Source organism: Quercus lobata, chromosome 4, assembly GCF_001633185.2.
Source record: "Quercus lobata isolate SW786 chromosome 4, ValleyOak3.0 Primary Assembly, whole genome shotgun sequence".
Taxonomy (NCBI): Eukaryota; Viridiplantae; Streptophyta; class Magnoliopsida; order Fagales; family Fagaceae; genus Quercus; species Quercus lobata.
Genome location: NC_044907.1, coordinates 39,984,388 through 40,043,980, shown reverse-complemented (window position 1 = coordinate 40,043,980; position 59,593 = coordinate 39,984,388). Strand labels below are relative to the sequence as shown.

At 35.7% G+C, this 59,593-nt stretch overlaps 2 protein-coding genes across 4 annotated transcripts; one reads left to right on the top strand and one right to left on the bottom strand.

Annotated features, from left to right (window-relative positions):
- The first annotated feature begins 10,843 nt into the window (after window positions 1-10,843).
- On the top strand, window positions 10,844-34,044 carry LOC115983995 (tubulin-folding cofactor D). Of its 2 annotated transcripts, XM_031106871.1 has the most exons (17): window positions 10,844-11,150; window positions 12,492-13,039; window positions 17,310-17,412; window positions 18,273-18,449; window positions 20,745-20,936; window positions 21,932-22,048; window positions 22,141-22,245; window positions 23,063-23,233; window positions 23,336-23,551; window positions 25,817-26,015; window positions 26,591-26,796; window positions 26,891-27,115; window positions 27,209-27,778; window positions 27,860-28,129; window positions 31,327-31,371; window positions 33,051-33,236; window positions 33,537-34,044. In XM_031106871.1, exons 1-17 carry the CDS (start codon window positions 10,950-10,952, stop codon window positions 33,822-33,824), a joined length of 3,819 nt encoding a protein of 1,272 aa, XP_030962731.1. In that variant the 5' UTR covers window positions 10,844-10,949; the 3' UTR covers window positions 33,825-34,044. The 2 variants fall into 2 exon arrangements, with proteins under 2 accessions (XP_030962731.1, XP_030962732.1); XM_031106872.1 differs by lacking the exon at window positions 31,327-31,371.
- Window positions 34,045-37,169: 3,125 nt separating this feature from the next.
- Window positions 37,170-53,110, bottom strand: LOC115987008 (methionine aminopeptidase 1A-like). 2 transcript variants are annotated; one of them, XM_031110445.1, is made up of 16 exons: window positions 52,736-53,110; window positions 52,124-52,174; window positions 50,775-50,960; window positions 49,442-49,517; window positions 49,113-49,160; window positions 48,951-48,995; window positions 48,151-48,250; window positions 43,600-43,651; window positions 43,465-43,506; window positions 41,753-41,814; window positions 41,569-41,667; window positions 38,619-38,692; window positions 38,457-38,526; window positions 38,183-38,248; window positions 38,004-38,092; window positions 37,170-37,583 (listed from the first exon to the last, which is right to left on the bottom strand). In XM_031110445.1, exons 1-16 carry the CDS (start codon window positions 52,807-52,809, stop codon window positions 37,506-37,508), a joined length of 1,212 nt encoding a protein of 403 aa, XP_030966305.1. In that variant the 5' UTR covers window positions 52,810-53,110; the 3' UTR covers window positions 37,170-37,505. The 2 variants fall into 2 exon arrangements, with proteins under 2 accessions (XP_030966305.1, XP_030966306.1); XM_031110446.1 differs by lacking the exon at window positions 37,170-37,583 and having other exon boundaries at window positions 38,038-38,092; window positions 38,428-38,526.
- Window positions 53,111-59,593: the final 6,483 nt, after the last annotated feature.

The window sequence follows — 59,593 nt, the reverse complement described above, 5'->3', positions numbered from 1 at the left end:
ATGATAATCTAGGAAAACCAAACCGATAGAAAACCAAACCGATAAAAAACCTGGGAAGGATTTAACCTAGCTATTTTCAAGGTAAAACAGATTCACTATGAAAGAATTGAAGTTTTACAATAACGACTTAGACCACTGACATCCTATTGCTACCTCGAGTAGAAAACTTATTACCACGACCACGCGACAACTCCGAGTTCACAGACTACTTCTTTCTTGGATTCACAACAACCACAAGTACTCCCACGCGTGTTTTCTTTAAGCTCTTTATGCAGCAACTGAAACGATCACCAAGTTCTCGACATCAATCTCAATCTTGATAACCCTAAGTATCTATGAAGGTAAACACCTCTAAATCTCACAAGAGATTCACACATACAGCATAAACAACATCCTTAAAACGTGGTTAGGGTTTTTCCTTTTATACTTAAGGCAAAACATAAAACCCTACAAGTCATATGGGCTTGGGTTGAGTTGGATAATTCCGCATAAAAATAATCTGCACGAGCTTCAATCAATCGAGTCTAATTTTCAATCGATCGAGCCTTGTAGATTTACACTATAAATCCTACAGTACACTCGAATCCAACTTTACATAAAAACACACTTTGAGCAGTCTAATTCTAGACTAAATGTTTTGATCATGGTTTGCCAACATTACACATTGAAGTTCTAATACATTAGTTCCTAATTTCTTAAAACCTAACAGATACCATTGTTTTTGGTACATAAGTTCCTATAAAAATGGGAAATTCCCTACCTTTGAGTGTGGTTTGAACTATTGATTTACGTAATTGGAAGTAAGCAATTAGGTTTACAATGAGACCTAGAAATCGATCACCAATCCAATTTGAGTACATCTACAAGATAGACCTCAATAGAAAACTGAAGAGTAAAGACAGCAAGTGATTGAATTCAATAGTTCCTCATATAAAATTATTGACTCTAGAGATATAGTAATATGGAGAAGACAAAATTATTTCAAGCACTGACAAAACCAGAAGCACCCCTTGTTTCAAAGAGAGGAGGATGGGTTATTCACATTTCATTTGATGGTCAGGGGCAAATTGAAAGCTAAGAAGTGGTAATTCTAAGGATTCTCCCGAGGGAAAATAGAGATGTCTCCTACGTTACCCATAATATGTGGAAGTATCAATGTAATTTCATAGAGTCATTTGGTTTGAATGCTACATGAAGAACATAAGCCAAATGAAGGAACAAGAAGACCTAGGATGTAGAAGATCATAACATTACTGATTTGGCAGATTTGGATTCCTATATATCACTCATGTGGTACTTCTATATAATATGTATATAAGATCCATCTGTATAGATATCATCATTTACATCCAGAAAGTCGTATGCTTTGGAAGAAGCTTGTACAATTTGGGAAGATGTTTTGATTGATCAAAAGGAGGAGTCTACTTCAACCGATATGCCTTTAGGCACGGCCATACATAACATAGAAATCACACTTGGAAAGGGTGGGCAATTAGCTAAAGCAGCAGGTGCTGTAGCAAAACTGATTGCAAAAAAAGGGGAAATCAGCCAAATTAAAATTACCTTCTGAGGAGGTCCGTTTAATATCCAAAAGCTGCTCAACAATAGTCGGACAAATGGGTAATGTTGGGGTGAACCAAAAAAGTTTGGGTAGAGTCGAATCTAAATTTTAACTACGTAAGTGTCTCGTAGTAAGAGGAGTAGTTATGAACCCTGTAGACCATCTCATAGGGGTGGTGAAGGGAGGGCCCCAATTGGTAAAAAAAAAACCCACAACCCCTTGAAGTTATCCTGCACTTGGAAGAAGAAGTAAAAAAAGAATAAATATAGTGATAATTTGATTCTTCATTGTCGTAGTAAATAGGATAAAAGAGAATAGAATTTGTTTCTTCGTCTTTATAAAAAAGAAATAAATAAAGAGTTATGTTATTTATTTTTATGAGCGAACAACGGGAATTGAGCCTACGCATAGTGGATTCACAATCCACTACCTTTGATACACTTGGCTACATCCACCCCTATCCCCCACTCCCTATATGTAGTAGAAATTACAAAAATTTCAATTTCTACCATTCCTCTTGTTTTGTTTTCCTTTCTTATAAGATAAAAGATAAGAGTCAAAAAATAAATTAAAAGCTTTATCTTTTTTATTTAAATAAATAAATAAAAACATATATATAATAAAAATTACTACATAAGTCAAATAGGATACTCAAATACATTTTCGTATCTTGAGTTAAAATAAAAAAATAAATAAAAAATAAAAGAGGAAGCTTATATTATATTCTATTAAGTAAAAAATAAATAAAAAAGTAAAAGAAAAGACGACTAAGGCTGTGTTTGGTTGCTGTAAAACGTTTTCCGGAAAATACATATTTTCCGGAAATGCTAATTTCCGGAAAAGGAAAATGTTTCCATGGTGTTTGGTTGCACTTCAAAAAAATTTTCGGAAAATATTTTCTGGTGTTTGGAAAAGAAGAAGGAAAACACAAATTCAGAAAAACACAAGCCACAACCCAGGAAAAAATCATCCATGACGACAAATTCAGTCCGACGACCACGCCGTCGATCGCGTCGTCGATCGCGATCTTGCCTTCTTCGCGAGATTGCGATCCACGACGCAATCGCAATTCGAGATCGCGATCCACGGCGCGATCGCGATCGCAATCCAAGATCGCGATCGACGCGGCGAGATCGTGATCGACGCTTAGCAATCGGCGGCGCGGACTAGTGCTCAACTGGGTTCGCCGGCAATCATTAGACTGGACTGGAGCTCGCCTTCCTCACACGCACTCGCTCTCTCCCTTTTTCCGGAATTCATTTGAAGTGAATATAGGAATGGAAATTCATTTCCGTGGTCAAAGCCTTTTTTTTCAGTCAACGGATTTCAATTTCCGGAAAATAGAATTTTTCGGACCAACCAAACACACCTATTTTCCGGAAAATCATTTCCGGAATCACTTTGAAGTCGATTCAAACGCAGCCTAAATAGTAATTAGGGCTAATAAATAAAAAATGAGCAATAATCAACTTCTTGTTTTATCAAGAGGGTTGACATTCCTCCTTTCTTATTTATTTTCAATAATTCATATATGCTAAGACCTAAGTCTTATCCATTTGTAAATGGAGCTTCGACAGAAGCTAAGTCTAGAGGGAAATTATGAGCATTACGTTCACGCATAACTTCCGTACCAAGGTTAGCACGATTAATAATATCAACCTAGGTATTAATTACACAACCTTGACTATCAACTACGGATTGGTTGAAATTGAAACCATTTAAGTTGAAAGCCATAGTGTTGATACCTAAAGCGGTGAACCAAATACCTACTATAGGCCAAGCCATAAGGAAGAAATGTAAAGAACGAGAATGGCAAATTAGGAATGTAGATGATGTCTAATTTGAATTGAAGGATGATATAAAATCGGTTTATTTCCGACATCATATCTATAATAAGTGCATTTGTCATAGTTAGAAGCTCCAGCTCCATATGAAGGTCATGGTCAATATCGTCACTATCATCAATAAGCATGTTATCTAGGAACTTGTTCAAAAATATTGTAATGAAAGGAACATAGGAGTTTTCTGCTAGGTATGTGACCAAATAGGATTGTCCAGTTCCTATAGATCCTATCACTAAAAAAATCTTCTAGAAAATCGTAAACCACTCAATCGTTTAAAAAAAAAAAAAAAAAGATCATAAACCTTAATAACTATTATTATTATCTATTCCGAAATACCTCCGAACTACCTTTGGCGCTGCATATCGTTCTTAATAATCTCAATTAACTCCTAAGAAAAGGGCTAAATTTTACACCATCTTGGAAGTGTTTCACTGTTCATAGTGAAATGTGAATAAATCACAGGCATTGATTATAATTGATCTTATCTTTTTCTTTCTCTGTTTTTTAAAGCAAAGTTCAATCTATCATTAACTTTTGAATCGTTAACTTTTGCATGCTGTTGCTTTAATTTTGCCTATCTTGTTTCTAAGAGTCAAAACATTCTTATTCTTTTTTGCCAAAATGTAAAACTCACCCTCTAGGTTTCACCACTTTTCATTTCAGTTCTCTAAGTTTATATTTTGTCATTTCAGTCATCTAAATTTCAATCATTCTCAATTTAGTCTTCCATTAATAATCTGTAAATTGCTACCATTAACTTACTGAAATTTATTTAATATTTAATATTTATTTATTTCTAAATTTTTTTAAAAATGTAAATTAATAAAATAAATAAATAAATAAATAAAAAAACCAGAACATCACTCCCCACTTTTGAAGAAAACATGATTGAAACTGTAAGGTTGAATTTTATCAACCATGTGTTGGCTTTATTCCGTGACAAATTTGCTTATAATACAACACTTAGAAACCCTGTATTTAGGTGGGAATCATGTAAGGGTAGTGTGTGAGAGAGTGTGAAGAAATGCTCAAGACTGTGCAGTGAAGCAGGGACTTGCGGCTGAATCTCGCAGGAGGCTTGCGGCTTGCAAGCCGCCAAAAGTTGCACACGCGCAGAGCATGTAGGGAGCTGAAAAGTCATGCCAACTGGAGCACTACAGGACAAAAATACAGACTGGCCATTCAGTTAGCTCGTGGCTTGAACTCGTGACTCAGTCAAGTCGCGAGGTCAAGTCGCCAGCCAACCCTGTTTTGGAAAAACTGAATTTTCGCATTCCATTTTCACACTAGTATAAATACCCCTCATTCCTACAAAATATGGGTGGCTATTCAGAAAGAAAAACCCTAAGAGTGGTTTTTTCAAAACACCCACCCAATTAGAGAGAGCTACTCATTCTTAGAGAGAAATCTTTGTAGTCTCTTCTCATTCCCTCTCTCATTGTCATACCTATTGAGAGAAGATTTCTATCCAAACACTACCCACACTTATTTAGAGTGTTGAGTGTTTTTGGAGTATTGGGAAGTATTGGAAGATGCCAAGGATGGCAGATGCTATGGATTATAGCGGAATCCGGTAAGCTAGAAAAGAAAAAAGGTTCGACGCAACCTCATTGGAGCAAGAAGCTTGGAGGGTTTAGGTACATCGGATAGATTAGGCTTGGAGGGTCTATTACTGTTCATGTATCCCAACTACATTTTCTAGTGGATTATTGACCGCTTGGAGGGCGGCAGAGAGGTTTTACGCCGAGGGCTTCGGTTTCCTCTTCGATAACACATCGTGTGTTGTCCTTGTGTTTGCATCTCTCTTCCCTTAATCTTTGCATTTTATTTTCTGCTGTGGATGTGATTTTAATTGGCTTAGATTGTTTACCAATTTTGTTTATAGCTTATGTTCATTTTCCGCACACTTGTTGTTTGTCATAAAGCTTGAACTGGTTGTTTTGTTATTAGGGGTCTAAACGTTCAAGGGTGTTTTACACACTATTTGAACTTTCAAACCCCACCCACCAAAATATCAGGGAAAGAAAGAGAGCTAGCAATAGCAAAGGAAGGCAAGGCAGACACTAGACACAAATGGAATCTTTGCAATAAAATGTGAAAGAAAGATTAGAATTAGATGGGTCACCAAGCCTTCGCTAAGTTGATTGGCTCAATCTCTAGAGCTTCTGCTTCTTCTTCTTGGACTCATACTCAGCAATATGTTGCTGCGGCCGCGCATCCTCCACTAGTAGTTTTCGTAGACAAGAACACTCATGTCATCTGCCAAGGCATCAAGGAAAGAACAACACCTTCCACACCAAACAAGCCATCGAATGATTCCAAGGATTTGCAATGTCATTTCTTTCTTTTCCAAAATTTATTTATTTTAAACCTACCTTTCCTTGCATGACAAATAATGATAGATACTTCATTTTATTTTATGAGAAAACATAATGATGATTTCATTATGGGTGGGGTTTCAATTTTGAGTTCTTCAGATATGGGGAGCGACCTTGTTTGAGGAATTTAATTTCTAGTTCTTTTAATTAAATTTTTTTTTAAATATTAAATAAGTTACCGGCAGCATTTGACGGACTCTTAACGGAGGACTGAATTGAGAATGATTAAAATTTATAGGACTGAAATGACAGAATACAAATTTAGAGGACTGAAATGAAAAGTTGTGAAATTTAGAAGGTAAGTTTTGTATTTTGGCCTTTTTTCTTTTAGATTACAACTAAAAGAAAAAAAAATGAAAAATTTATTTTATGTGACGATATAATTTGGATTTCATTTAAATAAAGATTTTTTTTTTTTTTTGAGAAACATTTGAATAAAGATTAATTTATTTAAATTGTGGTTTTTTATTTTATCATTAAATAATTAAAAATGTTAACTCTAAGGGTCCGTTTGGTTGAGTGGATTAGAGAAGATGGAAAAAAAATGCAGAAAAAATGAGAAAGGAAAGAAAATTATTGAGGTGTGTGAGGGTCCTTTTTCGGACAGTGTCCAGCCCTAAGTAGAAGCAAGGACCCTAGGCCTTTTAGTTGTTGTTTTAAGGGACTAGACTTGGTTCATCGCAATTAAATGGGCTGATTACAAATCAAGTGGTGCACAAAGCAAGAATCTTACAATATATACATACTAGCAAACAAGAAATATATATGTATGGAATAGCAAGAAATAGTAAAGGAGCAATGTAATAAAGAAAGACACAAAATAAACGCTAAGGATCCTTAGAATAATGTGAGATATTTCATTACTTTTCTTAATTGTGAATTATAATGTGCTCACTAAGACGTGTTACAAGGTCCAAATAAACTAAAAATTTACAGACTTAGATGGCTCTCTAAGCCTCTAAGACTTGCAAAGTTTGAATATCTTTGAATCCAAGTATGTTCTATAATGGCTGTTTTTTAGGATACCAGGCGATATTTCTCTTTCTTTTACTACCTTCTTTAAGTTTTTTGACAAAGTTTTCTCAATAATTCTATTCTGATTCACTGTTGCTGAATGCCCCTTTACTGTTGGCTGCTTCCCCCTTTTATAGTGCCATTCTAGGATTCCGAGTACCACTGATTCCCCTCCTTTGCTCCCCTGGGTATTAGAGCTAAATGTTGTGCCAGCAACTTTGGTGGCTGGTCTCTTCCTTGTTTCTCATAATTTTCTTCTTTTTGTGCTTTTTCCCCAAAAGCCTCTTATTGACTTTCCGTTCTGGGTGTCCCTAGAATACTGACCTTTAATCTCTCTTCCTTTAAGACTTCTACACCTCACCTTTTCAGATTCAGCTTTTTGGCTGTCTTTTGTTTTGTCATTTTTCCCAAGCGAGCCAATTCCATCTCTGCCAGGTTGAAGGTTTTCCTAGCTACTTCCATTTCTGGTTCTTCTTTCTAGGTTCCCTGAGGTACCAGCCCTTTGTTCATGACTTGTTAGTCCCCAAGCTTTCTAATTTCTTTTTGCATCATTGGGTGGCTAATAAGAATGTATATGTTCTTTGTTCCTTGTGTTTCTTGACACTCTTTTTGAGTTGTCTTAATCTCATCCTAGTTTTGCTGCATGTCCCGAGGACCTCGAGCTCCTAGCAGTCCCTAGATATCTCGGTCCAATTCTTATCACTAGACTCCTTTTTGATTCTCTGATATTGGCAGGCTGGGTTTTTTCCTTTCTTCCCTTCGTTTCATAGGCCCTAAGGCTTATCCTTTCGTGGGTCTTGGGCTTAAATCCTTTTAATGGATTTAGGCCTACCATCCTTTTTTCCTTGTTGTGAGCTCAACCCTTTTATTATTTTTTCCATGGAGTTTAACTCACTGTGCCATTTTGGGCCTTGGTACAGTATTATAACTTTTTAGACCTCAACAAGTTGTTGTTGTTGTTGTTGTTGTTGTGTGTGTGTGTGTTTTTTTTTTTTTTTTTTTTTTTTTTGAGAATTCTAAGTATAAACACACACATGGGGAAATGGGACAAAGTTTTTTAAAGAAACTTATAGTGGTGTATATCCAAAATGACCTAATTATTGAGGTGTTTGGTTGGGAGGTTGATGGAAAGAAAATTAATAGGATCATGGTGTTTTTTTTCTGGCCCACCAAAATATTTTCTCCCCAAATTAGGAAGAAAACCAAAAATAAAAATAAGATAAGGACCAAAAAGCCCCCTTGTGCAGAGTTATCATGTGAGAGAGCCCCTGTGTGTGATTTCTTGCCTTTTTTTTTTTTTTTTTTTTCCTTTGGTTTTTTTGTCTTTTTTTGATACTCATTTATGTTACTCATTTGTTGTTTATCTTCTTTCTTTTTTTTTTTTTTTGGTTCATCCTTTTCTATTCCTCTAATTTGTTACTTTTATTTTATTTTATCTAATAAGGGCATAAGAGTAAATTTGTACAAACTACATTTTTCATCCATTCATTTTTTCTTCTCAACCAAACAAATGAGTTTTTCATCTCTTTACTTTTCCATTCTCCCAACTAAACACATAGGAGAGAAAACTAAATCTTTTTTATCCTCCTACTTTTCTATCTTTTCTCCATTTTCTATCCTCCCAATTTTTTACTTCTCCAACCAAATGGATCCTAAATCTAAATTGTAAATCTTGGTATCTAGAGATAAAAAATTATCAATTGAGTATTCATTTTAAGATCCATATTGGATCTAGTATTTGGTTGAGTTGTGGTTCCCACAATTACAAAGAAAAAAAAAAACTCTACTTAACAACAAAATGATATAACATTACACAACTTCATTGCATGTGTGTTGAAATTTCACATAACAACAATTCTTACACTAAGTACACACACTTTACCAACTTCTCTATATTTGGAATATTCTAATATTGTTATTAATGGAAGGATTGCATTGATTTCTTTCAACACCAAGGAAAGGAAGCGTCATTTCCATTATGTTCTATCAAGTTGGGTAGAAGAAGGAGAGGATGTAAAATAGATGATAGAAAATGGAAGTTTTCAATTCATATTTTCTGTTATTTACTTTTTCATTCTCTCTACCAAATATACATGAGGGAAGTTGAAACATTTTTTTTATCCTTCTACTATATATATATATATATATATATATATTATCATTCATATATCTTCTATTCTTTCACTTTTTCATTCTCCCAACGGGTCCATTTGGCGAAGAGAGAGAGAGAGAGAGAGAGAGAGAGAGAGAGAAGTGGAGAGAAAATATTTTTAGTAGGTGTTTAATTGGAGGGAGAGAGGAAAACAATATTAGTGAAGCCCATGTGTTTTCTCATCTGGCCCACTAAAATGTTTTCTTCCCAAAATTAGGAGAAAACGGAAGGGGAAACTCCAGATGGAGAAAAAGACTAAAAACCCATGTGCAACGTGAACATGAGGTTTGTCATAAATTCTTTGGCTTTTTTTTTTTTTTTTTTCATTCCTTTAATTTATTTATTTTTTCCCTAAATCCTTTTGTTTTTTTTTTTATCATCTGGTTTTCTTCTTTAGTCTTTTTCTTTTTATGCATTTCTTTCTTTTAAAAAAAAATCCATTTTGGATCCTTTGGCTTGTGCTCTTATATATATATAAACAAAATTGAAGCATTCTTACACAATTTTTTAATAAAAATGTGTTAAATTTTGTTTTATTTAATAGAGACATAATTGTAAATTTCTTCTCAATGATTTTCCATCTCTCAACTTTTCCATCGTCCTAACCAAACACACATGAGAGAAAATTAAATCTCTTTTATCCTTCTACTTTTTTATTCATTCTCTATTTTCTATCCTCCCAATTTTCTACCCTTCCAACCAAACGGACATTTAAGTTTTTTATTAGAGTGTCATTCCCCTAAAATTCAAAGGAGATTTTTTTTTTTTTTTTTTTTTTGGTTGTAATTTACCCTTTCTTTCAAGTAGAAAATAATAACCTCACAACATCATTTTGTGTGTGTTAAGCCAACCTTTTTTTCTTTTTTTTTTAATCTTATTCGTATTTAGCATGGTTTTAAAAACTAGATCGGATTAGCTGGTTCAACAGAGATCTAGATTCTAAACCGGTCCAATAAAACAACTAAATTGGTGGTTCAACTCGAAAAACCAAAAACCAAACAATTTTTTGGTTCTTTGCCTGTTCCACTTTTTAAAACCATAGTATTTAGTGCTCGTTAACATTTGTTGCACACATTCATACAAACAATCTCGAAATTACATTTTCATTTCGTTATAATCTTGAAAACACGATTTCAACTGATGCACACATGACTTCATACACACCGACGTGTAATATCTAGCTCTCTTTTAGTATTTGGATTTTGGGCTCATAAACAAAAATTGGCAAAATATTTGTACATGGGCTTGTAAAAGTGAGGCTTTTTGGTCATTCACAGGCCCCATGAGATGGCTGAAGTTTGGAATTTTTTTTCTAAATAACAATAAATATTAAAAAATTTAGTTAATTGTCACGTTTCAAAACAATTTTGAAAACTAGCATCTCGAGTGTCTAAAACTCGAGTTCCAAGATAAAAATCGAGTTTTTAAGTCTCGATTTGTAAGTGAATTAGTTTAAAGTGGAAAAAAAATAAGCTGAAAATCGAGTTTTAAAGAGTCGATTTCCATAAATTGAATAAAAACGCCGCTATAGGTCTATAAAACGTCACTATAGGGCTTAAAAACGCCACTATAGGACTCCATAAATCTGTACTTACGAAAAAAAAATTTCCAGGAAAACGCCGCTATAGGGCTTTAAAACGTCACTGAAAGGCTTAAAAACGCCACTATAAGTGAAATTTTTTTCGCATGAAACTCGAGTCTTAAAGACTCGAGAACTATGTGGCCTTTTTGTAATATGGATCTCGAGTTTCTAAATCTCGAGATGCTACTTTCCTTTATTGTTTCAAACGTTGCCGAACTAACTATATACAATTCTTTTGGATAGCTGTTTTGCACATTACCTCCTGAAGTTTGCCTCAAGCTTTAAAATCAGGAAATGACAAGTTTTTTACTACTACTACTACTACTATTAAGATCATACATACATACATACATACAAGACTTGTTGAGAAGTGAGAATTGAAGAAGAAAGAAAGAAAGAAGCTCTCTCATCAAATCTCATGGCTTTGGAAGAAGAGAAAACGGAAATGGAAATGGCAGTGAAGGACATAGAAGAAGAAGATGATGAGCTCGGTTCTAAGGAGAGAGTCCTTTACAAATACTTCCTCCTTGAATGGAAGCTCGTTAGCTCCCTTCTCAACGACATCGTTTCCCATGGCCGCGTCACCGACCCTTCCTCTGTCTACACCATCCGATCCATCGTACTCTCTCTCTCTCTCTCTCTCTCTCTCTCTCTCAGACCCATTTTTTGTTTCGCTCAGATTGATGCTTTTTGAGTTTGTTCTGAATATATATTATGTTTATAAATGTGGGAATGAACTTTTAGGATCACAATGTGACACCTCTGCTGTTTGTTCTAGTTTTGGATTTGGAAGTTTCTTTGTGTTCCATGTCTTTTTTTTCTATTAATTTTACATTACATTCTCTGTTTTAGGCCTAATTTAATTTAATTTAATCTATATTTTTTTGAAATGACTTAAAACATGTCAAATGTATTTCCTTTATAGTATTTTTCGCGCTTATATGCGAAAAAATGGGCATTGTTGTTGGAGGGGTTCTTTGATGCTGCCTCTGGGGATTAGAATCATGTGTTTCAAGCGTTTTAATCTTAGTCTTTAGTTTTAATTATGTTAATGTTGGAGATTAAAACACTTGAATGCCTGTCATGAGTGTAGATTGCTTAGCCCGTGAGAGGTGAATGTCCCTAAAATTACTTTGCAACTGGTTCTGGCAGGTGGGGTCAGTTGTCTGTCTAAAGGCGAGTCAAAAGGGTTCTTCTTTAGAAAGGTTCTCTAAGTAATCAGGAAAAAAAAAAAAACTTAGGATAAATTGCTTAGCTTGTTAGGGGTGAAAAGTACCCGGTAACTGGTTTGGGTGGGTGGGGTCAATTGCCTGTAGGAGTTTGATTAACAGTGAGGATAGTTGTAGAGTATGCGTTGTGACATGCAACTAATCTAAGCGAAGTTCTCCTACATCATAAAAAAAATAAAATAAAAAAACTTGAAATACATGGTTATGGTCATAGTGGCTATTGGCTACTGTGCCCTCCAAAAACACAGAGGTGTCATGGGATTTTCCATTTGGTAGTTTACAAATCTTCTGATGCCTATGGTCTCACTGTATTTTCTTCATAATATACAATGAGTTTTTTTTGTTTCCTTTATTGGCTTGGTGATCCTTGAATTACAGCTCTCTATGGCTAATCTACGCATGCGTGCAGATGCAAAAAATTTGCACATATAATATGTTCACACAAATCTATAATGGTGTCTCATTCTATATTATGAGAGTTTTCATGTCAAACACCCCATTCTCGTGTTGAAGCTTGCATGTAGTTTGCTATTACAATATGTGTAGGTTGTGCTTTGGTTTCTAATATTGAACAGAAAATGATACGTTGGACACCTTAATTAATTTTTTTCCCCTGGTATCTATATGTTTGAATTACATGTTCAAGACCTTAAATACTATGCAATGCATTTTCTATTGTTTAAGAAACTATTTTCCTTTTAGTTTAAAATATTTCCCTACTGGTTCTGCAGATGGATAAGTATCAGGAACAGGGTCAATTACTTGAGCCTTACCTGGAGAGTATAGTTTCCCCTCTGATGCTCATTATCCGTACTAAAACAATTGAACTAGGGGTAGCTTCAAAAGAAATTCTTGAAATAATCAAGCCTATATGCATCATTATTTATTCTCTGGTCACAGTTTGTGGATACAAGGCTGTTATCAAGTTCTTTCCACATCAAGTTTCTGATTTAGAACTAGCTGTATCTCTATTAGAGAAGTGCCACAACACAAATTCAGTGACATCATTACGGCAGGAAAGTACAGGAGAGATGGAGGCAAAATGTGTAATACTTTTGTGGCTTTCTATACTAGTTTTGGTTCCGTTTGATATCTCCACCGTTGATACTAGTATTGCAAACAACAGTAATCTGGGTGAACTTGAGCCAGCCCCCCTGGTATTGAGGATAATAGGGTTTTCTAAAGATTACCTTTCAACTGCTGGCCCCATGCGCACTATAGCTGGATTGCTGCTCTCAAAGCTTCTCACACGTCCAGATATGCCAAAGGTCTTTATGAGGTATCTATCATAATGCTTATAGAAATGTTGTTGAAGCATTTGGCCAATTTGACTTGTGTTGTGTTTCTTACAATGTTATACCTTTAGGGGTTAGTGAATCATATGACTTTCCAATAAAATACTAGCTGACCAAGGCTCATTATGCCTTTAAACAGAAACAATTATTAGTGATGGTTTGGGTTGTGTGTCTTTTTTTTGATAAATAATGTAAGAATATTATTAATAATAAAAAGATTGCCAAACCGAGTACATTGGGGATGTACTATGGGGGCACAAGTCAAGAAACAAAAGAACAACGGTCAAGAAACAAAGAAAAGGAAGAACAAGAAAAATGAGAAAAAACCACACTCCATTCAAAGAGAGTGTGTAGGAAAAAAGACTTAAGCTCCAGTAAAGAGCGTTCACAACCCTCAAAACTTCTATCATTCCTTTCATGCCAAATGCACCAAATCAAGCAATGAGGCACCATTCTCCAAACATCAATGTGGCGATGTCGCACAAACTTTCCTTGCCAAGCCTCAAACAACTCAAGAACAGTATGAGGCATAACCCATTGAATACCAAACAAGCAGAAAACCATGGACCACAACTCCCAAGCTATGGAGCAATGAAGTAGAAGATGATCCACCGACTCCCCACTCCTCTTACACATATAGCACCAGTCAAGCACCATCACTCGTCTTTTACGAAGGTTATCTGTTGTTAAGATCTTACCCAATGAAGCAGACCAAGAAAAGAACGCCACCCTTGGGGGAACCTTTGATTGCCATATCATTCTCCATGGAAAAGAAACAAAAGTAGGAGGGTAGAATGAGTTATAATAACCTCTAACCTCAAAACCTCTATCCCTTGCAGGTTTCCAACAAACCTTATCAGGACCAAACCCCCGCACCGTTGAAGAATAGATCAATTCCATAAACCGGTCAAAGGCTTCTTCTTCCCAATCTTGTGGTGGACGACGAAATTGCACATTCCAATGAAACCTCCCAGCAGACCAACCCATAACTTCAGCCACCGAGGAATCCTTTGACCTACTAAGACGATAAAACTCTGGAAATGCCTCTTGGAGAGTACCATCCCCACACCACAAATGCTTCCAAAATTTCACTCTAGTACCATCCCCCACTTCATAAACAAGGAATTTAGAGAGGTTCAACCAGCCACTTCTAATGTATCTCCACAGGCTGACTCCATAAGGACTTGTCACCTTTTTCGTACACCAACCACCCCAAATATTCCCATATTTTGCCTCTACAACCCTCCTCCATAAAGCATCAGTCTCCATGCCATACCTCCACAACCATTTACCTAACAATGCAGAATTAAAGTTCCCCAACCGTCGTATACCCAACCCCCCCTCCTGCAAAGGCCTACAAACCTTGGCCCAATTAATTAAATGTATTTTAGGTTCACCACCAATCCCATTCCACAGAAAGTCTCTCTGTAATTTCTCCATACGCTTTGCCACCTTCCCTGGTAAAGGAAAAAGGGAAAGAAAGTATGTAGGTAAAGACGAGAGTGAGCTTTTAATGAGAGTCACCTTACCCCCTTTAGATAAATACATTCTCTTCCAACCTGCTAATCTCCTCTCCATTCTCTCTAGGATAGGATTCCAAACAGATAAATCCTTAAATTTGGCACCTAAAGGAAGACCCAAATATTTCAAGGGCAAAGAAGACTGCCCACACCCCAACAAACCCACCAAATCCTCCAAATTGTGTACTCCACCAACAGGAACCAGCTCAGACTTCCCCAAATTAATATGAAGCCCTGAGACCTCCTCAAATCTAGCAAGTATCGCCCTCAAATTAGCAATCTGAGAAGGTTCAGCATCACAAAAAATCAGAGTATCATCTGCAAATAAAAGGTGAGACACCATCACTGATGAACCAACCGTACTACCCACAGAAAAACCTGAGAATTGCCCAGCGGAGGCAGCCACATCCAACATACGGCTTAGTGCCTCCATCACAATATCAAACAACAACGGAGATAAAGGATCCCCTTGCCGAAGCCCCCTAGAGCTACCAAAGAAATCAGATGGGCTACCATTGATCAGAATAGAAAACTTTACAGTTGAAATGCAATACCATATCCATTTTCTCCATTTCTCAGAGAAACCACAACGCTGCAGCATATACATTAAAAAATCCCAGCACACATGATCATATGCTTTTTCCACATCCAATTTACATAACACACCTGGAACTCCTGACTTTAATCTACCATCAATACATTCAGAGGCAATCAGGACGGAATCCAAAATCTGTCTACCCTTCACAAAAGCATTTTGTGAATCCGAAATAAGCCCATGCGCCACCCTACGAAGGCGATTAGCCAACACCTTAGAGATAATCTTATAAATCCCGCCAACTAAGCTAATGGGCCGAAAGTCCTTGACCTCCACAGCATCCACTTTCTTAGGAATAAGGGCAAGGAATGAGGCATTAAGACTCTTCTCAAACACCGCCTGAGTATGGAAATTGTGGAACACAGCCATAATTTCTGTTTTCAAAACGCCCCAACAAGACTGGAAGAATGCCATTGAAAAGCCATCTGGACCAGGTGCCTTGTCACCATTGAAACCATTAATCACCTCAACCACCTCTTCTTCCTCAAAAGGCCTATCTAGCCAACTTGCATCTTCCACCGAGATACTAGCAAACTCCACATCATCTAATACGGGTCTATTAGCCACATTCTCCAAATAAAGCTGCTTATAAAACTGAGAGATACAGTCTGCTATAGCAGCCGGGTCTGAAGACAATACCCCATCCACCATAAGCCTCTCAATAGAATTAACCCTCCTATGAGAGTTAGCTATGCGATGAAAAAATTTAGTGTTCCTGTCACCTTCCTTAACACAAAGAACTCTAGATTTTTGTCTCCAACTTATTTCTTCCAACAGAGTAGCTTGTTCTAACTCATCACGGATTCTACCCATTTCTTACCCTTTCCTCTGCTGATAAACCCCGACTCTCCTCCATATTCTCAAGAACACTTAGGTCCTTCCACAATTTTTTAATCCGAACTTCAACATGACCAAACACCTCCACATTCCATCTTTTCAAATCATTTTTTAAGAGCTTCAATTTATTGGCCAGAATGAAACTCGGTGCACCATGAACCTGATAGGAATCCCACCAAGACCGAACCCTATCCACAAAACCTTCATCCTTGAGCCACATATTCTCAAATCTAAACGGCATACTCCCTCTCTGGAAGGATCCACCCTCAAGAACAATTGGAAAATGATCCGAGCACAACCTAGACATCCGTCTTTGAGAAACTGTTGGAAACCTATCCTCCCAATCTGCAGAAAACAAGAATCTATCCAGCCTAGCCTTCGAGACAACTTCTCTAGAATTTGACCAAGTAAAAGAACCCCCTTGCAATGACAAGTCAATGAGACCCTGTTCTGAAATAAAATTGGAGAACTCCCGCATAGCAGTAGTGAAAGAAATAGACCCCAATCGTTCAGAAGGGAACCTAACCACATTGAAATACTAGCCAAGCAAGGCTCATTATGCCTTTAAACAGAAACGATTATTATTGATGGCTTTTTTTGTTTTTTGATAGGTAATATGGGTACTATTATTGATGAAATAATTAAAAAGAAACATACAATGTGCTCATGAGGATGAACAACATCAAATCACAAACAGAAAACAAATAGAACAGCAATCAGGAAACTAAACAAAGGGAAGAGAAGAACAGTTTGTAAAACCCCAGCACCGAGACCAATCAAAAAGGCTATGCTGACACAAGCCTTTTAACTCAACCAAAGTCTTCTCAGAATCTTCATAGGAACGACGATTTTGTTCCAAATAGTCCACATCAAACAACCTGGAATTAAATTATGCTTCCCAAGCCAATAATTCCAACAAAATAATACTTCCGCCACAGAGCCAGGCAAGACCCACCGAATACCGAAAGGCATAATTTAACAGCAATCCATTTCTTCTAATATTCCAGACACAAAAGAAAAAACATTATAAATTCTTGTTTTTATTTTGCCTCTTATGGTAACTTTTATAAAGAACCTTTTTCAGTGGACACGTTTTCACATTTAGGTATTGGTTTTTGGAGTCAGGTCCTTGTATAAAAGTGTATCTTGTAATTATCATGTTGTATTGATTATGTACTAATACTTTCTCCTTTGGTTTATTTGGGCTGTGTGCTTGTAAACCTTTTTCCAAACTAATTTTGTTTGGTACAGAATTTTACTTTTCTCCATAAGCTTACATGTTTCTTTTTGTAACTTCTTCAGCTTCACTGAATGGACACATGAAGTCCTATCTTCTGTCACTGATGATGTCTTGAATCACTTCCGGGTACTTGGTGCTGTTGAAGCATTGGCTTCTATTTTCAAGGTTTGCTTTTGATTCTTTTCATTTCATAGCATTCCATGGTAAAGTTCCTCTTTTACTCATAAAAAAAGATAATGACTGAAGAATCTTTCGCCAACGAGCTCTTGCTCAAATGGTACCACCTTCCCTTGTAAGGGCAAGGTCATCATGGGTTCAAGACGCACTGAGTTCATATGTAACATATCAATGATATACTAGAAAGTCACAGTCATAAAGTGTGGAAGTCCAAAATAGAATTTTCAAATCATTTGTTGTCAATGCTCTCCCAATTTTTTTACTTTTTTAAAGAACAAATAAACAACTTTTACTGTATGTTGTTTTATGTGGAACCTAGTGCAGATTATTTTTAAACAATTAGGCTTGCTTTCTTCACCATCCATGACATAGCATGTAGTTCCTTTACCTGGATGTTTGAAATTCCATGATGATGATCCTAGCTGGAATTGACAAAAACAGCATCCAGGAATCCTTGCTTGACTCTGACTTGCAGCTACACACTGGTTTAAAACTTGGGTTGCATGGATAGATGTTCTGTTCCTCCTGTTTTACCCCAACTAACTTATGGTTTTCATCTTTGTTCATTCAATCAATAAAATCACTGACGTCTCTGAATCTGAGTGGGAAATGAAGCTTGCAACAGTTTTTGCTTTGCTAACAAAATATGTTGAATGTGATGTTTATTCTCTCCTTAAGTTGGCAACACTAAGTTCATTTTTTTTCTAAAATTAATTAAGACATCATTCTGATATATAATATCCAGAGCTATACACTACACCTTTCTTATTTTCATTCTAGTGATGCCCAATATTAAAATCTGCCTTTTCAAGTACTTGCATCTCTTATGCATCATTTTTTGTAGACAGTCTGGTGGTCGAAAACTCTTGCTTGATGTGATTCCAATGGTTTGGAAGGACACTTCAGCATTAATCAAGTCCAGTGCTGCAACTCAGAGCCCTTTACTTCGCAAGTATTTGGTGAAGTTAACTCAGCGGATTGGGCTTACTTGTCTCCCTCATCGGTCTCCTTCGTGGCGCTATGTGGTTAGTCATGCTGAAGATTTGATTATTCTAATTCTAAACCTTATTGTCTCCCTTGAAGGATTGAGTTTTCTTTGCATATAGCAACGTTTTAAGATATTAATATCTTGTATGCTTTGCCATTCATTCCATTGGGTTAGCTGTGTATGTCTTTGGTTGTTATTTGCTTTGAAGTTGGAGTTTATAATTGTATTTCTTGTTTGCTTCACTATGAATTTTTATTATTATTTGGGTCATATTCAATTGATGCCTAGGATGGTGATGGAGGTGTTGGCAGGCTTGAACAGGAGGTTTGGATACAGAATGGATGTGGTATTGCATAAATTGATTGATGGATACAAAATGTTACATTCTTAGCTCTCTTTAAAACTTGCATTTGGTGTCTTCAAATATGTATTTATCAATAGATAAGCCATTTTGAGCCTTTTTTCTTTGGTGGGGTAATGGAACTAGAATTTTAAATTTTTAAAGAGAGAGGTACAAACAGAAGGCCTGCTTTTGGGTATAACAGCATAAAATGCTTAGCTCATCAAGGGTGAATGCCCATGGATTACCTGGCAACTAGTTCTAGCAGGTGGGGTTAGTTTCTCGTAGGTTTTATTGGCTAGAGGCAAGCCCAAAGGGCTCTTCTTTAGAAAGACTCCCAATGTTGTCTGAAAAAAAAGGGTACAAACAGAAGGCCTATGTATACTGAGAATAGGGCTACAAAATGTCAAAGAAAAATGTGCTTTTTTGTTGCATGTCAGTATTGTCTCCGTGCCATATATGATTGATAGCATGCTGTTTGTTGAAACATATAAAAATAATATTAGTTGAGCAAAGAGTTATAGGTGTTTGCCATCTGGGACCTTTTTCCTCCTTTCTTTAAAATTTTTCAAAAATATTACAGAACTAAGTCTTGTTATGTGATCGACATCAAGTTCTTTACTGAATATATATTAAAATGTTGTTACTTGAGTAGAAAGTTAAAGGTGTCTGCTATTTGGGCCTTTTTTTTTTGTTTTGGAAAGTTTTTAACAATATTACAGAACTAAATACTGTTTTATTTAATGTTCTATTTTTGGTAGAAATGTTTTGTTTTTGATAAGTAAGAAAAGTTTTATTGAGAAAAGACTACTTCATTAGAAAGATGAAGTAGCCAATGTGTGTATATATATATATATATACACACACACACGTACAGACAACAGAACACTGGAAGGAAAAAAAAATTATGTACAAGAAGAAAGGAATCTATGAACAGCGGAATAGATTCCCTAGAAGTAAATCCATGCACAAGACCAATCAAATACAGTCCCTGCAAATAAAGATAGAAGCTGATCCCTGGTAAACTCCATATCTTCAAATATACAATTATTACGCTCCCTCCAAATAATTCACATCACACATTGTGATACCAAATTCCAAATATTCAATTAGTGCTTTCCGAACTAGTTTCTCCGTCCTGCCAATAAATCAATAACCCTTTTGGTTAAAATCCAATCAACGCCAAACGAACTAAAAGAAAAACTCCATAACTGATAAACCTTGTGACAATGCAACAAGAGATGATCAACATTCTCCTCACTACACCAGCATAGGCAGCACCAATCCACAATTGTGATGCCCCTTTCTCCTCAAATAATCACATGTGAGTATCTTCCCACACGCAGCTGTCCAAACAAAAAAGAAACTTGACGTGGAGCCTTCATGCCCCAAATACTTTTCCATAGAAAAATAGTAGAGCTATATCCCCTCGGAGCACCGTAAAAGGACTGTATGTCAAAATCCCCCTTCGACTTCAACCTCCACCTCATCCTATCCCCATCCTCTTTTGAAGGATTCTGTGACTCCAAAGTGTGATGAAAGGCCCCCACAGCGGAATAGATTCCTCCACAGCATGACTCATCAACATATCTGGTACAAATGTGTATTTAGACACGCCTCTTTCTGTAATTAATTATCTCCTTTCCTATGTGCCTTTTTTTTCTGCTCACTTTATGCTACTTATTTTGTTGGCATTATCAAGAATATTGAAGGATCCACTTGATGGTAGTGTAATATTATCTCACATCCTGTCCTTGGTTTGTCTGGTTATGTTAGCCCCCCACCCCCCCGCGCAAAAAAAAAAAAAGAAGAAGAAGAAGGAAAATACTACGCACCAAATGAGTCATTAGTATGCTAGTTGATTTCTGGGGTTATCTGTTTTTAATGCCAATCTGTTGTGATGTTCTTTTGGAAGGTTGTAATTTATAAGTTAACCTGTACTGGGCTTCCAAATAAAATGCTACTTTTGTTACCTTTGAACCATGCATACAGGGCAGAGCTAGTTCATTTGGAAAGAATATTTCTTTGCCTGCGTCCAGAAAAAATGATCAATGCAGTCATGGTCCAGATGTAGACTCCTCTAACTTGGAAGAAAGTTCAGATTACATGCAAGATGAAGATATGGATGTTCCAGATATTGTAGAAGAGATAATTGAGATGTTGCTCTCTGGATTGAAAGATACGGTATGTCTGAAGGGTGAGAATCTGTGGTGAACTTCATTATTTTCTGATGTAGACTAAGTTTCCCAATAGTGGAAATTTTGAAATCATACTTTGCTGATCTCTAGTTTCCTGCCATCTTGATTGGTCTAAATGTAGATGCATGAGATCTCCCATACATATTCACATACTAGAATCTTACAGATTTTTTAAGATGGTACTTTGGAACTATTATTTCTCATACTTGGGGATATAGTTTAATACTGATTCTCCTCATTATTGTGTGATAAATAGTCAATTTGTATGTTGATACTTGATTTCCATATGAATGAAGTGTAAGGGGTGAAACTGTGGAAGAGAGAATGAGAGCAACTAAACACTGACAATGGTTGAGAGTTTTAAAGCTCCCGGGCATGAGCATAAACTGCTTAGCACATTAGGGATTTGCCCTTGGATTACCTGACAACTGGTTCTGGTGGGTGGGGTCAGTTGCCTGTAGGTTTTACTGGCTAGAGGTGAGTCCAAATGGCTCTTTTTTAGATAGGTTCCTTAGGTTACCCAAAAAAAATATGGTTGAGAACTTTAAAATAGTGCAGATGCAAAACATATTAGTCATTTTAGCAATTATTCAGATATATTATAAAGCAAATTAATGCTTAAATTTAGTTGAATTATATAACATAGCTGCAAAAAGGCAAGAATAAGTGCATTGTATTCCTTTCAATTGGATCAATGACATCTCTAGTTACAAGTACATTCCATCCCACTTTTCCTTCCCATGGGGCTGGGCAGAAAACAAACAGAGAGTTACAATGAGTACATTCCAACCAACATTTCCTTCTCATCCGAACAAGGGAACTATCCTTCCCTCCCCTTTTTGCATTATTTACTTTTCCTTTCTACCTCCTTCCACTATTTCTAAATGCAATCTTATGTTCTACATGATTCATTAATTTCATCATTTATTTATAGATTTATACTGCTGATCTGATTTTGACATTGCTGTGATGGTAATGCAGGACACTGTAGTGCGTTGGTCTGCTGCAAAAGGTATAGGCCGCATAACTTCACGTCTAACATCTGTGCTTTCAGAAGAGGTCCTTTCATCTGTCTTGGAGCTGTTTTCACCAGGCGAGGTAAAATAGGGCAGTTGCTCTCTTTTGCAACTTGTTTCCCATGAGAATACAAATTATGTCTAGAGTTGTGATGACATGTCGTATATTTCCAGGGTGATGGATCATGGCATGGAGGTTGCTTAGCACTGGCTGAACTGGCACGTAGAGGATTGCTCTTACCTATAAGTCTTCCCAAAGTTGTACCTGTTGTTGTGAAGGTTGTACCTATATATACATAAAACTAAGACCAGTGAATTTGATGTTTTCTTAAAGCATATAATTTCTGGAAGTTTTTTCTTCTTCTGTGAATATGGATATTGTTTTACTTAGTTCATTAAGACATGGCTTCCTTTTCCTATATACTCATCCATGTCTGGCATATTAGTATTAAGTGTAGAATGTCATGAAATTTATTTCTGCTGAAGATGTCATATTTGAAGAAGTTTTCTCACTGGATGACGAGACCTTAAGTTCCATTTAAAATTAGTTTTTGTGTTTGTCCACTTGGTGCTAATTCCTTTTGATTTCCAGATTGGTTCAGACTGGAAAAAATGTAAGAGACATTGAAGTATAAAGTTATGTTACAGTCGGTTGGGTTCTTAACTCTAGTGTGCTGCAGTTAGTCTTCTGTAGAATTTCATCAAGGAATAGTGCTCTATACTTCTTTAAAAAAAAAAAGGAATAGTGTTCTATGCTTTCAAATTTGTCTAAACATTGTACTCCAATCCTCAAACCAATTTGTTAGTTATGGTTAATAGTTCTAGTCCTTGTTATTGTGTCAATGATTGTTTTTTTTCTTTTCTTTTCTTTTTTCTTGAAAAGCTCTTGTCAAAATAGATGAATTTGATATTGTGGTGAAATTTGATGTTGTATTGGCTTTTACATGTCTTTGCCTTATTCAATGTCTCTGCTCTTTCTTGATTTATATTTTTCACAAGACATTTTTTCTAAAGACTCAAAGGTCAGAGAGATAAAAACCTTGGCACAGATACCTATATTGCAACATCAGTACTGATAAATTAATATTTTTAACAGGCACTACATTATGATATTCGAAGAGGTCCACATAGTGTTGGATCTCATGTGCGTGATGCTGCTGCCTATGTTTGTTGGGCCTTTGGGCGTGCATATTATCATGAAGATATGAGAACCATATTAGAACAGCTTGCTCCACATCTTCTAACTGTGGCTAGCTATGACCGTGAGGTGCTGAAATGTCGCTTCAACATTTTTTGTTTAGCTATGTGATTTTAATTCTTTCAATTTTTGATAGCACCATCGCTAAATCTTTTAAAGTCTGATGCTTAGGTTAACTGTAGAAGAGCAGCTGCTGCTGCTTTCCAGGAGAATGTTGGAAGACAAGGGAATTACCCACATGGCATTGATATTGTGAACACTGCAGATTATTTTTCACTTTCTTCGCGAGTAAACTCTTACCTTCATGTTTCTGTCTGTATTGCTCAATATGAGGGATATCTTTATCCGTTTGTGGATGAACTGCTGGACAACAAGATCTGTCACTGGGTATGCTCAAACCTCTTTTCATGCATTGTTTTAGCTTTGTATATTTGAAATATCAATGACAAAGACAAAGGGGACTGAAGCCAATTTAGATTAGGAAGTTCTAGACAGCTAGGATTAGGTTGTGGTAGGAAAAAGGCTGGAAAATTGAAAGGAATAAAGGGTGAAAAGGAATGGTAGGATCTGGGAATCAAATAAAGGAGAAAAACTAAGGTTTGGGTTGCTGTTCCCAGGACTGTGAACAATAACCCAATTATAGTAATTTCCCTCCTTATTTTGTGTGTGGGGGGCTATTTTATGGATTGGTGGTTTAGGGTTTTAAAGCTGACAAATCAATGTGTGGCTGTAAGGCTTTAAGTTTTTGAAAATTTAGGGATGAAGAAAAGAAAGATAAATTTCTAGCATTACACCTAGGGTTTCCTCAACATCACACCTCGGAGAATGGTTGCATCAAACAAATCTCAAAAAAACTTTATAACTTCTCAAAATTTAGAAAACATATTCTTTCGCTTGAATAGAAAAAATGATATCCTAATGCCTAGTTGTGTTAGGACTTGGGCTTTGATAACTAAATCCAGACTAAATAATTAAACTCACAACTAAAACCTAATAACATAATCAAAACCCAAAGACCCAATGAATCAATTTGCCAAGCCATGTCTAGAAACCAAAAAATTGCAGAAGTGCCTAACAGTTAAAAATGACTAAAATGAAACGTTAGAAAGACAATGATGGTTTTATTATTTTTGGGATGATCAAGTGAATTTCATTGAAAGACCCTGAGAACAAAAACACAGTACAGGCAAGCTGACAAAATATCTAAGCAGTTTAACCAGCATTAGGCCTAAATGACAGAAACTAACATTGAAACCCCATCTACAACATATCTCTCTGGTAGTCTGGTTTCATCAGTATAGGAATATGAATTTTGTGAACTCAATTCTAGCTCTTAGTTGCTTTCTGATGACAAAAATTATATTGTTATATGTCTCTCAGAGTGAATGCATCCCTCATGTAGAATAACATTTCTCAGCTTCCAGATGTGGTACACAGTAGCACTAAATCCAAGCTTACAAGTTATAACCTTTAAACTTCTCCCTTTCCAATTGTTTCCTGCCCAGATGGTGTCATTGTTGCTAATGCCAACCCACTGCACTAATGCTTCTTCTTGTGACACCTTTCACCCATGTTGAATCCAACAGAAATCAATAATCCATCTGGGTTCTTATGTCACAGAACCTTTGTCATCAACCCTTGGCTGGTCATCGACCATGTGATCCGCCTGTCCGAGCTGCTTCTTTAACTGGGATACATGAAATACTGAATGCAACCATGACTACTGCAGCAATTTTAAGCGATAAGCCACCTTTCCCACTCACTCAAGGACTCTAGGACTCTTAAGGGCCCATAAAATATTGGAGATAGCTTCATACTGTCATGAACCTGAATTGACAATTGCTGGCACTGTTGGATCTTGAGAGAGACCAAATCTCCTGGCTCAAACTCCAGCTCGTGTCAGTACCAATTGGAATTAATCTTCATATGGTTTTGAGCTGCCCTTAAATTTTGTTTCATGCATCCCACTCACACAATGTCTCTTCGACTTGAGCGACTGCGGTGGACACATATTTGTAATTATGCACTGTTGGAGGTGGTTGGCCATATACAGCTTCAAATGTATTCATTTGGGTGGCTGTTTGTTGGATTCCATCCTATCGAAATTTCTTTGGAGAGGATTATTGTAATGTTGCCGCCCCCTTAAACAACCTTAAGTTCCTTGAAAGTCAAATTTGGATATGTTCATTGCCAATATACTCTGTAAGATCAAGGTGGAGGATTAGGTAAGGTTGTAGGTTCAAGACCCATTAGATACACATGTAATTATCTATTAAATATAATTAAAGAAAAAAACTATGGGCAAGCATATTCCATATACATAAACCTTTTTTCTGTTCTTTTCTTTTTTGTAATCATTCCTAACCAGAAGGAAGAACATGAATTTTTTTTGTAGGGACTAGGAGATTGGATCCCTAATCCTCCACCTTCTCTGTTTTCACTAAACCTATTTTTTTGTTTTTTCCTTTTTTCCTTCCTTATGGCAACATTGTAGTTGTTGAAGTTATTTTCTAATCATATTCAAAATTTATTACAGTAACAGATCACATGGAAATATTGTTGGCATATAGTACCATGATTGTCATCATTATTCTTATTTTGTTAGATAATAGTTCAAAGAATTCATAAATTACTCATGATTGATGTCATTAGGAGAAAGGCTTGAGAGAACTTGCTGCAGAGGCCCTTTCTGCTCTTGTCAAATATGATCCTGAATACTTTGCAGACTCTGTAGTGGATAAAATACTTCCTTGTACTCTCTCATCTGATTTGTGCATGCGCCATGGTGCAACTTTAGCTGCTGGTGAACTTGTTTTGGCGCTACATCAATGTGGTTATGTTCTTTCCTCTGGTTGGTACTCTTACCTTTTTTAAACTTACGTTAGTTGATCTAAATCAGAGTGCAAGTAGAACTTAAAAATAGTTGTTACACACTTGTGTTTATGAGCCTTACATTTATTATTGTCTAATTGACACAGGACAAATTAGGCTAAAGAAGATTTGTGGATTTTGGATCTAGAACCCCTTGAGAAGAAGGGTTAGGGTTTAAACTCCAAATAAGAGAAAGCAAAGGACCACAGCTCCTTAGCAATACCACAATGAAATAAGAGATGTTCAATTGATTCACCACTAGACTTACACATACAGCACTAATCTGCAAGGATCAAATTCCTTTTAATGAAATGATCCACTTTTAAAATTTTCACAAAGCCATGTCCGAAAAAATTAAGCAACCTTTGAGACTTTGTTACACCAAATACTTTTCAAAGTGATCTTGGTGAAAACATAATTGTGCGCTCTAAATTAAGGAAAGCTCATAAAATTTAAATTTAATAGTTTATCTTGTTAGCTGTTTTCAGCTGTCAGTAGTATGTCATCTTCTGTATCTAAGCTTATAATTATCTTTGTCCAATTTCTCTCTTATAGAAAAACAGCATCGTATTGCTGGTGTAGTTCCTGCTATCGAGAAAGCACGACTTTATCGTGGAAAGGGTGGAGAAATAATGCGTGCAGCTGTTTCTCGGTTCATTGAATGTATCTCTTCATCTCATTTGTCTTTGCCTGAAAAGATAAAACGAACTCTTCTCGATACTCTCAATGAGAATTTGAGACATCCCAATTCTCAGATTCAGGTAGTTGTCTTTTAACGTGGGATTATCTTGTCTATCCTTGTATGTTTCTGTGATGCCTTAAATTTGTCAACCAATTTTGCCATATGATGAACAGAATGCTGCTATTAATGCTCTGAAACACTTTTTTGGAGCATACATGGTTGCTGCTGATACTGGAGGTACTGGTGATATATCGTCCAAGTACCTGCAATTGTTGACTGATCAAAATGTTGCTATTAGAAGAGGATCTTCCCTGGCTCTTGGTGTTTTGCCTTATGAGCTTTTGGCTAAAAGGTGGAGGGATGTGCTTTTGAAACTTTGTAGCGCTACTGCTATTGAGGTGCAGTTAATAGAAGTTGCAATTGTCATTGAAATTTCCACTGTTACAGAACTAATGAATGAATAACATAAATAAGTTATTTTCTATGTACAGGACAACCCTGACAATAGGGATGCTGAAGCACGCGTAAATGCTGTAAAAGGACTCATATCAGCGTGTGAGACACTAACTCAGGCTAGAGAAGGTTCTAATATCCATTCTTGGGAGGATGACTTATCTCTATTTCTTCTGATTAAGAACGAAGTGATGATGAGTTTATTTAAAGCTCTAGATGACTATTCTGTTGATAACAGAGGTGATGTGGGTTCTTGGGTCCGTGAGGCTGCTATGTATGGCCTTGAGAAATGTATATATATCCTCTGTAAGAGAGATTCCATTGGTTCTGCTAGAAAATCAGATGAAGTTGAATCCTCTGTATCAGAGCTGCCTGATTGTGATATGGTCAAAACTAACCAGATGGACTCACTTTTTGATGCAAATCTTGCTTCCATCATAGTTGGAGGAGTTTGTAAGCAAGCTGTAGAAAAGATGGATAAACTAAGAGAAGCAGCTGCAAAGGTTCTCCAGAGGATTTTGTACAACAAAACAATCTATATTCCTTATATACCTTATAGGGAAAAGCTAGAAAAAATTGTTCCTAATGATACAGATATAAAATGGGGGGTAAGTATACACAGCTCTTCTATAGTGTACTTGGAAAATTAGTTGAGTTTGACATAAAGACCATTTTGTACTTGCTTGTAGGTACCCACTTTGTCATATCCACGTTTTGTGAAGCTACTTCAATATGATTGTTATAGTAGACCTGTCCTATCTGGGTTAGTTATCTCCACTGGTGGGTTGCAAGAATCTCTGAAGAAGGCATCAATTTCAGCATTGTTAAAGTTTCTTCAAGCAGTTGAACCTGAAGACCTCAATGAGAAAAGATCCAGAGAGTTCAAGCTATCTACTGATATCCTTTGGGTTCTTCAACAGTACAAAAGATGTGATAGGGTGATTGTACCCACTTTGAAGGTAATATCCATGGTCTTGATAGAAAACATGAACTTGATGATAGAGATATTAATGATGGGCTCTTGTTCACAATTTGTTCTCTATGATTAAGTCACCTACAATGTTGCAGTTCTAGAATAATGCACCACAGCTTTTGTTCATTGGATTATTAAACAGTATTATGATGTGGCTTGCTCTGATTGCAAGCTACAAAATCCATAAATAACTGAATAGTAGATGATCTTGTTTCCTGATTTAAGCCCACTCGTTTCCTGCAGTAGACAGATTATATCTTAATCTCATTTAGGGAGTATCTAATCTAGCCATAGAAGATTGATTTGCTACTACTTTGCAAATTCACCTTATAAAGAATTAATTTACGATGTTCACATGTCATGTGGTTTTAAAGGTCTAATTATGTGTCTTTATTTTGTTAGTTATGGTCAATTTTGTAGTCAGGGGCAAATCAGTAAAAGGGTATTTTGGTAGTTTAATTGAGTCTATAATTTTCTAGGAGATCCTTAGTATCTTAGGATTTATTTTCTTTGGGTCTAAGTTAGTATTTTATTAGGTTGTTGTTTACTATTCAAACTAGGAGTCCTATACTATTAGTACAAGAAAGAGTCTTTATATATTTGTGCTCAATGTACACACAGAAGGTGGAATTGATTGATAAAATAATTGAGTATTTTGAGCATTGAGGCATGTTGGCCATAGGGCTTTCCTCCATTTCTCTTATTTCCTTCCCTCCCAACCCCCCCCCCCCCCCCTCTTTTTTTCTCATGGATACCGTTCATGCACTTTTCACAGATTTTGAAAAAGTTCTACTTCCGTTTCTTTTTCTTCTTTTTTCAATTATAAATCAAATCTTTTCTGTTTTGAATCCTAACCCTTCTTCTTGAAGGGTTCTAAACCCAAAATCCATAAATCTTCCTAAACCTTAACCCACAACAAGAGTACTTAGACAAGTTCTCTAATTTGCACTACATCAGGATCATGTTGTTCGCCACCAGAACTCTTTGCCTAAGGGTGAAAGCTTAGATCAGGGTGTGGGGTGACCAGAACACCAAGCAGGAGCAAGTGAGAGTGGAGGAAGGGTATCTTTTAAATTAATGCCTTGAAGCAAGAGCATGGACAGAGCATCTAGTGTTTTTTTTTTTTTTTTTTTTGATTAGTAATAGAATTTTATTGAAAATGAAAACGGCTACTCTATGTTTGCAATGATGAACATAAAGCACCTTGGAAAAGTACAAGTAAATCAATTAGAAAATCTAAGAGAAAGTTGGAAATCAAAAATTAAAAGTACAAAACTAGTAAAACCCATTTCCTAGACCAATCAAACAAGGTACAGAGCAGCAAAGACTTCAATTGATCAATAGGTCTCTCAATCTCCTCAAAAGTGCAACTGTTTTGTTCCTTCCACACTAACCAGATCACACAAGCAGCCACCAAATTCCATACATTCGAAGAATGTTTCCCAAACCAGTTGTGCCAACCAAAGAGAAGGGATGCTACCTTGTCCGGCAACACCCAATGAATCCCAAAAATCATAAATACTTTTTTTTGATAATTAAAAAAAAAAAAAAATCATAAATACTTCACTCCATAGAGTATGAGCAATCTCACAATTGATCAAAAGATGATCCACTATTTCTCCATTGCACCAACACATACAAAACCAGTTGACTAGCAATAATCCCCTCTTATTGAGGTTGTCAATTGTGAGAATCTTACCCCATGTAGCTGACCACAAAAAGAACAACACTCTTAGGGTCCTTAGCATGCCAAATACTCTTCCATGGACACAAATGAGTATTAGTACCATGGATGGCATTATAAAAAGAGCAACCATCAAATTTACCACTCCTAGTCACCTTCCACATAGCTCCTGCCCCTTAAGCAATTTTGTATAAATATAATCTAAGAATACTACACTGCCTCAGTCTCCCAATCATGAAAATCCCTTTGAAATTCCAACTTCTCATTGTCACTTGTGATGGGGGGTCTAACACAGACTAAAGAATCTTTATCCGCTAAGCAATCAAAGAGATCAGGGTATATATCCTTTAGAGGAAGATGATCACTCCAAGGATCATACCAAAACCGTATTTGATTGCCCTCACCAACCACAAAATCTACATGTGGGAAAACATTATCCCAACCTGCTCTGATGCTTTGCCACAACCCACACCTGTGCATCCCTCTACTAGCCTTTGTACACCATCGCCCTCTATCCTCACCATATTTGGCTACAATGACCTGATGCCACAAATGAGTGGCTTCATGCCCAAACAGCCATAACCATTTCACAAGTAATGCTTGATTAAAGCTCCCTATTCTTCTAATCCCCAAACAACTCAGTGGGAGAGCATACCTTATACCATGCCACCAACATACTTGAATTCATCATCCAAAGCTCCCACAAGAAGTTCCTTTGTATTTTTTCCAATCTATCAGCCAAGACTTGGGAATAGTAAATAAAGAGAGATAATATGTTGGTAGGCTCAATAATTTACTCTTTAAAAGAGTAAGTTGGCCTCCCATTAGACTAGTATAACCTCTTCCAGCCAGCTAATTTCTGCTCCTTCTCTAATATGGGGTTCCATATAGACGTTGCCTTGTAATGAGCCCCCAAAGGCATTCCCAAGTAGGAAATCATTGAGGTGCTCTGAAATCATGGACATTATGATAGCTTAATAATAAGAGACAAAACAGAGCAAATATCAGTGCCAGAATAATCTATTTCCAAGGTAGCTTATCACTTAAGAATCTGTGCTGTACTCTACTAGAAAAAAGTTTTCAGTACTCTTAATTTAAGAAGTTCTTTGTGATGATTAATCATATTAATCCTTCTAGAAACATCCTATTTCTCAATGATTTATTCACGTTTTTAATTGTAGCTTTCGTTCAGTGAAACTTAGCCATGGTAATGCTGGATTTTTCATGTTTGTGTATGTACTTCTTATAATACTTTTCTGTTATATTCTTTTCTTTGTATATACTTTACTCAGGTGCTTGGTACTGCTATACATTATAGGTTGATAAACACCCTTGGTTTGTATTTTCTTACAATTTATGTTGCTTATATGTAACATATATGTGTGTGCTGGTGTATGTGTATGTGAATTTCTTTCTCAAAAAATCTCCTTTCTGGTATTCTGTACTTTTTAAACCTTGTTTTTGAAGCTGTGTTAAAATGACAGTCTTCTGTATTTCAGACCATCGAGATTTTTTTCAGCAAAAAGATATTCTTAAATATGGAGGTTAGTTTACACTTCTCTTTCAGTTCCCTTGCCCAATTTATTGATGCTGTTAGTATTTCATTTACTTTCATCTACTTGTCTTGTTCCCCCTGCATCAGAGCTGGAAATTTATATCATAATCTATTGATGTTAGCAGCAGTAGATGTTTTATTGCATATCTATGAAGATCTGGATAGCCATAATTTGTAGGTAACCTAGCAACTACAATCTGTACTGCATCTTCCAAAACATGGCACACATCATCCACCAGTTTTTTTTTTTTTTTTTTTGGGGGTATTCCTTCTCTCGTTCTTGGTGCAGTCTGCCACATCCATCTGATGCAGAGGGGCATTAGATGAATAATACCATGTAGCTGAGTGTCTTATTAACAGATTGTGTTCTGCAGCACTGTAATTTTTATGTTGTCTATTCTCTCATCAAGATGGGTGAATTGATCTTGTCTAACAAATACCTACATAGAAGTTTACAAAGGTGAAATGAGTGGAGGTTCTGGGATGATGCTAATCACCCCATTGTCTTGATTCAGCAGAGATGATGCATTTTCATTATCTATTAAATTCTTAAATAATAAAGGACTAAGAAATTTCTTGTTCTTTTTCTCTTTCTATGGTGGTTTTGATGTCCGCTATACATAATCATTTGGTGCACATGTAGGGAATAAGTATTGAGTTTGATTGCAGTTTCATTACGGGAATATCTGTTCCCCTAAATTAAGAAATAACTCTTTCTTACCAAAAGGTCCACAATAGCTATCCTATAACATAACTTACATAATAACTCCAAAAATAAAGATCCCAAAATCGCACTGTTGGCTGCCACTCCCCTTAAAATCTATCATTCTTCTGTCTCTATCTGGTGTCCGTAATAGTGCAATTGTATAAGATTAATGTTTCTTTTCAATAAAATATGACATTATGTAAGTATTGGTTGCAATGGTTTTTAATTTATATTGTAATTATTGGTTTTTATGGTCTTTGCTCTAATATTGCAATAGATCTTTAGAGATCTTTGCAGTAGGTTCCTCAGGAGAAAAAAGTATTAATTTAAAATTTAAATATGTATTAACATTTTAGGAAACATATAAAAAAATCATGCTTGTTTATATGTCACCGTGAGATTCAAGTGAAATTGTTACTTATATGCTGTCAATTTTTTCCTTTTTATTATTTATGGAGATTAATTTTGAATAAAAGACAATTATATTAATTATGCGATTTCAATTATACATAATAGGAAGTTAAGAAGGCCCACAAAGAGTGTAAATATTATTATATAAGGTTATTTAAGGAAATGTGACAAGAGTATAATTTAATTCCACCATCTTATCATGATGTACCAAGTTGTGTAATGTAGATTTAGGATTCTATTCATATGTTATTGCTAAACAGATAAATAAGAATAGTTATTCAATTCTAGCTTTTTGTTGGTTGGTAATGCTCATTCCTATTCCCCAGGTAATCAACATTCTAATACCAAACGTACCCTTAGTACCATATAAACCAATAAAACTATGACTGTGATTCCCTTGTGTATTTGTTATATTCCCCTTTTTATATGTATTATGGAAACCATTAAAAACATGACTTATAGTTCCCTTGTGAATTGTTATATTTCCTTTCTTATAAATATTTGGTGTGAACACATTTTGAATTGACCTCATCTCCAACTTCAATTTCCAGGCTCATACTCCAATTTTCTGTGCTGGTGTTTTGGATTCACTGGCAGTGGAATTGAAGGGATCAAAGGACTTCTCTAAGTTATATGCAGGAATTGCTATACTAGGATATATTGCTTCAATTTCCGAACCTATCAACTCTAAGGCCTTCTCTCATCTTCTCACTTTCCTTGGCCATCGATATCCTAAGGTTTGTGGTGCTCTCAAAGTTTTAGCATTAGTCATTAATAAATCCAAGTATCCTGCATTTAGAATATAATTTGTGTTTTATGGAAGCACCTTGCTTAGATTATTATTACTAGGTTTTGTTTTGTTTTGTTTTGTTTTTGTTTTTGTTTTTGTTTTTTGTATTTTTTTTTTTTTTTCACTCTTGTTCTCTCTAGGGGATAGTATCTATAAAACAACTTAACTATATGTTATTAATGTGGACTGTTGCTTATTAGTTCTGCACCCTTTTTTTGGTTCTATTTTACCTCTTATTATAACCCAGATTCGGAAAGCTTCTGCTGAACAAGTTTACCTTGTCCTCCTGCAAAATGAGAATCTTGTGTCAGAGGATGTTATGGAGAAAGCACTTGAAATAATTTCCGAAACTTGCTGGGAAGGTGACATAGAAGTGGCAAAGCACCAAAGATTAGAATTGTTCAATATGGCTGGTCTGGAAACAGGACTACTTCACAAGACTAATGGAGTATCAAACAAAGATGGCAGGAAGAAAACTCCAGCAACTGATGAAAATGCATCATATTCCTCATTAGTTGACTCAATTGGGTTCTGATTTTTTTTTCCTCTTGATGAGCTGAGTTTTTAATTAAATCTCGTATTCTTGTAACTTCTCAACCTTTCTTATTTTTTGGCCCAGTTAATATATATGGAAATTTAAAGGTGCTTGCCAAAGTTATATTTAGGTACAACTAAAGATATTGATTTGTTGAGAATGAAAGTTAAGAGAGGTATATGCAACGTAAAGCTTGGTGGCATGTTAGAAGTCACTGTAATATTTGCCGTGTGTTCTCTAATGCAACTGCCATGGAATGGATGATGAAGCTCCAGCCATCCAATTTTGTTGCGATGAAATGAAAGTATCCCATGATAACATGTTTCATCTATATTGCAGCAGTTGACTACTCAATGGATAATAATGAACAAATCGTGATCGCCAATGAGTTTTAGCTCAAAGGGTACCAGCCCCATAAAAAATGGAGGGTAAGAACCCAACTTGGCCAATGCATTAGCACATTGGCTAGCTTTCCTAAATACATGATGGTGTTCAATTTGTAGTAAGGAATCCATCAATAGGTTAGTGGCATTGTTATTTGTTAGCTAGCTAATTAGGCATTTTGCATCAAGCTCTATGTTAAAGTCACAGGAAATCTTTGATTTTAGTCTCAATCAAGGATCCTTTGTCCCCTCTAGTCAACTAGCATTAGGCTTATATATATTGTCCATCTATGTACAGAAATACACACAGCAATATACAAATTAGGTATTCATACACGTCTGTTCTCTCTTTTAATAGTTTTCTATATTGTTGCCTTTCCTCTCACCCTAAAGCATTATTCTTGTATTTTGACCACGCCATTGTCAATTTTTTCTGGCTCGTAGTATTTTGCATTATTTGGTAGTGACCTTTCTATTTTTAAAGAATTTGTACTTAATTGTTCAATAGTTTTAGTTGGTCTCTAATCATTTCAACCTAAGACAAGTTTTTACCTATTTATTGCATCATAAGGGAATGATACAATCTTAAATAAACTATACAAAGGAATATAAATTTTTATAGCTATTTAAAACATTTCTTTAGTTGTAGCTAGCAAATAAAGAACCAACTGCTTTATTATGCTTGGGTTAAGGTCACCAATGCATATAAATGAGGCAAGCACAAAGCGATTAGCGAGGAATAAAGAAATTTAGGAAACAATATATAGAACTTTATTATTTAAGTGGTTAGACCAACTTTACACCAAGCCAACTGAAACTTTTTTGTCTCTAACGTTCGACTTCACAAACACACGCACACATATATACACCTCCAAAGTTAGTAGAAGCTTCAATAGAAAAGGGAGACTTGTATTTGATTGGTTAATGGAGCGGTCATGAAATGATTTGCAAGTCAAAAAATGAAGCTTGACTATCTACTGCTATACGTAAACTACATTGCAGTGCAATACCTACTGCTCATTTGGCAAGACTATAGGGATTTAGATCCGGTCCACCTTAATACTTAAGGTATTGCACCAGGTACAATTACCCTACTCTCTCTCACATAAATTTTTATCATTCTTACTTTTTAACTTTTTTTTATTAATTTTTAATTTTTTTATTCAATGGTTGAGATTGAAAGTTGTTTTTTTCAATTTTTAATCTCAACCATTCATTGCTATTGCATCAGGTGCAATACCCTAAGTATTGTAATTAATCTCAATCCAAACTATAGAATATAAATAGTGTGATGTGATGCATCATAGCACTCAATCTTAGGGGGGGGGGGTTTCAAAACAATATAATTCTTTTTTGTCCCAGCATTATAAAGAGAATTCACAACACTTTATTGTTAATTTCTTATTAAATTTTATTAGTATTTTACTACTATAGGAGACATTATTCACTTCTCTTGGCAACCACATCAGTTATACTAGTAGTCATCTCTTCAATAATATGAAGCCATGTGTCCAATTTATTCAAAACACAATCCAACTCACCATCCCCAAAAAAAAAAAAAAAAAAAAAAAAAAAAAAAAAAAAAAAAAAAACACACACCATTGACACAAAGGTATCATCAACCCCTACTTCCTATCTCCAAACCCAAAGTTTGGTTTTAAGGTCTGCAAGGAGTCCAAGTTCTTCCTGGACTTCAACCGGGTGACAACTCTTAACCCTATACCTATCAGGTCCACTCAATCTTGGTATACTTCCAAAAGCAACGCCTCTTGTATGACAGTGAGCCCACAAGCTCCATTAGTTCAAAGCAAAAACATTTTCTAGACTATGTTTCCTCATTTTCGGGCATTTGTGGTGCCAAAAAAAGGGGGGGGGGGGGGGGGTGGGGTGTCAAGTTGAAAACATTTTTTATGGAACAAAATACCGCCCTCCAAAAACAAATTAAAAAAAAAAATAAAAAACCAAAATTATAAGAATATTCCAAAAAACATCTAAAAAGACAAAAATATCCCAAAAAAAACCTCTAAAATGATAAAAATATCCTTAAAATCTTCAAAATTTGTACAATATAACAAAAACCCTCACAATGGCTAAAATACTTAACTCACAAAATGACAAAAATAACCTTAAAATGATCAAAATACCTTTAATGTTTTCAATATGAGTAAAATACCACTTAGAAGCCGAGTCCAAATCTTTTGTACCACTTTTCCTGCTTTACTCTATACTCCACCAATAAAAACTTGCCACATGTTCACCTAATTAATTAAATACTATCATTATTGATTTATTAATACTACTATTATTAATTAATGATAATATTTAATTAATTAGATGAACACATGACAAGTTTTTATTGGTGAAGTATAGAATAGAGTAAGAAAAATGGGACAGAAGATTTGAACTCCTTAAAAGTCACCAGACTAATAAAAATAACTTCCAAAACCAATGAAGATCATGTAACATACTTAAAGCTTCTAAAGCCTCTAAAATGACGACAAAATTCCTCGGCTTTAAGAATCACCCCCAAACTTTTTTCAAGTCACACAAAAACATCTTTCAATTGTCCTTTTAGAGGTTTGAATGATTTATAATTATACATGTGAATATTTAGGTAAATAGGTGAGTTGAATCTCATCCAGATTGAATGGGTTGGTTGGCTATTGGGTTTATTTTTATTGTTTTGTTTAATATTGTAAAGTGGTGAATTAAAGTTTGTATTTATAATCTATATATAGTGGCAAAGCCATGAAATTGTCCATGAAGAGGCCATAAAAAAATTTGAGGATTTGCGTATATAAAACAATACTATAAAACAATTTTCAATGAATATTAATTACTTCTAACCTAGCATATGTACTACAACAGTATATATATTAAGCTTGACAAATTGTACCAATATTTACAAAAAGATTTGATATTTTAACATATCTTTAATCATCTATCATTTATGCACTAAACAAGTAAAAACATAAGCAATAACATAAAATCTAAACAAATTTTTTCCTAATTTATCCAAAAATTAAAAATGTTTATTCGAATAACTTACTGGGGTCCAAGACAAACACCAGTTAGCAACTACAAAAAATATTTTAAAAAAAAAAAAAAAAAAGTACAAGATTGTTTAAAAGGTGTGAAACACCAAAGCACACTTCCAATAACACATTCGCATCCAACAGAAAAGGAAATGGTAGGAATCTAGAAAACCATCAATCAATAATCAGTGATTGTTCACTGATGGCATGATATTGGTGGATGCAGGTTCACCATACAGACAATTGCTGATAGTTGACAATTATTACGCATTTAGCCAAGGAAACACATTTGGGGAGGAAGGCAGCCGCCCTGTAAGAACCTCAACTCCAGTCTGTGTCACCTAAATGTTCATATGGGAAGAAAATAAAAAGGTGTCAAGAGTCCGTTAGGCAGTCTGGGAACTCCGTTGGAACTAACATCAAATAATCAGTCAAAACACCAAAACATTGCAAGCTAGTTTTCCCAGTATTTGCATCAGTCATGGACATACTTATCCCATCAACTGGACAAAAATCACATAAACCTTAAAGCAGCAATACATATTTTCTTCCAACGGTGACAAAATGATTGCACTAAGGGGATATATAAGCGGTCCTTAAGAGAACACAAGCTTGAAATTCCACAGATGCTGGCAATAGTTTTATTTTATTTTAATTTTTTTGAATTATATTCTTATACAAAAATCAGAAAAGAATCACCATTACCACCGCCAAATAAAAGTAAAAAACAATGATGAAATAAGTAAAAGATGCATATGTACCAGAAGAGTGTGCTCAAACTGAGCACTGCGTTTGCCATCAGCAGTGACAGCAGTCCATCCATCAGGCCACATCCGATCACGCCAAACCCCTATTCAAAACATTTCTTTAAATGTAGCTAGCAAATAAAGCATCAATTTTCAACTATTATACCCACAAATTTAACAAATTTTCAAAATACCAGCATTGATCATTGGTTCAATTGTAAAGGTCTGCCCAGCCTTCATTACACCAACTGCTTTATTTCCTGCTTGGGTTAAGGTCACCAATGCATAAATGACGCAAGAAAGAAGCAGTAGAATTCTTTGTTGTCACAGTATTATAAAGAGAGTTCATGACACTTTATTGTTTAATTTCCCATGAAATTGAAAGTATCTAACTGATATAGAAAATAGTGAGCTTAAAAGCCTGCCTAATTTAGGATACTTCCTTCAGCAAAAAATAATTTAGGATACTTCCATAATGGGGAATATTTGGCGCACAATGAAAAAGCTCTCCAATACCATGACCGCAATATGATTTTACCTAGTCATAGAGCAGAAAGAGTAAGAAGTTATTAAATACCGTAAGTCATTTTGATAGAAAGGAAAATCTTAAAATTGCAGACCAAGCATTACCACTGAGAACCCCGACATTGTAGTATGACGATTAATAACTTCCCCAATTTCACGGAATCGCACCCCAGGTTTCACTGAATTTAACCAAAAAAAAAACCATAAATCAGATTTTAAGTTCTAATACAACGAAAAAGACTGAAAGTCTGCCAAATTGGTATAAAACAATAAATTTGGCAAATCCAGATCAAACAGGTAGATCTCTACAAACATCTTGGTATTCCCTATAAGCTTTTGCATACTAGACATATCCAGAACAAGGTCTATTTCCATTATCCCCTCCATAAAAGAATTATCCCATGCACTTTCTTCCCAGCTGACATCACTCGGCCAAATTTTACAGTGATCCAAGTCTTTCATTTTTTTTTTTTTTTTTAAAGCCAGGTCCATAAGTATATAATTTGAATATTACATACACAACAAAAAAGCAGTATAATTTTAAAAGGAAAACATTGATATGTAATAATATCACCAAAAACCACAAAAAAGTGGGTTCAGCCCTAGTACAGAAGTAATATACAAAGGAAGAGCCAAATATAAAAATAAATAGAAAAAGGGAGTGTGCATCTATTACCAAGATTGCTCATTGATACCCAAAATATGGCTAGCAAGATATCAAATTCCACTAAAAAAGAATTTGATTAATCAAATTTAATGAGCAACCAAGTGATCTTCCAGTCCAAGGCATTAGCAGGTCAATTATGCCATGCTAGTGGCAAGTCACAGGCTTAACTTGACCACCAAAGGATAAATATAATTGTCAACTAGAACAATGATCAATACACTTTTCACACCATCTTTATGAATTTTCATAGATGTACCAAATTAACAATTCATTCAGGGATTCCTCAATTCTCAAAACTTTAGAATGTAATTGTTAAGAGATCCTTTGTACACATCCTATATAGTTTAAGGCCATTTCTTGTTTTCTTAAATAAAATTTTCTTTTTATGTAAAAAAAAAAAATGAAAAAAGTGCAAAAGGGACGAACCCTAGCGCACAAGGAGTATACAAAGGACAGCCCAATAAAAATGTAAAAGAAAGTTCAAAAAGAAAAAAAAAATACAATAACAATTAACAGAAGCTCAAGTATCTAGGAAGTCTAGAAGAGTGTTCTAAAAAAGGTATAAGTCGAAGTCCAATCATAAAAAGGTCTTCAAAAATCATTACTTCAACTTCTCCTGGATCATTTCTTTCTCTTCAAAGGCACAGACATTTCTTTCTCCCCAAAAACACCACATTAAACACAAAGGAATGGCTTTCTAGATCTCCCCATATCTTCTCCTTCCATAATGTCCCTTCCAAATTCCAATACAATAACAATTCCAAAATGGAATAGAATAGACATCACTCAAGATTGCTTTTTGGAAGGTTAAGGTTCCAACCAAGATTGCTTTTTTCACTTGGACTGCTGCATTGGGTAAGGTCCTAATGATTGATAATCTCCACCTATGAAGCGCAGGTGTGTGTGCGGGACTCGGCAATTTTTGAAAAAGTAGGGTGCAAGTGCGACGGGGTGCGGCGATTAAAAAATTATTAAAAATATTTTTATTTATATTTTCTATAAATTTTACCTATTAAAATATTCTTAAAAAACACATTATATGTCCTTGGTTCACAAAACAAAGAAAGAAGAAGGCAAGAAACACAAAACAAAACACAAAAGAAGCAACAAATATTCACAATAAAATTGAAGAATGACAGATTTAGGATGTTTGGGCCTCGTTCAAAGCCGATTTTTGGCTGTTCCAGCATGATTCAAGGCTGATTTCAGCCTGTTTCGGTCAATTTTGGCCGCTGGTCGATACGATCCGATTTGGCCAATATGAGGCGGGAATCCGTGTAAAAAAAATAAATAAATAATAATAAATAAATAACTCAGACACGGCACCGACGCGTGGGCAGCGGCATCGCTTGGGCGTCGCTGTGTCGGATGCGGGTGCGGCGCCCATTTTGCCGCGTCCATGCGTCATAGATCTCCACTCCATAAGGTTTGTGTTAATGATTGGTGCTATATGTGTAAGAAAGTTGGGGAGAGTGGATCATTAGATCCTTCACTGTGCTTGTGCTAGTGAGCTATGATCTTTGATTTTTCTGTCTTTTTGGAGCCCAATAGGTTATGCCATCTAATCTCATTGCAGTCCTAGCCAGCTAAAGAGGAAGTTATGTTGGGACAGGATATGACACGATTTGGAGTGCAGTGCCATTGTGTTTATTTTGGTTGGTGAGGAGGGAGTGCAATCGAAGAGCACTTGAGGAGGTTGAACATTCTCCAACGGATCTGAAGCTGCTCTTGCAGCATACTTTGTATATGGCGGCCTGCTTCATCAGCTCAGTCCTCTCTATCTTTACTTACATTAATGATAGTTCTACTTTTTCATGATTTTTCTTCAATTAGTATATCACTTTTACACTAAGTTCCTTTTATATATATATAGGTAATTAGTGCAGTTTTATTAATAAAAAATAATAAAATCTTCAAGTTTACAATGATGAACAAAAAGGAACAATGAAAACAGAAGTACAAAAATCAAATGGCTAGTCTAATAGAAACTAGGAACTCTATAATGGATGAACAATCCAACGAACCCCACTAATCATCAAAAAAAAAAAAAAATCTGGAGACTTGGTCAGATAAATGACCCTTGTAGTTCATGTACAAGACTTAATCAGTCTCTAAAAACTGTAGCATAATGCAGTTTTAATTCCAAGATTTGCTAAATTTATCAAGGTTGACAAGCACACAAAACAGGCCATCAGCATAATCCTATCAGACATCAATCTTTAATCTTTACTGAAGTTGGCTTCAAGTTTACACTTGAATAATAGAAACACTGACACCTCTTCTAAGTACCAGTGTTTCTACTAGGTCCCAGCCAAAACACTTAACCAGAGAGAGAGAGAGAGAGAGAGAGAGTTCATGTATTACTTAATTAAAATATCCAACACATACCGATAGCTATTGCTTTCTCCAAGCTTTCATAAGTACATTGAACCAGCCGTCGAGACTCTTCATCAACATTACCCACAAAATACGTTTCATTGAGATCACCTGCATAATGAGTCACCAATCGGTCAAATACAGAGCTGCTTTGGCAATATTTGAATTAATTTCAAAGGGGTATAATGTTTCGTACCATGGACACCTTTATAGTACACAGTTACATCAACATTTACAATATCACCATCCTCTAATTTCCTGTAGGAAATAAAACAGAATCTGCTTAGGAAAGTTTTCTTTAGAATACACTTAGACAATGAGAAATACAAAGCCGACTACAAAAGCTCACAAAAGGAAAGTATACACAAAAGCACAGTTCTGCTACCCACTTAGAATCACTCTATATATAACAAAAATATGGCATGACTTATGCCACAAATATCCAGACATGAAAGGAAAAAATGCCAAGAGACCCCCTAAACTTTGAGGCAGTGGCCAGAACACCCCCTAAACTTTTAGTTTGGCCAATTTGCTCCTTGAACTATACAAACCTGCCAAATAAAGCCATCCGTTAGTCTTTCTGTTAAGTGACTAACAGAACACAACACACACGTGCGTTTCATTTACATCAAAGAAAAAAAAATCCATGGATTAATTTTAAGAGAGGGAGAGAGAGTTTGAGATGTGGAGATTAGATTTGGGATTAGTTTTAACTTCTGAGAGGCTAGAGCTTGAGAGTTTTTAGCTATGGAGGCTACAGATTGGCTAGAGAGGGAAAATTGAAAGAGAAAGAAATTGCTGGAGAGAAGCTAGAGAAGAGAGATGGCTTGGTCTTAGGAGCCACAGCCGGCAGTGGTGGTAGCGGTCTTGAGTCAGCCATGGTGGCTGATCTTTGAGTTCGAGAGAGAGGCTGATCTGTGGGTTTAGAGAGAGAAGTTGCATAAAGAAGCTTTAGTTTGGGCTTTGAGACTTTGCCAAAACCCAGGATGGTACTTGTCGAACATGATCCGATGGTGGTGCATACCTCTGGCAATTCCGCAACCTCCTCGATGCTTCCTGTGCTTGTCAATACAGCCATGTCTGGTGCTCACTATTTATGGCATCAAACAAGTTTACATCATTTGAAACTCTCTTTTCTTTCATCAATAGAACAATTGAAAAAGAAACTCAATTCTGGGAAGTGATATAAATAATTTTGAAGTAGCCATGACAGAAGGATTAGAAGCTTATGAATTATGATGAAGAAAAGAGTGACAGAAGTGATGAACATGTTGAAAACACATCTATATAGTGTCTTCACAAATGTGCTTATCTTTCGATTTAAATGAAGAAGCCAGTAGTTACAAAGATGGTTATATTGCCAAGGTAGGTGGACTCAGCATTGAAGATGATGCGACAAGTCCGTGCTTCTTCCTATTCCTCTTCAAACGAGTCGCCATTGTTGGGATCTCTCAATCGGTTTGGAATTTTTTTTTTTTAATAAATGATGTGCACGTGAGCTCCGTTAGTCACTTAACAGATAGACTAATGGATGCCTTTATTTGGCAGGCTTGTATAGTTCAAGGAGAAAATTGGCCAAAATAAAAGTTTAGGAGGTGTTCTGTCCACTATTTTAAAGTTTAGGAGGTCTCTTGGCATTTTTCCCAACATGAAATCCTAAGTACTCACTTGTAACTAAAAGCAATACATGTCAGTCTGCTAAGAAATTAACCAATGAGCCATAAAAAAAGAATAATTACAACATAACCCAAAACTTTAACATACTTTGGTAAAATTACAAGATCATTAGATGTTTATTGTTTCAAAAAAATTGATTGCAGAGAGAGTCAAAGAAGTGAGACACGAAAAAGCATAGGAATTCACTCAGGACTAAAAAATACTAATTTGACCTGATTGATACACACATACCTTGCATCTGGAATTCCATGGCAAATTACTTCATTAACTGACCTGCAACAAATAGACAAATTGAAGTAGATTTCCTCAATCAGTACCATAGAATCCCAAGAATCTTCATAAGAGAGTACACAAAGAAATACCTACGTGCAGCAAGACTTTGGGAAGAAATGATAATTGAGAGGAGAAGGATATCCTCCTGCAGTAAAGTAAAATTTCAAGAATAATTTAGCAGACCATTTACTAATTATATGTAAAAAAAATTCACATTGCCATATCTAGAACTTCAAAAAACTACACAAAGACAATTACCCTCAAAGGCACGTAAAAAAGTTGCCAGATCACCATGAGTCCAATTACATGTCTCACTAGATTACCACACACATAGCCCAACAGTTACAAACAAGAAACAACATGCCACTGTGCATGACAGTCTTAATTATAACCCTAGTAATCAAAGCATTCGGACAAACTATCACCCAAAAAATTTTAGTAGTCTACATGAGTGGTTCTAATGACGCAATTGAAGAATGAACTCACAAAACCAATTTGGACTCCAGCATTTAATACAGTGATGAAAACTCACAAGATTAGTAGAAGCATTAGCCATCTTACAAGAGGGCAAAAAGCAGGCAGCAGTTTTTTCTTTTTTGGATAAATAACGTAAGAATATTATTAATAATAAAAAGATTGCCAAACCGAGTACACTGGGGATGTGCTATGGGGGCACAAATCAGGAAACAAAAGAACAACGGTCAAGAAACAAAGAATTGACATATCAAAGATATTGACATATCATCCAATTCAATCTAATGATGGATACAAGCATGTGTCATTGCCCCCATAAAAATCACAGTAACCAGAAATGGACATCAGACCAACATGCTGGTCAGACCAGGAAACAGTGAATGAACACTTTTCTGATTTACTACAATTAAAAGGTCAAATAAGAAAGTAAAACCAATCAAAAGCTGATCAAATCCAGGTTAGCATAATGCCAATATAAGCCCTGCAGCTGAATCAAGTTTGGTCCGCAAATTACATGCACACATGTTTTTACAAATTCAAACTTAAAGAGTGAGTTGAACCAAGTTAAGAGAGCGAGAAAAAAAAAAAAAAAAAAAAGGTTTGAGGAAGACCAAATATAAAAGTAATAAAAAAGGACATATCAATTAAGGAAGTAACAAAGAGTATGACTTCAAATAGAATCCAATGGAGGAAAAGAATACATGTGACAAGTACTTTATTGAGGATTCATAGCAGACCCCATTGGACCAGGCCTGGGAGGGCGGTAGACATGCTGGCTTGATGAAAGGGGCACTTTTCTTGCTGTGCACCTTGTACGATTGGGTGGTTGATGGTGCAACCATAGCATTGTTAAAGAAAGAATATTCTCTTAGGAGGCCTAAGGCTAAGGCAAAGCCCAAGAATAAGTGTCCATCCTAGTTAATTAAGGTTTTTATATTTTATTTGGTTATTCTAGAGTCAGGGGTATCTAGTAATTTTACAATTGTTGGGTAAGGGCCATAGTTATGGGCCATTTGGCTTTTTTATTTTATTTTATTTTTTAGTTATTTACTTTCTGCCAACATTTTTACACCTATGTTCTCCTTTCTATTTCTGCAATAGTTTCTCATCTTTTATTTGCAGATGATACTTTGATTTTCTGCGAAACAGATCTGAACAGCTCTGCTATTTTAAGTGTGTATTGCTGCATTTTGAAGCTGTATTTGATCTTAGATGGTTCCAATAGGGGAGGTTGCTAAGGTGCAGTCCTTGGCTGCTTTATTAGGTTGAAAATTTTCTACTCTGCCCATGAAGTATTTGGGGTTACCATTGGGGGCAAAGATATAATCATATAAGCCAAAAGCAAACTGGCACCCGTTGTTGGAGAAGATGGAAAGGAGGGTAGGAAAAGACTTATTTAGCAAAGGGTGGGTGAGTTGCACTAATTAAGAGCACTCAGAATGCCTATGTATTTTTTATCCCTGTTTCTGATTCTTGCTAGTTTGGAAAATCATATGGAGAAGTTACAAAGGGATTTTATATGGGTAGCCTCTCGGGGATGAGTTCAAATTTCTTTGGTTGATTGGAAGACAGTGTGTGAGCCAATGCAATCTGGGGGTTTGGGACTTGGGAGTGTGGAACTTATGCTCTTTGATAAGGTGTTATTTGGTAAATGGCTTTGGAGAGATGTTATGAAAAAGTAGTCCTTTTGGAGAACAGTGATTCACACCAAGCATGGTAATGATTGGGGAAATTGGGTGTCCTAGACGATTAAAGAATCTTATAGTGTAAGCCAATGGAGACATATTCATAAGAGGCATCAGTAAGGGACCTTATGCAGGGGGCAATGGTGATTTGCTTTGTGATGTCACATTCCTTAGGCCCTTTCAGAAATGGGAGTTGGAGACTTTGCATTCTTTTTTTGCTTTTATTTATTCTTGCAAGATTGGTGGGGGTGGAATTGATAGGACAGGTTGGCTTCCCTCAAAGAACAAGATTTTTGAGTGGTCTTATTATAATTGTCTTCCTCAAGGCAGCCCATGTCCTTTCACGTGGAAGAGTGTTTTGAGAGTAAACATTCCTCCCAAAGTTGCTTTCTTTTAAATGGACAGCTGCAAAGGGTAGAATTTTTACAATGGATAATCTTTGTAGTAGAAAATTTTGTGCAAGAAAAGTGTTGTTAGTGGATCATTTGCTCCTTCACTGTGAGTTTACTTCCCAGCTTTGGTCCTTGGTGTTTTGTCTCTTTGGCCTACATTGGACCATGCCTGGGAGGGCGGTAGACATGCTGGCTTGATGAAAGGGGCACTTTTCTTGCTGTGCACCTTGTACGATTGGGTGGTTGATGGTGCAACCATAGCATTGTTAAAGAAAGAATATTCTCTTAGGAGGCCTAAGGCTAAGGCAAAGCCCAAGAATAAGTGTCCATCCTAGTTAATTAAGGTTTTTATATTTTATTTGGTTATTCTAGAGTCAGGGGTATCTAGTAATTTTACAATTGTTGGGTAAGGGCCATAGTTATGGGCCATTGGTTTTATTTTATTAATAAGCATTAAATACAATGTTGTTAAAAGCGCTGAGTGCACCACATTTAAGCACAAATGCCTCCTGGAGCCTAAGCGCAAAGTGCAAGCACGCACCTGATTAATGTGAAGGGCACATTTTAAAAAAAATCATTAATGGTCAATACAACAATCAAGTGATCAATTAATAATTATAAATTACGTTAAAACATTTTATATAATTACATTTATATAATTCTCTTATGCTTTAAAAAATATATGCAAACATGATATTTAATGGCCATGATTACAAAAAATCGTTGAATCAAAATAGAAGTATAGAACCAAAAAGGCAATGGCTAAAAAGTACTAGAATGTTAAGTAATGTTATCCTTACCTAACAAAATCAATGCAAATATGCAATGCATTCCTAATCTACATAATCAGCATCCTCATTAAGAAAGGGACCATCATAATTGTCTGACTTGAGTGTTTGTTTGTGTGGTCGTGGTCCAAAAGATCTAAAATAATAAAAGAGGTAGGCTTGGGTTTACGGTAGCACACCACACTATTAATTTTTATATATTAAATCAATGGCTTATATCAAACATATTTAGATCCAATGGCTAAAAATCAAATTAGGATTTTTTTTAAAAAAAAATACAAAAAGCTCAAAAAAGTGTGCTTTGCGTTTAATAAAAAAGCTCTAAAAAGCCCCAAGGCCTGTGCACTCTGCACTTTGCGCTTATAACAACACTAATTTTTTTTTGTTTTTTATAGGTATAACAACACTAATTATATAGTTTACAAGTATTTGTGTATGGGCTTTGGTTTAATTCAAATAGGTTAGTTTACTACTAGTACTCGTAGGATTCCTAATACTACTGGTACAAGAAAGAGTCTATATATATTGTGCTCAAATGTACTTGAAGGATGTCGAGTTGATTAATAAAAAATTGAGTGTTTTGAGCATATAGGCTCTCTTCTTTCTTTCTTTCTTTCTTCTCTTCTTTTCTTTCTCCAATTTACCGTTCACAGGTATGCAACCCCTAAAATACCATTAAAAACCTCTTTTTTCTTCTTCTTTACAATCCCATAATCCTTCTTAAACAATTCTAAATCTAGATCACAAGTTCTCCTAACCCTAAGCCCACCACAAACACAGGAAGACATTTTCTCAATTTGTTCTTCGTCAGTGGCAATTTGGAATAGCCATTCTTGGGCTAATTTGTTTAAGTTTTTAGATGCTTGTTCTTTTAGGTGATGCTCTTGTAGGAATCCAAGTACACTGCTTGCGTACAAAGAACGCTACATAATTTCTTCTCATTTTTATTTTTCTAATAAAGCTTTTCTTATTTATCCCCCAACACCCCCCCTCCCCACCAAAAAAAATCTCTAATTAAACAAAAAGATAAAGATAGAAACACCACACCCTTGTCATATAGGATGGAGGACTTTACAAATCAATCCCCACTCAGTTTCACTCTTCAAAAAACAATCAAAGGTAAATTAAACAAAAATAATGACAACCCTTAAGATCATATCTGAAAGTACCCCTCAAGAGACATATCACTGCTAAAATTATCTAATCAATCATATATTGCATGCTTAAAAAGAAATTTTGATTCAAGGGTTAAAAAATGGAAAAATAAAAGTACTAACATATTCTAAAGAATGAAAAAGCTCATACCAGCCGCAATAGTTGCATCATGAACCACTCTGTCAATCTCATCAGTTGTCACACCAGGCTGTATTACACGAGCAGCTGCATCCAAAACTTCCCTTCCAATCTAAGGATGATGATTTTTAAACAACAAAATTGAGAATCTATCTGAATGAACAGGGTTTAATAAACCAGCGAAGGTTTCAAATCATGCTCAAACATGCCCAAGTTCAGTATACAAAATATAATAAAAAATAGAGACAACTACAAGAAGTAAAATGGAATCCTTATTTGCTTAGAAAATATTAAAAGTGTTATTGATATAGGATCTTTAAAGAGCATTACACAATTAGTTTGGTATGCTTACAGATTAATTTGCACGAGGAAAAACAAAAGGCTCATTTAAGGCTGTGGAAAAAGGTAGATGAAGACCAAAAATAACATTTGTAGTAGGAAAAAAAGGACATGTCAATTAAGGAAGTAATAGTGAGTATGACTTCAAATAAAATAGAATGGTAGAAAGAATATATATTGCCAACCCTGACTAATCTGTTAAAAATTCATAGTCGACCCAAAGGACTAAACCAAACTTGGTTGTTGTATAAAGCAATAAACAAAATTATAAAATTTTAACAATAATGAAGACTCAAATCATTATGCAAAATTCGTCTTCTAGGATGCATGCAGCACACAGTGCTCCTATACATGTATATTGTCAACAATGATGCATGCTTTAAGGAAGACCAAGGATGAGACGATGATGCAATATTGGAATGCATTAAAAAAATGATGTCATAAGAAAAGAGATAATTACAAACAGAACTTACTCGACAAGTCTCTCTCATTCTCTCAATTTGATCCGGTGTTTTGATCTTCAAAACAAAATACATCAATTATAAAAGAGGAATTAATATGTAAACTAAAACAAAAGAAAAGGTCCAATTTTATTACACATTAAATTCCACTAAAAAGTTTAAGTACAAGTGTACCTCAACAACATGCTGCAGATCACTATTGGGCTCAGTTTTTGGGATACCCTACAAGTCAAACGGCAAGAAAAGCTGGATGAAAACCACATTTGACTCAATATAAAGAGTGTGGGTGTGGACAGTGCCCACAGCACTCTGGCTAGATAAGACAAAATCCAGCTTCAGCAATTGCTGAACTACAATCAAATCAGCAAGGACAAAGTCCATCTAAAATATTGAGTGAATCCATATTTGTGGACAAAAAATCCTCTAGTGAGAAGAAAAAGACATGCATATGTATGTAAAAAATGATACTCAACATGTAAAAAGAAATGAGTCGAAAAACTCACATCAGCTGCCCAGTCAGGAAGCTCAATATGAGCAGGTACAGCACGTCTTCTAGATATAGCATATGGCCTTAACTCCCTGCACAATAAGAGACCACAGACATGAATTTTTTTTTTTTTTTTTTGGATAGGTAATGAAATACTAAAAAAAAAAAAACCAAAGAAACTTGCTCCCCATGTAAACAGGTAGTGTACTAGGGATGCTACAAAAATCATCTAAAGTTATATATGTCAAGAAACTCCTCAAGTAAAGAAAAAGAATGACTGCTCAAAGTGTCATCCAATCATACGAGGAGTGCAAGAAAAACCGTTTCAACTCCACAATTGAACGTTCTACCCCTTCAAAAGTACATTAAATCTGTTCTCCAAATAGTCTACATAATACATAGTGGGATAGCACCCCATATATCTGCACTTCTGCAGAATTATGACCACCAAAAACCCCTTCCAACACGCCGGCAAGTCCACCACTCGCTTAGGCACCACCAAGTGATGCCGAACAAACAAAACACCAAGGACCATAAACTTTATGCATAAGCAGAGGAGAAGAAAGTGATCCGTAGATTTCCCCACTGTTTTTGCATGTAGAACACCAGTCTGCAATACAAATAGTTCTCTTCCTCAAATTGTCCATATTAAGAATCTTTTCAATAACCGCCACCCATGTAAAGGGCTACTTTATTAATGTCCTTCACCTTCAAGATGCTTTGACAATAACAAGAAATTATGGTGTGAAGCATACTTTAACAAAAATCAAGCAGGTGCAAGAAGCTAGGAAAAAAATTATTATCATAAAGCTCAGTAAATTCCAATAAAGAACACTGCCCTTAAAAAGTATTAGCTGCTAGCTGATTTCGCCTATTCAAAATTTTGATAATCTACTGCTGGCAGACTTTTCCATCTTCTCTATATGTCACATAATGGTGGAAGTTTCTAAATTTCTTTCCTTTGTAACCATTATTCAGGTAATTGGTAGATATAAGTCCTAATATTTACAAATAAATCTTGGAAATTTTACATATATCTAAGACTACTTAGAACCAAACAGATGCTTCAGTCATATATCACCAGCTGACAATACTCTATCTGATATCACAGCCTTGAAGATTTGTATAATCGAATAATGCACCCCCCCCCAAAAAAAAAAAAAACCCTAAAAAAAATCTAAAAGAGAAGAAGAGGAGATTAAATGAACGAGGAAATTGGAAAGGCAGTGTTGAAAACTAAAAATCCCTATCCAGCTTAAATGTAGCATCAGAATTATCAGACATAAATGCCTGACGAATAAACAGAAGGGTATGTAGAATATGAGGCAGACATAATCCTTGAGAAATACCCTGTCCAATCAAAATGGGGAAGTTTTGGAGTTCGAGCCTGTCCTTTCTTCAAGCAATATAGCCAATCTTCATTAAGTAAGTCTGAATTTTGTTCATGCGGAGTACCTGTCCCAAGTGAGGACAGCTTTGCCTTCAAATGCACTGCTTTATGAGAGCTCCAAGAAGCCTTGAAACAATCTTGAGTGCTGATAAGAAATAAACCATAATATGAGAACAACAACAACACAAAACAAAAAAGCATATTAGGTCCAAATTTAAAGGAATATACACTATTTTAGTTGATGTCAAAGGGCCAATGTGCAAATTATATTGAAAGAAATTGATGAGAAGCCTTTCTCCTTGTGTCCAATATTAATACATACAAGTATATGAAATGAAACTAAGAGCCAACAGTGTAAGCATATAAATTCTTTGGCATCAAAATATGTTCAATGATGGTTGTATATTACCACCAAGACAAGACACCTCTTGTTATCTGCATTTTAACTCAACATGCTTAATTCATGCATAATCTCCACAACCCAGTATCATGGACCAAGTTGGCATATCCCATACATAGCATTTGAATGTAATATTTGAAAGTTTTACATGGAGTGTCATAGAACTTGACCGCTCATTTCAAACCCCCCTACAATTAATGCAACTGGACAAGTTAGTCTCAATCAGATATCCAGATGCCATGATAAAATTTTCTAGGAGACACACAACATGTCAAATAATGGATCCCTTCCAGCACAATAAAATAATGCGATGTTTCAATGAATAAACTGTATAAGTTGTAGAGCCAGCCTGCATGTGCTGCAACCAAGTTTAAATACACAAAATAATTAGCCTTCCATCATGCAATTCTCTGCCAGAATTTTGTAACTAAAAATCAACTCAGATATAATGATAACCCATTATTTTCAAATGATCAATATGGCCTTGGACGCATACAGATATGCATATTGTTTGATGACTTGTTCCAAACCTAAGAAGTATGAAGTTCCCATAATACTGTGAAGTTCATAATTTCCTACAAAGTCTCAATCTCGTCTACTTTCTACTACTGTATGCTACATTTGGCAAGTTCTACTCACAATTTTTCACAAATAAAATATCCATAAAACACTTGATTCAAGAAATCAGAATTTACAGTCAAAGACAACCCTTAATGCTTGCTTTCAAAGAAAAATATTAATACTGAAGAAAACAGTATTTGTGACAGTATGAGCATTATTCACCGAAACCAAGGGACAGCAATAGCCCAAGGGCATGAACATGAATATGATTTATCCCAATAAATCAAAGCACATATTGCATAAGAATGTTCATACAAGTAAAACAAAAGCAGGAAACGATTACACACCAGAAAGCAGCACCTTCGCGAGGGAGCTTTAATTCCACGCATTTGGGACACCTATAAACAAAAACAAAACATCAATCGTAAACGGCAGGGCATAAGAGTCTTAACCAAATTCCATTTCTAGTCAAAATCACATGGAAGATTTATCTGACACAACAAACGAAATCGAAACCTCAGCCTTTAAAACAGATGAAAGTTGAGCCAAAAATCATTTTTCCGAGGGTAAAATACTAATTTTTGGTCCCTAAACTTCACCAAAAGTTCGTCTTTCACTCCTAAACTATTGAAAATGTTTTACTTTCCGTCATCAGAACTTTAAAAAATATCTTTCTTCATCCCTAAACTATTGAAAAAAGTTTTTCATCCCTATTTTTGTCTCTAAACTATTGAAAAAAGTAACGCCGGCTTCATTTAATCACTATGAAATGCAAAACTGGCAGCCACTATTCCCCTAATACCACCTATCCATAAGTTCCAAAATCACTATACAAATAGCTTAAATTCTCAAGTTCTTTGCATTCATTGATAAATTTAATAAAACCAAAAATAGTCTTTTTGATATATGATAATAATAATAATAATTAAAAAGAAAGAGTGAAAATTGCAAATACGTACTGAAGGCGAGCAGGTTTGCCACAGCGAGCGCAGGATAGGGAAGTGGTATCGGCCACATCGGAACCACCGGACATCGTTTTCACGGTTTTGTTAATTTGCTGTTGTTGTTTTAATTTTTATTTGTGTGCAAAACAAAGTATTAGTGTGGTCAAAATACAGAAAATACTACTGTCACTTGATGATGATGACGATGATGACTGAAAGTGATTAATAGAATCAGAATATGATTGGAGGAGAAGTACAGGGGACCGTCTCATGTGATGACGACAAAACGGTCAAACGACCTTTTTTAAGCTTTTCTGAGAAAGAGAGAGAGACAGAGAGAGCTAGGGTTGCAGAGAAAGAGAAAATGGACACGGAGGGAAAGGAGGTGGCTCTTTTTGTTTTTTTTCTTTTTTTAATCTTTTATACTTCGTAATTTATGATAAGCTAGTATTATGTCCGTGAGATGTACGGTTTAGTAAAAAAACTTATATATAAATTATTATTTTTTTGATAATATAATCAAATTTAATAACAAATAAAATGGTAAAAATATTTTTAAAATTAAGTACATGGAAAATATATATTATGTAAGTATTTTTTTTTTGGCAAAAAAAGATACTATAAAATATTTTAAAAAAATTATGGCAAGTTTTAAATTTCTAAAAGATCTTAGTATTAAAATTGTAATTTGATTATGTGTGTGTGTGCGGCGCTTAAAAATATTTCCATTCTAATTATAGATAAATTTCTTGCATATATGGCCAAAAAAATTCAATAAACTACCAAAAAAAAAATCCATAAATTACAAAAAATGTTAGTATTTAGACTACAATATAAATGCAAAATTTTATCTATAAATTACCAATCATAACCACTTTAACGTTTCCATAAGGGAGGAGATAATCTGTATAATCAATTAAGAACACCAAATAAAAAAATAGTATCAATAATTAAGATAAATTGCATTATCTAAATTTTTTTTTTTAATCATATAATTTAAGCAATAATTGAACTACTTTAATAGAAAAATAGAAACTAAAAAAAAAAAAATGAAGATAGCTCTTCTCACATAAATCTCATAATTTCATATTATAGATGAGTTCCATCCCAAATAGATTCAGTGATAATATTTTGACCGAAACAAATATTCCATAAATTACCAAAAAAAATATAAGTATCTAGACCTTCTAGAGTATCACAATCAAAATAATTTTAAAAATAGATAAATGAAAGTACATAAAGAAAAAAGAAAAATTGTATTGCAATATAAATGTGTAAAAGTTTACGTATAAATTACCCAGGTCTAACTATTTTGATGTTGTCATTTGTATCTAGCCATCTTGATATTGCTATAAGTGAGGAAATAATCTGCACAATCAATTAAGAATACTAAATCAAAAAAATACATCAATAATTAAGATGAATTGCATTATGTAAAATATTTTTAAAAAAGCATAGAATTTAAGCAATAATTGAACTACATTAATAGAAAAATGCAAAAAGTAAAAAGTAAAAAGAAGATAGCTATTCTCATTGAAGAAGCCAAATCCTTCATTTAGTAGTTCTTCACTTAATTAATTTTGGTTTTTTATGTATTGATTTTAGCATTCTTAAATAGTAGAGTGGAGTAGGTTTAGTAGAGTTTTAGTTCAACTCAATTTCTCTTCAATTCAAGAGTTTTAGTTCAACTCAATTTCTCCTGGATTCAAACTTAATTGGTAGAGCTATTTTCTTTTTACGTGTATTATTATATGTTTTTTTTATTGGCTGTTTTCTTTTTAAGTGTAGCTATTTCGATTTTTTTTTTTTTAAATCATAAAAACGTGCTCTATGTTGCTGTTTTTTTTTTTCCTTTTTTTTTTTAATTAAGATTTGTTCTTCAACTTTTTTTTTTTTTTTTGATAAGATTTTTTTTTCAACTCAAACGTGTGTTATGTTGCAGGTTTTTTTTAATTAAATTTTTATTTTTATTTTTATAAAGGATTAGATAAAGAATTTAGATTGAAATCAAATAAAGATAAAATTTAGATTGTAATTAAATTATGATTTTTATCAACTTAGATTTTACCTTTTTTTTAATTAAGAATTTTTTTTATAAAGGATTAGATGAAGAATTTGGATTGTAATCAAATTAAGATAGAATTTGGATTGTAATCAAATTATGATAGAATTTGGATTGTAATCAAATTATGATTTTTATCAATTTAGAAATTATAGGAGAAGTTAAAATCATATAAATGTGTACTATGTTGTTGGTTTTTGTTTTTATAAAAAATAAGGTTCTTTTTACTTGTAGTATTATTATTATTATTATTATTATTATTATTATTATTATTATTATATATATATATATATATTTTTTGCTATTTTCTTTTTAAGTACAGTTATATCTGTTTTTTATTTTTTTATTTTTTTTATATCATAGAAACATGTACTATGTTGTTGGTTTTTTTAAAAAAAAATTAAGATTATTTTTCAACTTTAACGTGTACTATGTATGTATTTTGTTTTTACGTGTACTATATTGTTTTTTTGTTACACGCGATAATATAATTTAAATTAAAAAAAAAAAAAAGGATTAGATGAAGAGTCTATTGATTTTAGACTTTGTTGATAATATTTTAGATAAACACAACTATTATAGTTGTAAATCAAATATTACTTTCTTTCATTACTTGATTTGTCATATTTATCCAAAAAATATATATATATCTATTCTTAAAATCTAAAAATTTATTAAAATTTCTGCAATTTGGTAAAGTCACTTGGCGCAACTACAGCGTCTAAGCCCAACTTTTATTATATATAATATGATATTGTAAGGACACAATTCTCTGGCGGCCCAATAAGGATGTTGGGCTCGCGTACGAAAGATCCCTCACAATATGATTTGTAGAGAGTGGGCTTGAAAAGTTAGCCGTTGGTCAAGTGGCGTTGTCCGGTCATGGCTTTAGAGGAATCTACGTAGAAAAAGGGAATTGGGTATGAACATTTAAGCCCTAAGGCGTCGTACCCCGTGGGATGGAGCTCCTCGGAGTTGATCCGAGGACCTGTTGAGGTCTTCTCTCGGTTGCCCAACGACGGACTTTCTTCCATGAAGTCCGGTGTTCCTGAGATGTTTTCCCATGTAGTCTCTCTTTTTTCGGAGGTGGAAAAAAGGGCCTCCCTCCAGATCTACTTACTTCCTTATTTTATACTAGCTTGCATTCATTGCCCTTCGTCCACGTGTAGGGTCAATCTTTACGAACATTGACATTTGTCCTATCAGTCCAATCCCGGAATTGTTGGGGATGGTTTGATAAAGCTGCAGAGTACGGCTCTGTCAGGCGTCGGGCCTTATCTAGAAGGGTAGTATGGATAACTTCCCCAAGATATTCTGGATTTCCTTACTAATTTGTCCCTATTCCAGTTTTGCCCCTTTATTCTGGTGGGATTATGGATCTGCCGAGGACTAAACTGTCCTCGGCTGCTTCCCAAAAATTGTTTTGTACTCTGCGTTGTAGAGTTTGGGCCACAGCTCTCCTCGAATTGGGCCTTCGGACGCTCTAAGGATAAATGGGCCTGGTCCACGAATTGTTGGGCCCCACAATAGCCCCTCAAAACCCTTATGTCCGACTTCCGGGTTGGAAAGGAGGGTTTTGGCAAACCCGGGCCCTCAATATGGCCCATTTAATTTGACCCCGCATTTATGTGAGCGGCTTTCCGCCTGTCCACGAAGTTAGCCGTTTTTCAAGGGAGTCCATTTAATCTGCTCGTAATCTGCTCCTGCCGATTGACTATCCCAGACACGCCTTTAGTAAATCCCCTTTACGAGGCTCATTTATGTCCGGCGGCTCATCTGATAAGGTGGGGAAGCGGAATGGACGCCTCTTTTTCTTCAGATTCTTTTGGAAACTTTGAATGCGTTTAATTCCCTCTGTTTGGTTCTTCCTATAAGAAGGCAAGCAGGAGGCAATCACTTTCGTACAGACTCCTCCCCTTCCTTCTGAGATCTGAAACCCGTAGCCTCTTCTAGCGTCTGCTTAGCCTGTTTGTTATACATCATATCCGTACACGTCCTCCATAACGAATGATGAAGGAGACACACTCCTCCTCAAAACACCATATCCTGACAAAACTTGAAATGGCTCGATCAGGGCAAGGGTGGCGCAGACTTAAGATCTGTCCCGCCTCTCTTTTAGCCAAAATCCGAAGCAGGGGCTCATCATGTCGAATTCTCGGCGTGACTGAGTCGAGAACAACCAAGACCAGCACCACCCGGCTCCTCACGAGCGTACCTAATATGGCACCAGCGTGTTAGGAGTCAGGGCTGAGGCAGGGGCTAAGTGCTTCTGCTTCTCCCTCTTTTGCTCCCTGGTGCCCTCCCCCGCCCTCTTCTTATAGTCTTCCCAGCACCAATTCCGTTCTGGTGCTTTCTCTTTTCCCTCTTTTGCTCATTTTCTTTCTTTTTATCTCTTCTCTCTTCTTCTCCTCCTTCCTTACTCATGTCCTCCATCTTCTTCATCCATCTCCTCCATCTTCTTCATTGATTTCTTCCTTACTATTTCCTTCTTCTTCGTTTTTTTTTTTAAAGTGAGTTCTTCTCTTAGTATGAGCAGCTATGAGGCAGAGATCGGAGGGACCTTGAAGACAAGTTTAAAAAGGCGCTTGACCGTTTGCTTATCTGTACTGTGGATGTTAGTACTGCTTCGACAGCCCCTCTTTTGTATAGGCTGGTTGAAGCCTCTCTTTGTATATTGTAATAATTTTTCATATTAATAAAACTTGTTTCTATTTCACTTTGCATGTTCGGTCTCTTTGTTTTTTATAAATTTGTAAGCGCCGCTCGGCACAATCATATAGCATCTAAATCAATGACGACTAAGACCAAAATACTTAATAATAAAAAGATGTTGCCATAACTTTAATGGAAGTGCCTGGCATGATAAGGCAGACCAATAAAAAGTAATACTTACCCCCCTGGCTTGGGTCCGAGGACCATGCAAGGCCTTGGTTCTGTCCAAAACTTTAACAATAATAATGTTTTGTACTTGGTTTCCCCATAGGCTTGAGTCCGAGGACCATACAAGGCCTTGGTTCTGTCCAAAACTTTAATAATAATAATGTTTTGTACTTGGTTTCCCCATAGGCTTGAGTCCGAGGACCATACAAGGCCTTGGTTCTGTCCAAAACTTTAATAATAATAATGTTTTGTACTTGGTTTCCCCATAGGCTTGAGTCCGAGGACCATACAAGGCCTTGGTCCTTTCCAAAACTTTAATAATAATAATGTTTTGTATTTGGTTTCCCCATAGGCTTGAGTCCGAGGACCATACAAGGTCTTGGTTCTGTCCAAAACTTTAATAATAATAATTTTTTGTACTTGGTTTCCCCATAGGCTTGAGTCCGAGGACCATACAAGGTCTTGGTTCTGTCCAAAACTTTAATAATAATAATGTTTTGTATTTGGTTTCCCCATAGGCTTGAGTCCGAGGACCATACAAGGTCTTGGTTCTGTCCAAAACTTTATTCCCTCCCCTTTTCTTTTTGCACCTGTCTTTCCTCAGGTGTCTCATAAGTTGCCGAGCAGGAAGTTGTCCTCGGTAATGGTTATTCCTTGGTGTGGGCCATAGTCCGTGGGCTTCCATGCAGAACGGGCCTGGGCCGCGAATTTATTAGGCCCACAGGTTTAGAGGCATTTCCGTAGTCTTTGGTCACGCGGTACTTATTGGCGTCCCAGTATTCGAGGTGCGCCTTTACGAGGCTCCTTTAATCTCAGGGTTGCAGACGGCATTGGAAATCGAGCCGGAGACATTTTGTCTGTAGCGTTCCTTGGGACGCTGCGTGAATTAAATGCCATCACCTCTTCTTTTAAATAAATAGGAGAGAAGGTTGCTTTACTTTCACACGAATTCTTCAGTCTCCTCTCTTAGTACATCATGTTTGAGGCGAGGATTGGGGCAAAGGAGCTCTCTCCGCCGCAAAAGCGCTGTGTCTTCCTGAGACTCCAGATAGTGAGGTACAGGCCAAGGAGGCGTAGACTCAAGAGAATATCTCAATTCGAGAGAGGGGAAAGGATGTTTCTCCTTCTTTTAGTCAAAATCCGAAGCAGGTTCTGGTCATGCCAGATTTTTGGCATGCCCGAAGAAGGAATTTCCGCCATCAGCGCCGTCTGCCTTGTAGCAGGCAAACTTCTGCGGGGGTTTCCCAACTGCCGGCTCCCTGCATCTTTGCTGTAGATGGTGTTAGCCTGAGGTCAGGTTCTTTGGCTGCCTGAGTTATGGGCATGTAGAAGCGTCGAGGAATAGTTTCCTTAGACGACATCTTGGAACAGTAGCCAACCTCTCCTCTGAGATATCTCCTCGGCATCATCTTTACTCTTTTGTGCTTTTCTTTTGCTTACGCAGTTAACTCTAATGTAAGCTGGTTTCAGCTTTTATTGTACACTGTACTGTTCTTTTGTCTTAATAAAAGATGTGTTTATTTCTTTATGCATATGTTATTTTTTTTGCAACAACCACTTTGGGTCTGAATATTAAGTCTAAACATGCCTTTAACAATATTCTGGACGGAAGAACACTTTAATACAAACCCTTATTAGTTTAAACTCGCAAATATTATCAAGTATAACAATGGTAATCCTCAATAGATTGAATTTATGGAACTAACCGAGATAGCTGCTAAGCGCTGCGTGATGCACGCTAGACGAATATCCGAGAGAGCAGCCGAGCAGCGATGGACTTGGATCGTGCCCTTGGATCGTGCCCTTGGGACAACATACTGTGCCGTATCGTATTAGCCCCTTTGGCACTGGGGATCTGCGGGTAGACCGGGGAACCCGTGCAATTAAAGACTGACCCAACTGTTAACGAGAAGTCCTCTTCGGATGGATTT

What these genes read in the sequence shown, in the direction of transcription:
- LOC115983995 (XM_031106871.1), top strand. Translation starts at nt 10,950, where the DNA reads ATGGCTTTGGAAGAAGAGAAAACGGAAATGGAAATGGCAGTGAAGGAC. An exon ending in ATGCCAAAGGTCTTTATGAG is followed by an intron (nt 13,040 to 17,309) that starts GTATCTATCATA and finishes TAACTTCTTCAG; the next exon opens with CTTCACTGAATGGACACATG. An exon ending in GTAGCGCTACTGCTATTGAG is followed by an intron (nt 27,116 to 27,208) that starts GTGCAGTTAATA and finishes TTCTATGTACAG; the next exon opens with GACAACCCTGACAATAGGGA.
- LOC115987008 (XM_031110445.1), bottom strand. Translation starts at nt 52,809, where the DNA reads ATGTCCGGTGGTTCCGATGTGGCCGATACCACTTCCCTATCCTGCGCT. An exon ending in TTCCCAAAGTCTTGCTGCAC is followed by an intron (nt 43,507 to 43,599) that starts GTAGGTATTTCT and finishes TATTTGTTGCAG; the next exon opens with GTCAGTTAATGAAGTAATTT. An exon ending in AAATATTCCCCATTATGGAA is followed by an intron (nt 38,249 to 38,456) that starts GTATCCTAAATT and finishes TAACCCAAGCAG; the next exon opens with GAAATAAAGCAGTTGGTGTA.